The sequence below is a fragment of the Akebia trifoliata genome, chromosome 14, assembly GCF_017979445.1.
Source record: "Akebia trifoliata isolate Shusen 1 chromosome 14, ASM1797944v1, whole genome shotgun sequence".
In the NCBI taxonomy this organism is placed as follows: domain Eukaryota; kingdom Viridiplantae; phylum Streptophyta; class Magnoliopsida; order Ranunculales; family Lardizabalaceae; genus Akebia; species Akebia trifoliata.
In genome coordinates, this window is record NC_141388.1 from 30,590,064 (window position 1) to 30,662,152 (window position 72,089).

Below are 72,089 nucleotides of genomic sequence, written 5' to 3' on the forward strand. Positions count from 1 at the left end.
ATCAAACCCAAGAGAAAGAGGGGTTGTTACCAAGTTAAAGCAAAATGAAGTTAATCTAAGTTACTATTTTAAAATCTATTTTTGTGTTTTGTGTAACAAAAAGGAAAGTAAATATTGCTAGAAAATAAAGTAATAGAAATGAAAATTAAACTAAGAAGCAAGAAAAGAATACCATTAGTAATTAGAATTACCTAGGGCTAGCAATTAAAATCACATATAAGTTTTATCCTTCTTTTAACTCAACTCCAAGGGCTTAGTGTGAGCTCCTTTGATTGGAAGATATAACATGAAGCTTGAATAACAAAATAGTTAGGACGCAGTCATTTATTAATGTGTGAAATTCCCACTACCAATTATCTAGATTAAGTATGTTTTATCTTGATCTTATCTAAGCATAAAAGGTGTAGGGATTTATCTAAAGTTTTAATCTATTAGAATTGGATAAAACCTTAAAAAGAACTCAATAATCATAAAGAAACATGGAAGGATTAAGAACTAAAATACATAATTAAAAACTTACTCCTAGGCTTCCTCCTCTCACTAATGGATGGAGTCTAACCTATAGTCATTGCAAGGAGATAAGGAAAAGTCATGAAACAAATACTTGTATTCATTGAGTAATTAAGGTATACTATTTTCTTCTTAGAGAAATTACATATAATTTACAGAAATGTAAACAACCTAAAAATAGAAAATTACAAGATAAAATGCCAAGGGCATTAAACGGAAAGAAGAGAGAATGGATAAGAATCAAGGGTTCCTTCCTAACTGGGAAAAAGATTTATTTATAAACATTCAATGCTCTAGAAGGACCCAAAAATAGTTGCTATCTCTTTTGCGTATTAAATCACGTGAGGAGCACACTCAAAAAAATTTAGGCCACTCCAATTGAAATCTACTACGTCACATTGGATATTGACTGCGCCACATTGATGCTGAGGCTTCTAGATCTTCAATTTTGCCTGATTGCTTGATTGATCTTCTAAATTGTAATGCACAATTGCTTGATTGATCTGGTAATCCATCTTGATGATTTGATATTTGACTTGTACAATGAACACATGTAATCAACTTTTTTATAAATACATGCAATTAAGCTTATTTAGCATGATTATGGTATTGAGATAATTTGAGGCTTAACATGATTATTTACCTAATCTAATGAAATAAGACAGAAATCTAAATTAATGCTTGGGAAAAGTGCGAATAAATCAATGCTTTGAGACAGTAATTAATTTTTTCTCAAGAGTCAAGATCCAGAACAATGTATATGTGGCAAGATTTTGTTAGTGTTTAAAACACATTGGGCTCCTGAACAAGCCGCACACCCTTATGTGTTTTAAATCAAAACAAAATGTACTACGTAGACACCATTTGTTGCAATAGGAACATGACACTTTTTTTATCGTGACTTTTCTCCCAATTTGAGTTTTAGATTTAAGGGTTTCCTTATTATTTTCGCTACATTGCTCTTCCCAACATTGAAGTCGTTGTTAATGGTAGAATTACCACAAAACAACATCTTTGCAATTGAAAATCAAAACAATGTCACGAAGAAATTCAACAGCCCGATTTACGATTAATAATCTGTGGAGATTCCATCAAGTACACGCATCAAACACCCTCAAATGAAGCAGACAAATAAAGAAAGAGAGAGAGAAAGAGAGAAACTTCCATTGAAGAGATCCATTGTCTAATTTCCATTTAATGAAGGGTAAAGATTTAGATGCTAATTTGACTCTTGTAGTCATGGAAAAACTTGTAGGTATGCCTACAACGAAGCCTAGTTGCGCATTTGACCCGATAATTCACAAGATCATGCTTTTGAGAGAGCCAAAAAGCTTACAAAATTGATAATAAAGAAAAAATTGAAATTTTAAATGCGAGGTAAGATGGTTTTATGATAGATATTATGGTCAATTCATCGGATCTCTCCCTTAAAAAAAATGTTTACTGCATCTCCCACGAAATTGGACTTCAGCTTCATCCTTGTAGTTAATCGTTATTTGTTAGGGTTTTCGAATTTCGATTTGTTCTTCATCAAATAAGGATTTTGATCTCTATTAGGTCTTATTAGAATAAATGATATTTTGGTAATTTTATTTAAATGAGAGTATTACAATCATTCCACACTTTCTAGTAACATAAAAATATTTTCGTTAATGATTTGATCAAGTCAACGAAAGTCAAGAGGCAGGCTTCATGTTGCATTTTTTTTTTTTTTTTTGGGAGGGGTGTATCATTGATATCTCCTATTTTTCAGAGGGGCAACAAAAAAAATAAAAATAAAAATAAAAACCATGGGCAATTAATTATTGATGGCAATTTTTCGGTGTGTGTGTGTCATGAAAGTATAGTCCAATAATTGTCATGATTTAAACCCACATGACGTCATCTAATTGAGACACATCTGACGTCATTTCAAAAAAATTATAGTACATGTGGGCTTATAATAGCATTGGTCAGTCACTCTCACTCTATATTAATAGCCACACAATATCAACTTACAGTTGGTCGGTGGCTGTACCTTATCACAGCCTTAAATGCCTTTGATGTGCTAAGAAGTGTCGTTTAGTGGTTTCAAAGGTTAAAATAAACGGTCAGAATTATCTGGAGCTACTTATTATTGTGCACTTTTTAATGCGAAGTTAAAACTCTCTCCATCCATGAATTATTATTGAATACGATAGCATGTTTGTTTGCTGGAAACAGCCAAAACGGGACCATTGACGTATATGTGGGTCCCACAGACTGGAAAAAATGATCCAACGTATATCAAATGATGATTTCGAGTTATAATTGTGGTCCCCACTCTTAAGTTGCGTGTTATGCCGAATAACCGAGTCGAAGTACGTGTTTAAAACAATAAACGAAAACTTTGGAAAAAAAAAAAAAAACGAGTAAAATATAAATAAAAGAAAGTGTTAGAGGGTGTAATGATAGCCAAACATTGTGCCAATTTTTTTTTTTTTTTTTTTTTAAATTGGAGTTATGAGTTTTATAATAAACTGATTTTTTGTGAGGATGACCTAATTTACAAGTTGAAGAATTGTAGATCGTCTGATTTTTATGAATCACTTTTGATGAGGTTAGAAATTTTGGAATGGATTGATTTTTGGTGAGATTGATTTTCTCATCATAAAAATCAGCCCATTTTGAAATCTCTAAAACATACATTGAAAATATATTTGGCACAATATTCGGTTCTCTTTAAGTTTGTTCGAAAGATCTTAACAGAGCCAAATATTTTTTAAAACATAAAGCTTCAAAATAGACTGATTTTTTGTGAGGGTGATCTTTATGATGAAGAGATCATCCTCATAAAAAATTAGCTCATTCCGAAACTTATAACCCTATTTTACAAGTTGAAGAGTCGTGGATCGTTCGATTTTTGTAAACCACTTTTGATGGGGTTAGAAGTTTCAGCATGAGCTGATTTTTGGTAAGGATGATCTCCTTATAATATAAATCATCTTCACAAAAAATCAGCCCATTCCAAAATTTCTAACTCATACATTGAAAAAATGTTTGACACAATGTTTGGTTCTCTTTAAGGTCTTCGAACGCCACCAATATATATATATATGGGGTCATGGGACATATGTAAAACACAATGATTTTTCAAAATATAGGTAGAGGTTTTGGATGTTAAAATAAATGTTAATAAATGTTGATTAATATTTATTTAAAATTGATTCAAATAAAATTAATTTAATTTATTTTAAAATAATTTTTGAAAGTAACTTTATGGTTGGTGCACTTTTTGTTAAAGAAAAGTAAGTAATTTTTAAAAGAACATTTCTATTGATTGATAACTTTTCACATGGATTGAAATTTGTAAAAGTTATTTTGACTCATTTTTTCTAATTTTTATAAATCCCACATTGCTTTTTAAAATGTTTTGGAGGGATTTTTAAACCTATAAATAAGAATCTATTCTCAACTCTTTTTCATTCCTAAGACTCTCTCCTTGAGAGCTCCTAATGGTTCAAGCTATATGGAAATTTAATAATTCTTTTTTATTTTATTTATATATATAAGAAAGAAAGAAAGAAGAGAAAGAAGAGAGAGAGAGAGAGAGAGAGAGAGAGAGAGAGAGAGAGAAAAAATAAATATTTAATAGGGCCGCCCAATTTTGAATAGGCACTAAGACCGATCCGAAAGGTGTCGAAGGGGCCTAAGGGTGCTTAACGGATTCCTTGATCCGAATAGGTGCCTAGTGGTTCCAATGGGTTTCATACCTATTGAGATTCAAAAACGATTTACGAATGGGTGTGATTTTTATAATTGTTATATATTTATGGAGATTAATTCTGTTAAAATAACTAATTAAAAAATTTTCTACAAAAAGAGGCATTCGTGTATCTGAGATTCTGAGTGACAGATTTTCTCAAAATAGTGCAAATTTTGAGGAAATATACAGTTGTGTTAGAACTTGGCTCTGTTGTATCTGAAGACAAGTTCGCCAGTAACCCATCTGCATCTTCGTGTTCAATCGGAGTGGGGGCGACTGTTGTCATAAGACAACGTAGATTACTACGTGCCTCAGAGCAATTTAAGTCAAGTTCTATTTTCTAACATTGGATTGAGTTGAATTTTTGCGAAGATGGTTGCTATGATGAGAAGATCATCCTCACAAAAAATTAGCTCAATCTAAAACTTCTAAATCCATTAAAAGTGATTTAGAAATTATTAGCAAAAAATCAACAGTCCACACTCTAAACCACTTTTAATGGGGTTAGAAGTTTCAGATTAGACATTTTTTTTTCCTGGATGATCTTCCCATCATAGAGATCATCCTCACAAAAAATCAGCTCAATCCGAAACTTCTAACCCATATTTTGAAAATTTATTATGTTACATCGTTTTTTCATATGTCCCTTGATCCGTGTGTGTATATATATATATATGAAAATGTTAGACACGCTACTATTTGCCCTACGTTTTTCTCAATGTTTTTGTCCTACATGGATTAAAAGTTTTGGAATGGATTGATTCTTGGTGAGTATGATCTCTATGGTGAGAAGATCATCCTCACCAAAAATCAACCCATTCCGAAACTTCTTGCCCATGTTTACAAGTTAAAGAATCGTGGACCATCCATTTTTTGCAAACTATTTTTGATGAGGTTAGAAGTTTCAGAATGGACTGATTTTTTGTGTGAATAATCTTCTCATCACAGAGATCATCCTTATAAAAAATCAGCCTATTCTAAAACTTCTAACCTATATAGGATAAAACACGTAGGACAAAACGTAGGGTAAATGGTAGGGTGCCGAACATGCCCCAATACATATATTAGACATTTATTGTAAGTTTATAATATACATGTGAGCAAAAGAATATTATTGGATATATGATAATCGTGTCCCCACACATAACTATATATTTTATAATAATGAAAAACGTCTAACATGCAATATATCTTTTTAGCTAAATAACATATTATTGAAAAAGATAAATTATAACATCAAGCATTATCATCAAATCTTATATTGAGCAATGAACCAAAACACAAGTAATCATAAAGCTATGGACTTGCAAAAAATGATTGTTTTAAATAACGTGTTTAAAAGTAAAAAAATCCGTTTAAAACTTAAAAACCAAAGTTAAAATATTAAAATATTTTTTATATATTGTTTTAATCGTTAGAGGTACGAAACGTGTTTTAAACGATACTTAAAAAAAAAAAAAAATTTGAGTTTATTTTTGTTAGAATAATGCTGAAGTAACATTAAATTTTATGTCGTGAGGTACACTTTTGACAATGATGTGTGTCAGAACTATAGATGCTTTCATGGAGATTTCACTCATATCTCAAAGCATATATCTACTGGTCTAACACACGTGCACGTAAGTGTACATTTCAACATTACTCCAGCCCGACTCTTTTGTTACCATGGTGTTATGTGCTATAGGAAAGTATGTCACGTAGCTGAGGTTCATCATCGTCTATACAACTCTTTATTGTGGACCAGACAAGTGTCTCAGCAACTCCAATACTAAAAATCTTCAGTTGGATGGAAGAAGTTGGGGCTAATTAATGGAATCGATTCAGATCAAATTGGAAGAAGTTGGTTTACTTCTTTACTATTATAATAGAGAAGTGGAGTTGATGTGGTTCAACACCAAAACGCCATAAATGCCCCCACTATTATATTGACATTAAATGTAATCAAGGTCATTTTGATAAAAAAAAAACAAAAAAAAATAGTAATCCAACGTCCCTAAAATCACATTTATTAGTTGAGTCGTTATGGAGTAACATTAAAATTGACATTGATTCTCACATTGTTGACATGGAAGTGCACACATAACCATAGATGCTTTCACTCGTATCTCGATGAAAAATATTTTTATTTCGTACATACATCTACACTAGTAATGTGAGAATCGATGTCAATTTTAATGTTACTTGAACATTTTCCTAATTAATTTTTAAAAATACGAAAATATCTATTTTTTTAATTATGTAATATCTTCAAAATCATCCTTAAAATTTTAAATTACAAATAACCCCTTTCAGATACATGCATGCCACCTTCTATTATGATTAATAGTACTAATAGTCAAAGGTTAGTTATTAAGATGGGTCAGAGTAGATCCAATTATACTTAAAGGTAGGTTTGGATTTAGGTAAAATGTCTGTCGGTATGATCCAATCCATTTACATGAAAACTATGTTTGACAATGGGCCCTGCCCATCCTATTAATATGCCCTAATGATTGTCGACCTTGAAGGCAGCTAAACTGGAAATAAAAAATAGATTAAAAAGAAAATTAAAAATCCTTAATTTCAATTAAGGAGAATATAAATTTGGACTTCTATTTAAATTTTGTCAATATAATGGAATAATTCATCAAACCACTACTTCTCACTCTCATTAGTCTAACAGAGTAGTTGAGATTTCAAAGAAATAATCAATCTATAAAGAACATGCCACATAACCTGTGTTTTAGAAAACGATAAAGTGTCTATGGAATGTGATTTTTGATTCTTCTCGACATTTATTAGATATTTGTGGATTTTAGTTTGATTTTACAATCTAAAACAGTAAAATATGATTCGTTCATCCTACACCTCAAGACACAGAACAATGTCGACTCATTATGAATTTCAAGTTTTAAAGCACTATGCGGTATTTGTCAAAGGTACTCCAATGTTCATGATCGCACGACAGGCACTATATAAACTTTCCATTTTCATGATTGCATCTTTATCTCAGTCTTTACATAAATTTTCAAGATTATAATCATAGTTTTCGTGAATTTCATTTTTAATTAAACGTAAATGATTTATTGTATATTGAGATTTTTTTCAGAGGTCATCGTTTTTTTATCTCCCATATCTTTATGATTAAGACTTCGAATAATCTCGATATCTTTTTCTATACTCTCTTTGTACGTTCCCTTTACAAAAATCATAAATATATATATATATATATATTTATGTATCTCGAAATAAAAGATTTATGATTCTGCATTTGAAAATGAGAGTCAGATTGTAACGACTCTATGACTATGACCCCAAGTGAGTATTATTTGGCAGTTTTGACATGTTGGAAGATTGGGTGTCACCAAAGTTTAGTCTAAAAATTGTTGGATTTCTTTAACTAACTCCTCATTATTGAGACTCATATGACGTCACTCCAAAGTACAGTACATGAATCGTTTGATAGATTTGGCCAATCATTCTTATTTGTCACTCCACTTTTTTATTAGCCACAACTATATGAACACTTATGGTCCCCATAGTTAGGTATCTCTTTAAAGTCTTGATGTGGTATGAATTGTCTTTTATTGATTTCAACCTTTAATAATGAATGGTCAAAATTATCTGAAGCTATTTACTATGGTGCATCTGATGATGCAGAATCAAAATTCTCCACAACCACAAATTATTGAATACGTGAGCAAGTTTTTTTTTCTTTTTTTAATAGCTGGAACCAGCACAACGGTGGACCATTGACAAGATGTGGAGCCCACCAGCTGTCTATCAATTTATTGTCCTATGTTCATTGAGTCCAACTAGCCTTACTAAGTTAGTAAGGCTTTTAGCCTTACCAAGGGTCCTAAGGTGAAACTCCATAATGAGGTATTTTTAATATTTAATATATTATTAAATAATAAAAATTACCTATCTAAATAATTTGAAAAAAAAAGTTTAGAATCCGTTGATTCATGGAAGAAACACATGATCTCAATCGTTTAAGCACAGATCCAACTATTGAGATTTATCCTTGAAATAAGTATCATAAAAATTTATGCTATTTGAATACATATACATCTAGACCATTGGATTTCATGATTAGAAGGTAGAGATCATGTGTTTTCTCATGAGTCATTCTTCACAAGTCACCTGATCCCTATTTAATAAAAGTTATTTAAAATTTATTTTTCTCATGCAAAATTATTAATTTTTTTTTTTTTTAAAAAATTAGTAAACAAAGGTTCAAGGAATTTTTATTCTTAAAATTTGGAGATAGGGTTGTTTTATCATTTACTTGGGAAATCTCCTAGTGTACAATTCTCCTAATTAAGGACAAAATGGAAATCATAGATTTATTGATTAATTTTGGAATATAGTAAAAATATATCCTTCCCCTCACAATTTAATTTCTTCAACATTTAAATCTCAAAAAATAATATAGAATTTTTAGGGAGGTTGAAGATTATGGATTTTGATAAGAAACTTAAACACATCATAATATATTTTCCAATAATTTTTTTACTAAACACTCCCAATCAACATTTAAATCTCAAAAAATAATATGAATTTTAGGGAGGTTGAAGATTATGGATTTTGATAAGAAACTTAAAACACATCATAATATATTTTCCAATAATTTTTTTACTAAACACTCCCAAATATATTGAATAAATGCCTTATTATTACATGATGATTTTGGGTTTTTTCTTAATTTTTTTCTTCATTTAAATGAAAGAGGTTACATGTGTAGGAAAGAGAAGGATGTCTAAAGAGTTTGATATATATATATTTTTTAAAAGTTATTTTTCACTATTGAATTTTAATTTTTTAAATTGAGGAGTTATTTGGAAGTTCAACGGTTGTCTATTTCAAAACCTGGATCCAGTAAAAAAAAAATTGTTCTCTCGCATATATATATATATATTATATTATATGCGGTGTTGTTAGATTGCCAATGTGGTAAGCAAACCATTTGAGCAAAGTGACCTTAATAAGACTTAAAATCTTTTCTAAGTAAGGAAAATATTTCTCTTGATAAATGTTATCTAGAAATGTCATCCCTCACTTAACTTATTCTATTAATGGCAATTTTTTTCACGCAGGTCTACCTAATTCATCCTAAAAACCAAGGATTTGGGCCTTTATATTGTAAAGGTAAAGCTAGGCTTTAAAATTTTCAATCCTTCAAACTCAAGGTAAGCTAAAGCTTAATAGTAGCCGACCTGGCCCCTATTATGTCTTATGGGTGTATATCTAATGGGTATTATGGGTGTATATCTAATGGGTATGGATCCATTGACTCATGAAAAGTGAACTCATATGTTCACTCACAATCTCCATCATGCATATGTGAGATCTACTGGTTGGGATAAAAGATGGATCTTGAGAATATATTATGGATCTCTAAGATCACCCTTGGATCTCTCTCTCTCACACACACACACACACAAAACTCCAAGGAGTTGGCCTAGTAACAAGCCGAGCTTTCATAAGCTCCTAGGAAGGGTAGGTCAAGGGTTCGAAACCACAGGAAGCAATGGATTCCTTGGGGCCGCCCTCTAGCATTCGGTTGACCCTCGACTCAACCAATTGCATGCATAGTCACGAAGTCGGAGTACGGATTTAAAACTGAAAGGGAAAACTTCGGAAAAAAAAACGTTGAAAATGAGAAAAAAAAAATGATGAAACATAAAATATAAAAGATATTTTAGAAATTATGAAAAATGTATATATCTAATAATACACAAGATATTTATTTTAATTTAGTCTATATTTCCAATATAACATGTTCTCAAACATAATTATACATGTTATGATGCCACAAAAGAGTTTACTCATCAACATATCTTTTGTTCAAGCAAACTATTGAAAAAAAAAATGCAAAAATCATAACATCAAGATATTATCATTAAATCCCACATTTCTACATTTATGAATCACCAAATTCTATTATGTATCAAATCCCACATTAAAAAAAGAAAGTGATATTTTTTTTTTTTTTGAAAAAAATACTGGTTTACAACGTAATGAATGCGTTTAAAACGAAAAAAGTGAATTTTTCAAAAAGTCACATTTTATTTATTTTTTTTTTTTTTTTATCTTTTTAATAGTTAGAGGTACAAGACACGTTTTTTTTTTCCTTAAAAAAATATCTTTATTTTACTATGGTGGCACACCGGACTTTCTGAGGGGGTGGTGCGTGTGACTATGAGATTAGTCTCACCCATATATATATATATATATATATATATATATATATATTATATATATATAATATATATATATATATATGTTAAAGTTTCAAATTGAATTTGTAAATCACTTTTGATGGGGTTAGAAGTTGCAAAATGTTGCTGATTTTTTTGAGGATAATCTCCTCACAAAAAATCAGCCTAATAAAAAACTTTTAACTCATATTAGACAAATTTTGGCTTCCAACATGGTCTGCCTGATGTGAGCTGCCGAGCTGGACCCATATATATATATATATATATATATAGTTAGATGCATTATACTTTTATATTCAAACTTAAATAAAAGTAAAATAAATTGTACAATTATAATTTTACCCTCGTCTATTACCATTAGTAGTTAAACAAGACATATATTTCATATTTGATTAGATAAAATAAATTTCTTTTGGAAGTTCAATCCTTTCTTTTCTGATAAAAAGGTTGAATTAAACATTTAAAAAAAAAAAAAAAATTCTGCTCGAGCCCAAGTGAGGGCTTAGTCGACTTAGCTTGATAAGGGTATTTAGGACTAGTCTAATTTATAGTCCACGTTTTTAGAGCCGAGATAAGGCTCATGGTCAAGATTCAATTTTTTTTTTTTAATCTTTTTAATGTGTGTTTTTGGGATGATTAAAGGCTTTGAAAGTGGACAACCACTAACCTCCCAAATTTAAAGGAAGTGATTTTGTGTCTTGTACTCGTAGTGCTCTCTCGTCAAATAAGTGCTACAAAGAAAAGAAAAAACGCAACCGTAAATTCGCTCCTAGGGTTGTCAATGGGTTGGATTTTGTCCTTTTAAGAAAAGTCCCAGTTTGGATAAGTGTTATTAGACCCCATTAGTTACAAGGATGGGCCAAGATAGGTCCGATTATGTTTAGTGGGAGATTTGGGCTTAAGAGCTATAAGGGTATATCTGCATTTTTACATATCATGAGATCTTAAAGAGAAACAATAAACCTGCAGAGAGAGAGAGAGAGAGAGCCATTGCTATGCTAAAAAGAGCTGTCAAATACTATATATGAAGAGCTCACACTTTCTATCACAGTAATAAGAGATTATAGTAAAAGTGGAGACTCTAAATAGCCTCTCGAGTATTTTGGGGGGAAACACCCTACAAGGAATCTGAAAATTAGATTCATTAAATATCTCTTTAAATTAAAAAAATAAAAATAAAAATGATACATTGCCCATCAAAAGAAACCCAACACCTATTCTCATTGTCAAATGTTCTCCATGGCCAAATATTAGATCTTTTCCTGATGCACAAATCTAAGTCAAAGAAGCACTGCAAACAACAATGAAAAATCAGAATATACATATATATATATATATTGAGAAAACAAACATATCAGAGTTTTGATGAATGTTGGAGATGCCCACTTGAGTTTTCAAACGAATGACATACCCCTTGACGGTGATACTCTGTAAGAGAGAAATATAAAATAACCAACACACTCTCAAGTTCAATCTCTTGCCATAAAAACTTGTTTTTTTCCCCCAAAAAAACTAGTTGTCTTCAACCTTGGGTTTGGGTGACAAGTTCGTCACCTGTTCTCCGCACGATTTTTTCTAAATCAATGAGACTTTCCCAATTAAATCAAGGGATGAAGACATACATTTCTGGGGAGAAATCATGATTTTTCTAGGTGGAGTCAAGGGTTGCCAAACAAATGAAAGTATGTATCCTAAATATTGAAGAGGATGGATTTTCTATTTTTGGTTGGGGACGGATGGGCAATCAAGGGCTTTTGGCAAGAAGTTGGGGACAAAGGTATTTCAGTAGAGATGGTCAAGGGAGGCAAGTCATCAATTTGAAAATGTATTCTTTGGAGGTATTTTAGAAACACCCCCTGTTAAATTGGTGATATTAGGTTTACCCCCTTGTAAAATGCAAGATACCCTTGACATAAGTCAAGGATGCTTTTTCTTGATGATATAACAGTGAAATTTAGTCGTGCTGGAGTGACTGCGTTTCACACTGCGCTGACATGCACACAGAACCATATATGCTTTTTCACTCCTATCTCAAGCAAAAGAATCTATGGTTCTGTGCACATATCCACGTCAGTGCAGTGTATAATGCAGTCACTTCAGCATTTTCCTTCTGAAAAATAAAAATAAAAATAAAAATCACAGTTAAGTCATCAAGAAAGCACAACGTTGACTTTTGGTCAGGAGGTAAACCTAATATCACCAATTTAGTAGGGAAGTATTTCTAAAATATCCTTTTTTGGGGGGTACCTCAAATATTCATCAACACCCAGAGGGGGTAAATTACCCACCCAAAAAAAAAGAAGCACAAATAAGAGATTATCTTACCTAGGCTAGGATTCCAAGTACATTGAACTCTATCGAAAAGATTCAATTTAGTATTATTGTTTTGCAAAGTAATACGGGTACCCGCTGATTCCTGTGGGTGCAGGGAGTCCAATTGGGTCCTTTACAGTGACTTGTGGATAAGAAATCTGTGGCTGTGTCGAGTATGGAGCCGTGGCAGCGACAGCGGAGGGAATGTGATTTGGGAAAGCAGCAGTAGGGTATGTTGCCACGGATTGAGGGTGAGCAGAGTAGCTGATGGGAGCGCTCACAACATGTGAATTTCCAGGCTGTCCATATCCCGCCTGTACGGGTATTGCAATTGGAACCATTGCCGCCGGTAGATGTGTTTGTACCATTCTGCCCTTTTGGGTGTCTGCAAGCTTCACAGTTACGTTCCTCCCCTAAAATAAACATTACTAGCCATGAGGAATTGATAGAATTAACTCGGAATTTATGTAAAATCAAGGACACATATTCAGGTAATTCACTCAAAACTAACTGACAAAAGTAAGCTAAATGATTTTGGTTCTTGAAAAGTGTAGTGAGGTCTGTCGTCTAATAAAAAGCATAATTGTTAATTGTACAAACAGACCTATAATTGATCATTTTTAAATGGCAATGGCAAAGTGTGTAAAGAAAAAATAGAATCAATAAAGAATGAGAAGGAAAAAAAAAAAAAAAAACAGATGCAATCACACATAGAAACACAGATTTTATGTGATTCCCTCAAGATTGAGGTACATCCACGGTTCACATCGATTCCACTATGAAGAGAAAACTCGAAGGTCAAATTAGACCCTTTCACCGAAAAGAAAACTATACATACCCCAGGAAAAAGGAACTAGGATTTTACATAATACCGGTAAAATTATGAAAACACCCTTTGAGAAATGATGAACAGTACTCCTTGCTGACTGGTACCATCGGGCTCCACAAACAATAACAAAGTTCTCATCTTCCCAATTACTATTTCTTCTTAGAGTGTCCAGTCTTTATGTCATATGTTTGTTTAGTTATTGTTACTTTTTGTGGTAAATCATCATAGTAAATGAATAATGAAAGAAGCCCCCATTTTTTTTGCATTGCAAGGTGGATGACGATCATTTTGGAGATTATTTTGGTTTGATTTTACCTAGCTTTGGCATCATTCTGTGGAGACTATTAAACTTAATGATGTAAGGTAGAACACACAAATCTAAAGTTTATGTTAAAAATCAGGTTCCAGGGTGAAATCCCAAGAACTAGGAGTAACCAAGTAATGAAGAATCTTTATGATGAGCAAAATAGACTAGAAACTTCAATTTAGGTCTGAGATTGATGAAAATCAATTGCAAACACTAAAATTAAGAACCAATATTGGGTTCTTATGCAAAAAATAAAAGAAAAATTAAAAAAGGGAAGAAGTCTCTTTTTTTTCTTTTATTAATCAATCTAAAAAAAAAAAAAAAACTAACTCTCTGAATTTTTTTATTAGAACACCTTATATAGATAACTCCATTACAACTTAGAAACCTTTTAAAATGCTAAAAAGTAACTTCCTAATCTATCTATAACATATTACTAACCTTCTAATCTTATTAGAACTCAATTTAGACATCTAAAAGGACTTCCAATTATAACCTAATGAATAAAAACGAATTTTAAACATTAAACAAATTAAAAACTAACTAGGAAAAGAATCTTTCTAAAATTGAAATAAAAACTAGCCAAGACTACTTAAGCAACTTAAAAAATAGAAACTCAATAAAAGAAAGAGTCCCAAGAGAAGTTGGACTAGGTCTTGAGGACCGGTCCAAGAATGGATCGAGTTGACTCAGTTTTGACTAATTTGACTCAGTCAATGTTGTTGTTTTCTTTCTTCTACGCATCTTAACTCGATCATAGGTAGTGAGATGAGTGTCAACAAACCTATCTACATCACTTAATTTTTGGATTGGTATATTCGTGATGTCCTTATGTGCGTGAGTGTCTCTATGTATGATTTTTTATTTTTTGTGGGGGGGAGAGGGTTACAAATAAATTTTTTTTAAAAATAATATAAAATCCAGTCTCTAAGTGAATAAGGCAAGCACGTGATAGGGAACATTAGATTTGTGGTTACATGATCTAGAGGATGATGTGGATGAATGTCCATCAAGTGAGAACCCTTATGAGTTGTTCATAATCGCTAGTTGACCATGGGTCTCATGCAACAGTAGGGAAGGAAAGGTAGGAATTCCTACAAGGGAGATGTCGAGAACCAAACAATGTTTCAATCACGAGAAAAACCAATACTGTCTCGAGCAAAACATTTCCAAAACATTAAATGTTTCGAGGTCAATGTTTTGTATCGGTCTCGGCTGATACATACAGTTCCGATATTTCAGACTATGCATGCACACTAAATGTGACTTAGTGAGTTTTCACGTACAAAAGGGAATGGGCACATACATGCCATTAAGAATCTCAAGCATTAAGGCAAACCATATGAGAGAAAAGAGGATGTGAGAAATATCTTACCCCAAGAATCTTGTTTGGATCATCTATTGCCTTCCTTGTAGCCTCCACAGTCTTGTATGTAACAAAGCCAAAACCACTGGACATGACATAGGAAAAAGATTACAATATCTTATTTTATTTCATTTTGACTAAGGTCATAATGTTTTAGCACCACCTTGTAAAAAAAATGCCATTTTTTTTCTATGAAGAAGAGAAACGATAATTGTTTTGTACCGTGATTTGTTTGTATCTTTGTCGTAAGCAACCGAACCTTCTTCTATCTCCCCATGCCTAGCAAAACAGTTGAGCAGCATCTCAGTTGTGATATCTGGTGATAGGCTCCAATAATGTCTCAAGAAATAGATACTGCAACAAGTTCTACTAAAGAACATAATATTCAATAAATCCAAAAGCCCTCTTACGTGATAACACTACCATAAGTACAAACATATCTATATATATAGTAAAGCACAACTTTTCGTCCCACATTACCCCACTTTATTTTTTTGTGATAGAAAAACAATGTCTCAATGATTTCTGAATGTATTTTTTTGGTGATAGTATAAGGGTTTTAACAAACAGGCTAAAGATGATGGGTTGAAGGCAAACTTGAAAGGATTCAATATGTTTAAAAACTTGTCTTAGAGGTTTAAAAACATGTACTCTCTTAGAAAATATTAGTTTAAAGTTCTTTTATTGGTGAAACGGTTTGTTCATAGATTTGCAGAAATGAGTTAGTTTTAGAAGCATGAATAAGTATTTTTAATACTATTTATAAATATTATTTTATTCTCTCTCTTTTCCTTAGTTGTTTATTCTATTTGGGCATGTATGCAAGGCAAAAAGATAAAAAAAATTTTATCATTTGAAATTACTGAAGATTTAAGATCAAGTTACCCAAATTGGAACTTGAGGCATTCTTTCTTTTGAAACTTTATCAGAGTTGTTTTCTTTAAAAATAATAATTCATAAATGGTTAGTATCTTTAGAAATATACAAAATTAATTTTCTTTTTAAAATATTTATAATTATTGTCTTTATATATTTATCACTTGATTTGGACTCATGAGTCAAGGCAGGACTTCATTTATAACTAAATCTGTCATATTTCTAAAGAATTGATGAGAAGAAACTAATTATGGAATTCAAAGTTTCGATTGGGTGGTGACCATGCATAAGTGTATAATTTGGCATGTGTTATCATGGTTAGAATATTCATTTTCTCCTTGATTTGTCTTAAAAATCATTTTTGCAAATGAGTTTATTAGGCATTTTTCTTTTCCTTCTGAATATGATTTTATAGCCTCAAATATATATTCTTGATAAACATTGTCCAAAGACTTTATTTTACAAGTTAAAAGAATATTAAATTTGAGATTAAATGGTTAAAAAGTTTGACTATTATCAGGTTAAATGCATATTAAATTTGCGATTCAATGGCTAAAAAGTTGACTATTATCTTTTTTTAAAGATTCAGGGTTCTCATAGATTTGTGTTGACATTAGAAAAATCTGATTTTATTGTTTTTATAATATATTTTCATAATATTTGTTTGAAAATTAGATTAATCACGTCATTTTATTTTTTTTAAATTGCACATGATAAAAATATCATAATTTTAGGTCACTATCCCATAATTCATATTTTTAAATTTCACTAACGTACATTCTTAATGCGGAACTCAAATCAAGTCAACCGTCAAGAGTTCCGATGGAAAATTTATAATTATTTAGGTTTTCACTTATTTGGGTCTAGATTTATCGTATGGGATTAGTTTAGATTAGTTATTTATTTAATTTTATGTTTTGGGACTTATTTTCATGTTTTTTTGGCCCATGGTCTTAGTATAATATTTAGAGACAGTTTAGTAACTTTACTTTGTCTTTTCTTTAAGTTTAATAAGGTTTGAAAATTAGTGAGAGAGAAAATTACGAAAATTAGGTTTATTTATTTGGTATTTTAGTTTGACTAGGATTCTTGATTTATTTTCTTTATATAGATTGTATTATGATTTTTTTAATTAGTAAACAATGAAGATTTTGATGAATAACGAATGAGTTTCTTTCATGGAGTGAAGTGAGTTCTCCACCATTCTTGGTGTGATTCCAAGAAACCCTTGGTGTGATTCCAAGGTTCTATCTTTTTATCCCTTTCTCTTTCTTCTTCTAATCTCTATTTTTTCTTTTTCTTATTCTTTTATTTTTCTTGATTTTCTTTTACTTCCATGTTCTTGATTTTCTTGATTCGTGATTCTTGAAACCCCTTTCTTGATTCTTGATTCTTGAAACCTATAAACCTTAATCCATAATTTTTTAGCCTTTCTCTTAACCTTTAACATTCTTTAACCATTTTCATCTATCCTACGGAAATTGTTGTAATTGCGAGAAGAAAAAAAAAATTACTTTTGGGATTTCCCTATCCTAACCCAAATCGTAAACCCAATCTTACATCCTTAATCCTTACCCAAAATCCTAAACCAAATTCCCTAAAACCCCCATATTTTCTTATCTTCCCTCACTGTCCTATATCAATTCTACTAGTATAATAAAACACAATGGTGGACCCCACTCCTTTGTCTCAAGATTTATGACTCATACAACGTATCTCAAAGATGGTTGTCCCTTTTTTAATTTCTCTCTTCTTTTGCTTCCCAAGTACAGCCATCTTTATTGTCTTTTCTCTTCTACCCCTTTCCAAAAACACCCCTACAACTTTCTATATTGCTTTTCCTCTATCCCTCTGAGTCAAAAATGAAAAATATCTTAACAAGGTTATTACAATGAAACAAGTAGTCCAGGCCCATTAAATCCAAACTTCTCATAACTAAAGAGCACATCCATCTATTAAACCCAAAAGAGTGAATCAGAATTTGAGGATAATCTTACATCAATCAATTTGCTAGGTTCCCTTAATGCACTCTGAGTTGACTCCATATATTTGTAAGTAATGAACCCAAATCCACGTGATTTCCCCGTGGCTTTGTCAACAATGACCGCTCCTTCCTCGATTTCTCCATGCACTTGAAATGCCTAGACCACAAGATTTCCCCAATCAGTTTACAATAACAATGCTGATAATCCAATTCTCGTAAAATCCCAAAGAATTAATAATGAAAAAGGTATCGATATTGAATCTAAAGTAAATGTGAAGCAATTAATTTGCTTCTTCAAATGGGGAATAATTTGGCAAGGAATCTTATTTTATGAGACAACCACTCCAAAGACACACCCAATACACAATCAGCAATCAACAATGCACTCACAGCACACAACGTTTCTGAAGTCGTATCCCAAGCCAAGCCACGAACAAAAAGCTTTCTATGGACTGGATCTGCACTTGCAAGACTTTTAATTTCTTCGGCAACTGAAGGATATTGGGACCCTCTGCCCACCTCAACATGCAAACACACATACATGCACACAAGTCAATCCGCACAGCATCAATCAGGAGCAGCACTCACATGTCGAACAAAAAAGCTTTCTATGGACTGGATCTGCACTTGCAAGACTTTTTAATTTCTTCGGCAACTGAAGGATATTGGGACCCTCTTGCAAGACTTTTAATTTCTTCGGCAACTGAAGGATATTGGGACCCTCTGCCCACCTCAACATGCAAACACACATACATGCACACAAGTCAATCCGCACAGCATACAATCAGGAGCAGCACTCACATGTCTTCTTTATCTTGACATGAATATTCAGAGAGAACAAACAACAACAGTCTCACACCAATGCACACTAATGAAAAAAATAATACCTCTTGATGGGATGATAAACCTCTTGTATTGACCAGTATTTGTAGAAATAATTAACACAAAACGAAAAAACAACTGAGGATACAAGTTTGTGGGTTGCTGCTCTACCAGCTGAGCTATCCTGACCTTTCCTGATGCATCGTCTCTATACTACTAGAGGGTTGGCCCAGGAATTTCTTGCATCTTCATAAAGAAGACTTTGTAACTTTGTGCTTAGGAATAAAAATCTTGACAAGTAGGAGTTAAGGAAAAAGACAGACATACTTACCAGCAATCAAGAATTATTAGCAGCTCATGCATATCCCTGTTTTTTTCCCTCTTATTTATTTATTTATTTTTTAATTTCCTAAACTTCTTGTCTATCTTTTAAATTTTACCCCAGGTATCATGTCAACTTCAAGTGCATGCTATTACAGTCATAGTTTTAGTCAAAATTCTCACCCTAGCAAGCATGGAACGACCATTGCTCATTGAGTGACTAACTCCGAATGATGAATATTAAAGTAGCTCATAATAAAATTCACATTAACTAATAATCATACGCTATAAAACTTTTTTGTAAAACAATATGCACACGTAAACGCATTTGCTTAAACACAAACATTAGCCAAGCATTAAATCCATAGCCTCTATGAAAGAAACACTACCAACTCACCCAAGAACTTCATTGGACAACAAATATTTTCAAATTGCATATCAATGCTTTCAAAGGCATTGGAAACTTATGCCTTGCAATTCATGTTAGGATGAGGCTCTTACAAAATGCCTTGAGGCTTTAAGGGAATACCCAAAAGGGTCTGTATGATTGCAGAGAAAATGCTTTCAAGGGAAAATGAATTCATCAGGAAAATGGTCAATGGAAAATGAATATTGATGTTTGATTGCACCTAGGAAAATGTCAAAAAGAGAGTTGGTTTTTAGTTTCATGGGCGGGGCTAATCGTGAGAGAATAAAGTTAGGAGATGAGAAAATCATTTTCTTGGGGAGTTGGGTGGGAAATATTTTCCCACCAAGAGGGAAAAATTGTTTTCCAAATAAATAGTGTTAACCAACCAACTACTCCAAAAGACTGCTCTGCTAGAGAGGGGAATAACTATGAATATAAGAGGGTCACAGGACTTAATTGGGGTATGACACACCCGAGAATGGAGGAAAATATATACTCAACACTCCCCCTCACCTATAAGGGTGGAATAAATCGAAATTGTGACCTATCCAAACCTAGTGCTCTGATACCATGTTAACCAACCAACTACTCCAAAAGACTGATCTGTTAGAGAGGGGAATGACCATGAATATAACAGGGTCATGGGACGTAATTGGGGTATGACACACCCGAGAGTGGAGAAAAAAATATACTCAACAAATAAATTTTCCAGTGAAATGTGCAACCATGCATTTACAAGTTACATTATCCTAGGAAAATGTTTTTCCACCAATACCACCGCCAACAATCATATAGACCATAGAGGAATTGAAAAGCTTACACCTTAGGAAAGGTGCACGCCTTAACTATATATTGCATCTTTTCTTTTGATCATATAATCTACAAGTCCTAGTGGATTTGCAACTTTATTAATCTCTCGATTTTCTTCTTCTTCTGCCACTATTTTTCATGTCTACCATATTATTTCCGTCTTTGAGCCTATCCTACTCAAGTTTTTCTTCCAGTGTTAGAATGGTGCCATGCTTTTTCAGCTAGAGCAATTCTTACACTTGAAAAGTTGAAGATATGAAGATATGTACGTGGTTCAACTTGACTTTGGCAAGTTTGGAATTTGGATATTAAACTTTCAAATGTGAAATTGGGAATTGTCATTGTGGTTTTTTTCTTTTTTCCCCATTTTGAGGTTTTCACCCGATTTTCTCTTTATGAGATCGTTTTTACTTAATTGTATACTTCATTAATTATATATTTAAAAATGCATGATCATGAGACTCACCAATAAAGAATAGATAATACTATTCACTGTTTCAACTATTGTCACTCACCGATAATACAAAGTTCTAATCAACCAGTTCTTAAGTATTTTTTTATGGATTCTTTATCTTTATGAAATCACTTTAAAATCCTATTGTGTACCACCATAACATTTACCCCTTATCAACTATACATGTTAATCATAACAGAGAATTAAATGAGCATCCTTATGAATGATACCCCTTTATGTATGCATCATACGGATGATAAGTTAAGCAAGCAGCAAGCAGCAAGTATTGTGTGGTAAGGAGAAGGACTATTTAGCCAATGACCAGAATGTGATTAAGATTTTGACTAATAACAGGTGGATATTGTTGCCGCACAATGATAGAAATGATCTAGAGATCACCTCTCCCATTCTACATCCCATCTGGAGGATATCCTTTCAGCCATAAAGTGAAATTAAATCCGTGGCATTTTATTTTTGACAAAATAGTTATTACCTTGACCATAGACCGATCACCATCACATTGGCGGCATCCATTAACCATCATAACTAGGCACACATATCAGAGACATAATTTTACCTTGTGTTAATTTGAGATTCCTTTAGAGATTTCAACGAATACTTCGAATTAAATAAGATTCCAAAGCAATGAAAGAGATCCAACTATATCCTGAAGTTGGTGATGATTCTAAATTTCCTCCATTTTTTTTTTCAGTTTCTTGGATGTAGCTCTCTCCTTTTTGTGTCCTCTCTCTCTCCTCTCTTTCTTTTTCTTTTTTCCTTTTTTTTTTTTTTTCTCAAAGCTTTTCTCCTCCTTTTAGAGAGAAAGATTGGAGGATTGAGACAATGGGGTAGTTGGGAGTGTGTTGTTTTTAAGATTTGGTGAGAAGTTCTATGGTCACGAACCCCTTTTGCCGTTTGTTGGAAATTTGGCTCTAGTGGAATAGTAGGGTGCTTTAAGGAACAGAGCACTCAACTTATCTAGAAAAAAAGGAGAGGAGAACTCCATGCAAGAGGTCCTTATATCCGTCTTAGGGCACCAACAAGATTAAAATCTTCAAGGAATTCAAAGGGGTTTTCTTAGAGGATTTCTTATATAAGAAGATTGAAGGACCACCTATCTATATGGACTCCATGTGGCACCCAAAAACATGATCAGGCAGCACGTGGATGTAGGCACAAAATCTAAATCTAAATCTAAAACATTAAAAATAAAAATAAATAAATCCTCAAACCATTCATTGTTTATCAATACATTTTAAATTTGGGATTTCAAAGACCGTTCATTTCAAAGCCTTTGATCAAGTAATTTTTTTTTTTCAAACCTAATCTAAACCATAAACAATAGAGGGATGGGTGTCATTTGAGCTAGTGTGGCAATCCACGTGGCCAAATTGACGACCTCAGACTAGGTTCTACATGATCCATGTAACTATTTGTGAAACATCTCAATCTAATATTGTTGATGGAAAGAATTTAGAGCCAGCGATGTTCTAGAAGTTATTTATTTTTGAAAGTTGGATATCTACCAACTTTATCTTTTTATATTTTGCTAGGCAAGCAAGTGTTGCCCATGGTTTTTAAACTTGGTTTCGCATCACGTCTTGTCCCTACCAGATACTGAGTCATCTTGGACGAGTTTTCCGATACGTTTGACACGTCTCATTCAAAAATGAGAAAAATGAACGTGGAGTTTTAAATCTCGTTCAAAAAATTGACTTCTCAGTCCGTCTTGTCCATGCCTGATACCGAGAGGACTCGGGCGATACGTCCCAGTCTTGACCTCGGATGAGTTTTGAAACCATGGTGGTGCCTATCCCTATAATTTAATCTATTATATTAAGCATAACCCACTCATCCTAAAAAAATTGACATTTTTCAAGTATAGTGCAGGTTACAAGTGTGCCTAACCCTATAATTCATCCAAATCCAATTCAAATACCAGATATATTATTATTCCGGATTTAATCTATCCAAGACATGAACAATCCTACAGCTTAAACACCTACCCCTTCCCCATACCTAATTCTTTAATATCGATAACTCAACCATGAGTGGAAATTGAATCCTAAAATGGTCCTCAAAACAACAATTAAAAACAAAAATTGGACGAAAGTGAAAAGGGTATGATTGGAATTAGAATAATAAATGAAAAATCTTACAGTTTGAGGAGGAGATCGAGCAATTGGTCTTTTCTAAGGGGGTCAAGAAGCATCTTTAGCTGTTCTTCCAATGGGCCCAACGACGATAATTGCTGCTGTGAGTTTCCTCTTTCGTCCAGCTTCCTCTTCTTTGCATCCTCCATCTCTCTCTCTCTCTCTCAGGTTTGCTTGCTTGCTTGGTTCATGTAAATAGAGTTACCCTGTTTGCGAAAATCATGGTTTTAAAACTCGTCCGAGACCGAGATGAATCGAGCAAATCAACCCGGACAACATTGACTCGTTCGATTTACATAGTTTATTTAAAATTGCGAAAATTATGTTTTATTATATAAATATTTATTTTTTAAATGATATATATATGGGTCCGTTCAGCAACAAACATTTTGGCAAAACATTTTTCAAAACATGGGTTAGAGATTTTGGAATGGGCTGATTTTTGGTCAGGATGATCTCTACGGTGAGGAGATCATCCTCACCAAAAATCAGCCTATTCTAAAACTTCTAGTCCCAGTTTACAAGTTGAAAAATCGTGGACTGTCCATTTTTTGTAAACCATTTTTGATGGGGTTAGAAGTTTTGGAATGGGCTGATTTTTGGTGAGGATGATCTCCTCACCGTAGAGATCATCCTCACAAAAAATCAGCCCATTCCAAAACCTCTAACCCATGTTTTGAAAATGTTTTTGCCAAAATGTTTGTTGCTGAACATTTCCCTAGATATATATATAAAGAGATTCTATTGCCACACCAACTTTTGCTAATGCCACCTCAATTCATATGTCCTTCACCAAAGAATTAGCACGCGGTCTTGGGGTGATATTAGTAAAAGTTGGTGGGGCAATAGAAATTCTCTATTTTTATTGTCTATATTCGAAAAAGACATCAACAAGAGCATTCTAGTGCATGTAGATTCTTAAGATTTTTATCATTTGATGATGTCACACGAATCGCTAGTACCATGTGAATTGTATGGCAAACCCAATAATAATGAAAGTTCCACAAGAGGATTGGAGTAGGTTACCACGAGATAAAAAATCTTCTTTCTAAAGAGATTTGTTGGCAATTATAATATGTTCAGGCCTTCAAGGTCCAATATTAAAATCATTTAGAGGTTTCCCCCCGCTTTATTTGTGTCAATAAAAAATCAAAATATCTCGAAAATGATGTGCCAATCATTGGACTTGATTTGTAACGTATTTATTCCTTGGTAATTTAAACTCAAAGTTCTATGAATTAGCCCATGCTTAACTAGCCAAGTAGTCAAATGACCGTACATCTTTTTTTATCTCTCTCGGTATCGAATTTGAATTTGAATAAATATTACATTTACAATGAAATTTAAGAAAATTGATCAGGCATTTGTTATCCTGCATAAAAGAAAAATTAAGTTATTTTTCATCCGAGATGAGATGGTATTGGTAGGGGCGGAACTAGGATTTTGTCTTCATGGGGGCAAAAATTCTAACAGGGCATCGTTGATATAAAAAATTCATTACTATTAACTTCTTCAAAATAAAAACATTTTGTAAGGGGCCAAATTTCTTGACGATCTTAATTTCTTTAATTTATAAGTAACTCCTTCAAACTTTACAAAATTCTATGGGAGCAAAGTCCTTTATAGATCTTAATAAATTTTAATTTATGAATAACTTCTTTAAAGTTTAAAAAATTATGTGGGGGCAAAGTCTCTAAAGATCCTCAAAAATATTAATTTTGAAGCATCTCCTTCGAAGTTTCAGAAATTCTTGTGGAGGCATTTGTCTTCACTGAAAATCCACCTTTAAATGGAAGCACGTGCTAAAAATATTAATGGAGACCTCATTAATGACTTGCTAAGTTTGTTCTGTCTATTCATGAAGTCTTCATTAATTATGGTCAGAGCATTAACTACCACGTACCATATATGTTACGAGTGGGACCTTGACGACTTGACATCCTACTTTTACTATTGATGACAATTGATGTTGTGAGTAGCAGTTTCAATGGGTACCCATTTAATCAAAACCAGCACCGAAAACAAAAACACAATTTTGATTCTCTTTTTATTGGAACCGATTAGAGCGTGGTCGAAAATGGAACTGAATTGATAGGAACTAAAACCATTAGGTTTTATTCGATGGGCACCAAAAACCGATTTATTTTTTCTTTAATTTAATTTTGATACTATAGATGATTTAAGATTGTCCTATATTTTAGATTAAAAAACCCTCAATTTTTCAAATAAACTATACATTGGGGCTTAATATGGCTTACTTCTTCCAAAAGTTACTTCTTTTAAAGAAGATGAATTTTTATTTTGAAAATCAAAATCATTTACTCATGTCTTTAGATGATTTTTTTTAATTAAGTTGATATTTTGGTAAATAATATGTAATTTTTATTATATAAAAGATCTTGATTTACAATGATTTGAAATATGTTTTTTCTTATTCTATTCTTGAGAAACGGAACCAATGAGTAACCAAGTTCTTGGTGGTTCTAGTTCCCTTTATTTTAGAATTGGAACCACAACTAACAATAATCAGAATCGAAAAAATATATTGGTTTTGGTTCTAAGTAACTTAAGAATAGAACCGGAATCAATTCATTGACACCCCCAATTGGGGGATACTTTTTTATCTAGAGCACAACATAGTAAATTTAATAAACACCTGGGACTTGAAATAGGTCGGACCCAGGCTGGATATGAGTATATCCATATTCATATCCAATTTTTTTTAAACTGGATCTGAATCCGTATTTGAATCAGATTCTACTGGATAAAAACATATCCAAACCATTTTATTTTATTGAGATTCAGCCTAATTAAATTACTTGAATTAGGTCTAGTCAAGTTGGTTAATTTTGAGCCGTTCAATATCTTTAATTTATGTTAGACTTCTATGCTAATTGCTATATTGTCAATGGTTTGGTTCTTAAGGAATTTAAAACCATAATCATTATATACTCTTCAATTCTTGTCAATTTCGATTCCAACTCTAAAATAAGTCGAACCAGATCCGAAGTCACAAAAAACACATAGGTATGCATCGATTCCAATTCTCAAGAATCAAATGGAAACATAAATTTTAAATCATTATAAAAATATTTCTTTGAAAGATTCAACATATTATGTACAAAGTATCAATTTAAATATAATTTGTTCTACTAAAGATAATAATTAATATTTTTTTCAAAAATTAAAATTATTCCTCTCTAAGAGTAATAAACTTTTAGAAGAGATGATACATTTTAAGATTTGATGCATATTTGTATGAAAAATTGAAGAAATCTATATAATACATATTAATTTTAAAATATATGAAAATCTTAAATCATGTATAGTATAAAAAATGAAAAAAATAAATTGGTTCCGAACCCTATCGGTTCGATTCTATTTTAGACCCAACTTTATTCAGTTCAAATAAAAAGGGAAAGAGAATTAGGGTTTTCAATTCTGGTTTGGTTTCGGATAAAAGGGTACCCATTGAAACCCCTATTATATTCTTCCATTTTACCATTATAATCCCTTTATTTTTTAAGAATTCATGTCATATTAAAGTAGTAGAAAGGGATATTTTGAAAAGAGTAGTTCTAAATTGACTTCCTTTGACACTGCTCTGACGTGATAGTGTTCAAAACATCAAATATTTTTCCTCGAGATACAAGAAAAAAAATCTATGGTTCTCTACACACTACCACATTAACACAGTGTCAAAAGAAGTCTGTTAAGCATTTTCCTTTCAAAAATCCTAGAAATATAATTTTCAAAGCCATATATCATTCAGATCTAGATGAATATAGGATTGGATTTGTATCTTAAATGGACCCTACTCGGATCAAGGGACATCAAACTATATTCAACTCATTTTTTATTCGGACGTACTATAAGGGGTCCAAACCAGCTAAATTCAGATTTTGAATGAAAATCCGACCCATTTACAATCTTGTGAGATGTTTCAAAACATTCCGAGACAAAATGATTCGGATATGATTTTGTCTCATCCATTAAAAATACTCAATCACAAGTTTCCAAAATGAAACTCGTACAAATCTAAATCCAATTAGGAAAAAATCACCATTAGAAATTCAAATGCTATCATGAAGCGTGCGTTCCTATCATTGAGCAATATAATGTAGACACATCCCTTGTCTCATCCAAGTCTCATGAACCTCAATCACATAAGCAATCTATTGGAGCAGTTAGATATGATGTATTGCAATAAGTTGTAATGTGTCACACCATATCATTATTTACAAGGATTACTTAGGATAAGAATGGATTAAATTAGATTAGATTTCCTTAAGATTCCGTGTTTACTAGATAATGATTCAATGTATCACAGTATAGCTTAATATAGAACATCATATCTATAGGCTCTAATACGATCTTGACCTAGGTTACTCCAAGAGCCAAAGTTTATAAGATGTCGTGATAGTCATGTTGATTATCATATAGAATACCACCACAAAACTTTGGTAAACGTGAATCAAATTTAATGAACTAAATTGATTGGATATGCAAATTGCTTACTACACAACTTATTGTAATTTGATAATGTGTCTAGTACCAATCATTTTACAAACTGATTTGTTTCGGACCTATTCACAATTTGATTTAATAGAAACAAATCTTGTAATATAGATCTAGTCTCTAGATTAGTGTACAATGTGATACATTTTTCTCTCAGGGAGAGGATGTTACCACTCCTACAAAAGGCAAAAATAATTTCCCATGTTTTACAATCTTTCAATCTGATTGAAACTCAAGGATATGCTTATAGTTCCTCAAGGTCCTAAAACTAAGCGAGTGTAAGTTTAAAACACGTACGTGTACACCCTTGATAGAGACATCCCAAAAAAAAAAAAAAAATGTAAAACTCATTCTTACTAAATAAGAATAGTTCGTTGGCTCCATCACCTTGTGGCATCCAAAAACATGATCCAATGCCACAGGCACGTACAAGACAAACTTCTAAGAACTTTGAAAAAAAACTTATTTTTTATCATTTAATTATAATTTTAAATTTTGTAGTTCAGTGGCTGTCCCTTTTCAAAACCTTGGATTAAGCTAAAAAATACTTCTTTTTTAACCTTAGTTTTTTCCATGACATTAAGAGGCTGTGTTGTTGGATTTGCCAATATGGTAATCCATGTGAGCCAAATGACCCATAGTAAGATTTGAAATCTTACTAAGTTAGTTAGGTTAGTCTGACTCAATAAATAATCTTAAAACTTGTCCCCTTGCTATACAGATCGAATTTGACTAGTTCAAAACATCTCGTGCCGAATAAGATAGAATCCGTTAACTCTATTTAAAATTATATATATATGGGAGCGGTTCAGCAGCCCTAAAGTTTGCCAAACATTTTTCAAAACATGGGTTAGATGATTTGGAATGAGCTGATTTTTTGTGAGGATGATCTCTACGGTGAAGAGATCATCCTCTCCAAATGTCAGCTCATTTTGAAATTTCTAACCCTAGTTTACAAATTGAAGAATCGTGGACCATCCAATTTTTGTAAATCACTTTTGATGGGGTTAGAAGTTTTGGAATATTCTGATTTTTGGTGAGGATGATCTCCTCATCATAAAGATCATCCTCGCAAAAAATCAGCTCATTCCAAAACTTCTAACCCATGTTTTGAAAAATGTTTGGCAAACTTTAGGGTGCTGAACCGCTCCTATATATATAATTTTTTTTTTTTTTTTTATAAATAATGTGGAGTAGAAGATTTTTAGTCACCAATATTTTAATTTAGAGAATACATATTTAAAATATGAAAAAAAAAAAAGATAAAAGTTTAGTTGATTTGACCTACTTTAATTGACTTGACAAAATTCTTCAAAATATTGTCAAATGAGTCAAGTTGAGAGACAATTCACATAGAATATCTCACTTGTTCTTAAACGATAACGAGATGAGTTATCGAGTCATCTCAGGTTAAAAAGTATTGATCAAAATGCAAATATGGTCACTGATCTAATAATAATGGTTAAAAATTCATTCAAATCCTTACCCTTCCATCTCACTAATAAATAACATAGTTACCTCGAAGAAACTTCATTATCTCTCTCTCTCTCTCTCTCTCTCTCTCTCAGTCACTCACTCACTCACTCTTTCATTCATGGAGTTTAATGCAAAGCACACCAATAATTTGGCTTCGTGGCCGACATTTTTGTCGGAGTACTGCATGCAATCAGAGGATTGTATGAAATTGAATGATGGCGTGTTTCAAATGAAGTTCCTCAAAAGGATTTTCTCAAGATCTTCATCCTTTTGATCAGTTTTCTTTTGTTGATGAGATGTTACTAAATTCAAAACTAGGGAACTCGACTCTCATTTATGATACATTCGATCCTTTCACCCATGAATTTTTGACTAATATTGATAATATCAAATCCAAGCTTTTTATGGAAGAAGGTGAGAATAAAGCAATGGAAAAATGTCAGACATGGGCTTATTAAATACTTCTCAAATGATTGAGAGCAAGTTGATATGAGAGGATCAGAGTCCTTTAGTCCCCAATTTTCAAAATTCTGAATCGAGGAACTTTGGATTAACTGCAAGGATCCCTGATACGACTTCATCCATCGCGATGATGAATATGCAGCTGTAAAAGATTGAGAAGAATCATAAGAAATCTTCTACAGCCAGGAGACATTGGACCAATGGAGAAGATAGGTATTTTAATTTTCTTTTTTTTAGGGGGGGGGGGGTGATTAAGACGTATTGTTTAGGTATTAGGGTTTAAAAAATCGTTTGAGATTGACATGGCTCGGAATGAGATAGATGGACATACAGATGAAAAAGACTAGTACAGGTCATATCTACTATAGTTAAAGGGCAAGGGACTAATGAAGAAGACATATTGAGATTTTTCTTTCTATTTTTGTTAAAGAGTTATTTTTTCTATATTAGGATTTTAACAATCGTCCAAGACCAAGATGACTCTAAACAAGATAGAGTCTAGCGATTAAACCCATTGTCTCCTTTTGTTTTTATGCTTTGGTTCTTTCTTTTCCTTTTTTAAATTCACAGATCTATGAAAAAGATCATCTTGTTTGAAATAACGAGATGAGTCATCCAAGTCATCTTGGTATTGTTAGTAAATGACAAACGAAAAAATCCAAGATTGGAAACCATGTTTGCTATTATATCTAGTGAGTTTCAATGCTTGATTTTGTTATATTTTTAAATTAGAAATATTGATCAATTGATGGGTGTTTTAGAGAATTGGTTGGTCTGATAAAAAGGTTTGGAAAGAAAAAATGGACACATATAGCTCAATTGATGAAAGGGAGAACTGGCAAGCAATGTCGAGAGAAATGGCACAACCATCTAAGGCCTAATATTAAGGTTTTATTTTTTCTTTATCTTCTTTTTTCTTATTCACTCATTCAACAATCTATATATGCATGATGGATATATGTATATTCGCATGCTCCATATTAATCATACATGTATTTTTTAATAATTAGATATAGCATCAACCCATAATAGTCGTGTTTCTTCTAGTGTCGTGTGCCATTTAGTTTATGTTTAAACATTGTATTCCCTTACACATGTATTGCTCTATCGAAAATGTGTACTAACTTAAACGCACATGTCCATCGTTGGCCTCAAAGTTTTAAAATTTCGTAAACTAGACTCGAATGTCACCAAGTTGAATCAAGTGACCGACGATTCAGTCGACTCGTATGAGTTAAAAATATATATATTAAATTTCTACATATTTGGAAAAAAAATTTGGAATTCTAAAATAAATTATAATATTTTTCTCTAGAAGAATGTATAATAAAACATAGCCTTAGAGCCTCCTTTGCTACAGATTTGTAGGGTTCATCCTTCTCACTTTATTTCCTTTCCTTTTTTAACCTTTTCAACTTTATGGCCCCTCTTCTCCTCCTCCCTCCCTTCTTTTCAATAATATCCCTCTAATATTTCTATATTTTCCTTTTTACCATCTTTTCAATAATATCCCTTTGACTATACTGTCTTTCTCTTTAACCCACTTTATTATCTTTCTTCATCTCCCCCTTTGTTAATGATACATCTCCAACTTTATTTATTTTCTTCTTTTACCCCCTTAACCTCAAAGATTTTTAATAATAACCCTCTAACTTTATTATTTTTATTTTTATCCCTTTTACCTTAAAGAGGATGTTAGTGCCGTAGGCATAGGAGAACTCTAGTATGAAATATACTAGCATAACTTGGTTAAATTTTTAAGCGTTGCAAATTATTTTTGGGTTGATTTAATCAAGTTAAGGAGTTGAGTTTGACAATTTGTTGAGTGACTCAGAGAGTTAGTTCCAACATGTTTTTGGGATCGAATCACCGCAAAATTAAATTGTCAAGTCAACTTGGTTGAGTTTTGAGTTGACTCAAAGGGTTTTAAAACTATGATTGATATCTAATAGGTTGATTCCAATAAGTTAAAGTTCTCTTATCTAACTATCGAGTGAAAGATTTGTCATGCTTGGAGGGAAGCAAATTTAGTGGCGGATGACTTAGGAAAATATGGAGTTTTGATGGAAAAATCTTTTACTTTTACCTCTTTCAATGATCTACGATTTATTGTTAGTTTCTTTTACACATATTCTTTTTCTTTTTCTCGTGTTAGGCTTGTAAACTAAGGGTGTAATCCTCATTTTTTCATTAATATACTCATTGCTTACTTTGCGGGAAAAAAAAATTAGGGGTGCACATGGTTCGGATTGGTTCGAATTTTGGCAAAATTCGAACCGAACCGAACATGATCGGTTCTACAAATTTGAAACCGAACCAATCCAATGACCCTATAGAACCGAACCAATCCAATCCAATCTTGGTTCGGATCGGTTCTCGGTTCTCATACTTATTGAAGATAGATACCTTCTTCCTCAATCCAAGCATTCTATCTCCTTCAATCTTCAAACCTTATAAACAAGTAGGACTTTTTTCAAACGTGGAATTTGGGATAATAAAAAAATTAAAAGGAAGAAGAAGAAAGAAATAAAAAACCGAAAATTTTATTTATATATAATTGGTTCGGTTTTCGGATTGGTTCGGTTCTATTATATCCTAATCCGGAACCGAACCAAATTTATCGGATTTTTTTTTTCTTCGATCCGTACCCGAACCATGTGTGTGTTTAATCCGAACCAATCCAATCCAAAAGCTTCGGATTGGTTCGGATCTCGGATTTACCCAATCCAATGTGCACCCCTAAAAAAAATACATACTAGGAATATTTTTTTGGTTTCTTTATTTATTTCCTTCACAATAATTGATGATATGAAGAGAAACCTTTTAACCAATTGTTTCATTTTCTTATGGATTAATTTCTTTTTTAAGGTGCTTTCTTAGTAGTTTACTAGAGTTAGCCTATGCTTACGGCAAAGGCATCCTCTTTTGGAGTTAAAGGGGTAAAACAGAAAAAATAATAAAATAATAGGGGTTTTGTGAAAAATCTTTAGGGTTGAAAGGTAAGAGGAAACATAATAAAGTTCGAGATGTATTATAAAAAAATCTTCAGGGTTGAAGGGGTAAGAGAGGAAATATGGTAAAGTTAGATGGACATTATTGAAAAAGAGAAGGGGTAATGGTGGGGGAGGAGGAGAGGAAAGAGAATAAAGTTGGAAGGGGGATAAAATCAATTAAGTGGGATCGCTTACATTGTAACTTGATGGGATGTCTATCCCCCATAAGTGAGCCACATCATTTTTTTTGTTATATAGATAATATTTGAAGTAGTTGTTGGAAGAAAAATAGTTTCTATCAGATTGACCATGCCTTCTTCTCATTTCTTCTCCAAGTCTCTTTCCGAGAGCCCCTAATGGTCTTTTTGGCTATGAAGAATATGTATGTATGTATGTATGTATAGGAAAGAAATATAGAGAGAGAAAGAAAAGTAAGAAAGGGTATCAATCAAAGTAGATAACCATATTACTAAACCTAAAGAGAGCCTCGCGGATTTAGAGTTCAAAGGATAATAAGTTTCAACTCTAGGATGTACCGAATAACGGTTTCCCCAACAATCTTTACCTAAAGGATGCCCTCCAATGGTACACCTTATAAGGTTCTTTGAGTTGTTCATTTGAATGGACACATTTTCGAGAACATGTATTTGTATGAGGAACTAAATCCTAATTAGCAATGTAAAACAATTAAATCGAACATGTCTCACTCTCTCTCTCTCTCTCACACACACACACACATTCTAACATATTCTTAACTTCTTGATACATTGATTAAGAAATTGTATATAATAATACTTATGTGACAGATTGTGCTCAGTGATAACTTAAAAATTAGAAACAATGTATAGTTCTAAACAACTAAACTTTATTATGTCCTGAAGAAAATTTCGTTAAAACCCAATAACATGTTCATTTTCCGATTGAGTGGGCATGCCTGTCATCTATTGGGCGTCATAATAGTTGTCGCTTGAGACTAGTCGCTAAAACCATGCGTGAAATATTTTTGGGCTCTTAACCTATTGAAGGATCTTGTGGTTGACGATACATAAACATTTAACTTCATCAATGAGTCATAGTCATTATATTTGATACTTATTCGTGGTTGATTCCATATAGCAATGATCAATCTTAATGATGTGTGTGATAGGATATGGTTTGAACATCATTTGATTAGTGGACCCAATTAAGAGTGCAACAAAGCATTTTCAAAAGGAGAACATTAATTATAAGGTTAATCATGGTTCATTCCTAATAGATTCCATTATTTTTTGTAACTCAAATCTAATTTTTTTCATAATTTTTATTTTTATTTTTTTAGCTTATATGTCTAATAAAAGAGGGTTTGAACATCATCGAGTTAGTGGATCCAATTAATTGTGCAACAAAGCATTTGCAAAAAGAGGACGTAAAACCTTTTCGTTTATTAAAACAACAAATTTGTGATACAATATAATGAGTCGACTTTTGCACACTTTACATAATTTTTTCTATGGTGATTGCATCGAACTCATTTTCATGTAAGTCTAGCTTACTGAGGTATTAATTGATCTATTTCAGTTCAGTTTCACATATACTTAGAACTGGAACCTAAATAAGACATTGGTTCCTATTTTTATTAGTTATTGTGGAGGCCTTTTACAACTTCCACTCCTTGAGATTAGATTGGTTCATTGATGAAAATGATGTTGGTAATGATCTTAATCGACGAGTCTTCTCTTCAAGGCTTCAATGGTTCAAAACAATTGAAGGAGATAAAGGAGAAGGAAAAGGCCTCGGTGTGATGCTTGACAAAGATCCTCCAAAGATTTTGTTAGTAAAGGGGTGGTGATCAAGAAAATGAAGAAGATTTAGATGAAAGAGAAGATGAACAATGAAAATGCAAGATGGTATTCTTGGGAGAGTGAAGGACGATAATTTTTCGACCTCTTCTCAATCTTTAGAGATGGTGTTTTATAGTTTAAACCTAGGGACAAGTATCACAACATAATTGATCTCAGTGTAATACCATGTGGGGTATGAGCTGGATGAGGAGTGCTGATTCAACTATTGGGTTCTATGTTCATCTTTTATTAATGTTAATACTTGAATTTAATTGGCATTGTCTCATGATAATTAATGTTGAGTTAGTGTAATTCACTATTTGAGGGTGGATGAGTCAGAGAATGTCACTTCCATCATTGTCTTGACAAGTATTTATAGATATCACGTTTAACAAGAAGATCTTGACATATGAGAGAGTTCATATTGTATTAAATTATTTGTCTTATTCTAATATGCATATTAAATCCGATCTATCGTTTTATTGACCTAATAGGCCATTTTAGACTATTCATTCACTAATTCGAGATCTAGCCTACGTTTTTGTTCCAATCATCTTGATTTTATGTCTCCGTTTAATTAGCATCACTCATAGTTTACCCGAGCTCATGTCCGACTTAGTAGGTTAGGATTGAGATACTGCACTTAACATTTTTCGACGCTGTTGAGGTGCCAAGTCGTTCTCTAAGTAAAATCTTATCTCGGTGCAAACCAAACTCACGATGGACCCATCATACCTCAATATGTATTTCTAACTGCGGAGATAGTAAATCATGTCAGGTTACCTCTCACATCGATCTGTAACGATATTGTGATTCTAATAGTTTAATTCAACACTTAACTCTGGGCCTACCCAGTACTCAGGAGGGACACGTGTCCTTATCTCAGTAATGTGACAAAAATGGTCTCCACACTTGTGGTTCTAGGTATGGAATTCTTGGTACCAAAACCAACCCTAAAAATACACAATACCCATCAAGTACCCAATAAGATAGACATTTTTATTGGGTCTTTAAAAGGCTTCCATCAGTTTTAAGCTAAGAACTGGATTTTGTTTTAACCTAGAACATATTTGCTCTAATACCAAACACCATAACCAAGATCAAGCCAACTGAGTTTGAATTTTTATTCTTTTGTATTGAGTGAGTTGGTAAAACAAATCTCTGTGATTGATACTCTTAATGTACAACTTGAACTCTAAATTTTATGTCCTGAGAAGTGGGTAGTTTCTAATCCTTCTCCAAAACAAGAAACCTCAACATCTTCAAGACAGTTGTTTGGCTGTTCATCTGGAAATAAGAAATCCAAGTTTTGTATTGATGAAAAAGTTTTCCTGGAAAAATCATTTTTATACTGAATTCCTCACTCAATCATTGAATATAACAGGAACGAAAAAAGGTATGTAAGCATGGACATTCAAACCTCTAATTGCTCATGTAGACGCCTCTGGACATCTAATTGCAGTCGTAATGCCTCCATGATTTGCATGCCCCTGTTAAATATGGATCCAAAAAGTGAAAGGGTTCTCAATTCTTGATTCTATTTGTAAATCTATAGATAGAAAGAGGAGAATAATTAGGGTATATATGGTTGTATGGAATTCTTTTTCAAGGGAATATGAATTCCTCAAGAATTTGGTCAAGGAAAATGATTTCCGTTGGAAAATGAATTCCAATTCCTCTGTTTGGTTACACATAAGAATGTAAAAAAAAAAAAAATTGGTTTCAAGTTTGTGGGATGAGGCTAATAGTGGGAGTCTGAGAGAAATAACATTAGGAGTAGGAAAATAATTTTCCGGGGGTTTAGGTGGGAAATCATTTCCCTTCTAGGGTGAAAAATTGCCCTAGGGAAGGAAAATGAATTCTAGAGAAAATGCATAATCATACATCTAAAAATCACATTTTCAAAGAGAACTCATTTTCCATGTAGGATCCACATAGGACCCTTATGGTTACAATTGTGCTTAGATAAGAAAAGTAGTAAAATGTAGGAAGAAAAGACGGTATCATGAGAAGTATACGTTTTCGGGTCGAGTTTTGTTGCATCATTTGTTACACTTCTTCTGTCTGATTTTCCTGCCATAGAAACAAATGTATAGATTGAGAATTTAGTAAAAATTATATAATTTAAATTATCCATGATTACACCACAAACTATAAAGTAAAACTAGAGATCATTCAATTATAAAATCACATAATAAGTCAAAATACTTTTTTTTTTTTTGATAACCGGGTATCCTTGTAGACAGTGGATCGAGCCCGTGTTTGGGCTTTGCCCAGTCCATAGATCATGGTCTTCAGGGGCGGAGCCACGATTTTCTTGTAGTGGGGGCAAACTATGGTTAGTTGTATAGTTGAAGAACTTGAAGATGAATGATTTTTGGTAGAAGAGGTTTATGGTTAGAAGTTGAAAAAATGATATTTAGGTTATTTTCAATTAGTATATAAGAAGTTCAAGTCCAGAGGCAATGTCATCAACAAAAAAATTTAAGGGGGGAGGGGGGGGGAGGGGGGAAGGGAGGTTGGGGCAAATAGGGAGAGAGGTGAGAGAGTGGGGACAAATGGGGCATGTAATTAGTTGAAAATATAGGGGTGTCTTAAAGTTCTGTGGGGGCAATTGCCCCCACCAGCTCTTTACTAGCTCCACCCCTGACGGTCTTGTCCAAGGACTAGTCCCAGAGCACGTGCAACGCCCGTACATCACACATTGGGTAAGTGAGGGTGACCAATTATGAAAAATTCATCTAGATATTGATGAAATTAGATATATATAAAATAGTATTTTCCAAGAGTTGCAATCCAGCACAGTGTCCTGTTCATATATATAGGAATGGTATCTATGTGCACGCTTTGGTTGGAGAATAAACACATTCGGCTGCGAGCATGGCTTGGCTAAGAGTCCGATGTATTTTAAACTCTAACTAATGCGTGCCGTAGACACCATTCCTAAGAAATAGGAATGGAACACCATATTGAATCGTGAGTCTTTTCAAATTCTTGACATACTTGTTGATTTCAGTCTTTCATAAAGATTAACATAAAATGACTGAAATGCCCTCATTTCACCCTTTGCCAAAATCTGGTCGTTTTCAACTTCTAAGGTAAAATTTGTTATCCTTGCTTTCAAGCTAAAGATTCCATCATTTTCAACCATCAAACCTCAGGACTTTGGTGGAGATTGAAACAATAGATTTGGGGGAAGAAAATTCAAGGGTTTTTACCGAAAGGTTGAAGATGATGGGCTGGAGACAAGCCTGAAGAGGTTCAATAGTTTAAAAGAAAATAACTTAAAGGTTTGACAATGGGGTTTTTTTTTTTTTTTTTTGAAGTGTTGGGGGGAATCAATGATTTTTGTAATGAGGTTGAAGATGAGGGCGTTCTGGTCATTTTAAGTTAATCTCTCATGCAAGACAACAGTTAAGGTGAGGGAGTATTTCATCAGTTCAATGACATCGGGACTCGGGAGTTATCCCTAATTTTTACCAAAATCTGGAAGGGTAACTCCAAAAAGTTAAAATTACCCTTTAAGTTACAGTGCAAGAGGTCCTTCTAGTGATGTGTTTTTAGGCCCTTTTTCCCCCTTTTTTTTTTTTTTTTTTTTAAGGTGGTGTTTAGATACAGTATATTGGAGTGGTAATATAACAGGAGCCTAAACAAAACCTTAGAGCCAAGGTAAGATGTTTGGAAGTGAATCTAAGTTCATTCTTGATTAAAAAGAGCTTAAAACTTATGCAAGTCTGTTCTAAACTGGAATAATATGGGATATTTTCGAAAAAATGATCAACTTTTGACAAAGTTATGATTCCAGCTCACTGTTCATTTTAATTATCAAAACGTGAACGATAATGAATTCGGAGGTTTTTAAGCTGACAATTTCGTAGGTTTAAAGTGACTAATTGGAAATAGTCACTTTAAAATCACCGAATTCACCATACTAAAAGTTTTTTTAACGAAAACATGATCATTCACGTTTTGATAATAAAAATGAACAATTAGCCGGAATCGTAATAACTCATTTTCAGCTCACGAAATGGTAATTTACCCATAATATATTGCCTCATCATAGGAATAAATTAGAGCTCTATGATCCACAAAGTAGTTTTTTTTGTTCAAGTGGGACTTTTGCCTCTTTGGGAGTAGAGGTGAGGGCTATCCGAAGAATAACTTTAAGGTGAATATCGGTGGTGTTCGAGGAACAATTTATCTTGTCATAGCAGGAGCAAGTCTATTCAGAATATACTTGTTCCATTACCAAACACACCCCCCTCAAGCTTCAATTCCATTCAACTCCACATGGCATCTAGTGTGCTAAATGTCAGCTTGGACACTTGCAAGGATAATTCCAGAAAAGAGAGACTTAAGGGTATGTTTGATTGCACGTGAAAATTGATTTTTCACCCCAATCAAAAGGTCCATCAAAACATGAATTTCCCACCCATATGGGTGGGAAAGTAACCTTAACAAAAGTCAGAGGCATTTGGATCTCACAAAAACAAATGGGTATTTTACCAAAATGGGTATGAACTTTGTAAAACTTATGGAATCAATATAAGAAAATAATTACAAAAATGGGTACATATCCTTTTTCATAAATGAATTCATTACGAATATAAGTAAAATGGCGAATTCGTTACTTTTTGTTAGGACTTAAAATTAAATTTTACATCTTGATTTTTGAAAAGTTCATATCGATTTTTGTAATTTTCTTCCTCGTGTTGTTCAAATATGCTGGATCGGTCATTTTGCACGGTCCAAAATCAGAAACATTTTCTATCCATGGGTGGCCGTTGTACGTATTTGTGCTTGTTTTCGATTTATGTTTTCTAATTGTTATCGATTCTTTACATAAGCACAAATTTGTTATGTGTTTGGGAAGAGATGTTGTAAATCAAACACTTTTAATCAGGACATGAAACCTATGAAACAATACTAATTGCTACCAAAGATTACAAAATCATTAGATAATCGTAACAAAGATGTAAGGATTTACCTTCTGCAGAGTCTGGTATGTACTTGGCAATTCGATATTTCTGCAAATTACATATAAGATGGTATGATTAAGATCTCCAAAAACTAAAACAATAAAAATTCAAACAAAAATACCTGCAAATGGCTTTTTATATGGAAGATGGTCAATCCATCTGAGTCCATCAGCTTCAGAATTCCCTTTGGAGTTGCCCCTATGTTCATCCAAAAATAAATAAATAAATAGAGAATTACAAAAAAAAAAAAATATGAACTTTCTGAAAATTACAGAATTGGGTGTCAATTCTATCTTACTTCTTTACGAAAATGGGTATGTACCCATTTTCATATATAACTTTGTATTTTATTTTACGAAAACGTGTAAAACGGTGAAATCCAATCCTGATCTTAATCTGAGTGTAATTTTTTTATCTAAATGTCCATTTGATTATTATTATATATGTTTTTGAGTAGATTTGCATTTCGGAATTTTTTTAATAGATTTTGGACTTTAGAAATTAAATTGGACAATTGCAAAATCTTGCCCAAATTCTTCTCGTTTGGTATTTATAAAATCTTTATACTTATTAAAAAAAAGATTATAATGTTGTTACTCACTCTCAGCACCACCAAGACGATTCACACATTCAACGAACCGCTCGTGAAGATGTTGAGTCCATCGAATCCGCATTTTAGATGAAACACAGCCACCAGAAGTAATAGAAGCACTTCCTAATGAAGGATGTGGTGATTGCTTCTCTAGATGAAGATGGAAGCTTGGGTGTGAAACCGGCAATTTAAATTGATTACAATCAACCTGTAAGAACAAAGATCAGTCCATCCCATAATTTTCAATCTTGGTTTCACATCTTGTCTCGTTCAGGAACGATACTAAATTCTTCAACAAATTCATGGAGAAATTTTGAATCATTTAAAGAATAATAAATAAAAAAAACTCACTCTTGGATTCTGAATCCCCTCAAAAGGAACAAAGGGATGCCTTGTGTTTAACGTGGCGTTGTCTTCCACCAAAATATTTTTTCTTTGATTTCGATAGGAGTTTTCGGAGGGAAATCTCACAAAGGGTTGTAAAGTATTTGGTGATTGAAGATCAAGATCATCTCCCCTTGAAGAATTCAATGAGAAGTAGTCATCACAAGGTCGATATGAAGAGTCATTTGGGTTAGAATTCTTGGGTAACTGGGGGAACGAAGGGAGGGTCCCGAGTTGATGATCGACGTGTTGTGGAAGGCCCGAGTAATAACGTTCAGTTGCATAGAACAAAGAAGCTGGTGATCCCATGTTCATTAGCTGTGATCTTGCTTCTAAGGCTGGTGATGAAGATTGTAAACAAACAGTACCATTGTTCCAAGGCTGTAAACAATGAGAATTCTCGGAAGAATGATCGGGTAATTCGATTAAATAATCGTCTAATGATACATGGGTTTGTTGTTGGCAATCGATCTTCCGAGTGCTCATTTACAAATAATCAATAACTTCACCACCAACTGAAAAAAAAAGAAAAAATAAATCTATGTTCTATAGCTTAATGAATTTATTATTTTAGAAGATCATGAAACCGCGTAAATTACGCGTAAAATGAAAAAGTTTGAAGAAGATGAAAGAACAATTAGTAAAGCAATAGTACAATTGAATGAAATTAGTACTAGTGGCCGAATTTGAAGATTGATTCCCTGAAATTCTCTCTCTCTCTCTCTCTCTCAAATGTATATATATTCTGCAATTCTTCATACATAAGATATGCAAGTGTATAATCCAATGCAAGCTTTCTATTTATTCCTAAGATGGATAGTGATGAAAAATGATCTTTTGACACCACCAATGTTCAAGAAAAAAAAAATGATCTTGTGATACACCCAATGTTTTAAGAGAGAGGTGCAGATAGAGAATTACAAAGAAGGATATGAAATTCACCAAAATTACAAAATTGGGTATGAAAAAAGATATAATTATAAAAATGGGTATATAACCTTTTTGTAAGACTAATGATAAAATGACGCGCTGACCCATACACGGTCTGTACTTGGCAAGGGCACAAAATTGTAGATTTTTTCTTATGTATCCTGAAGAAAAAGATCTATATAAGAAAAAATCTATATCTGTGGTTCTGTGCCTTTACCACGTCAGCCATGTACAAATTGTGTACGTGTTAGTACATACGTTTATCACAACTCTTTTTTTGTAATTTTTAATTAATGAAAATGTGCAAAGTGGTAATTTCAATTTTTTTTTTTTTAATAAAAAAGGGGAGGGGGTGGGGGTTGAAAAATGTTGGAGTGACATTAAAATTTACTTCGTTTCACACATTGCTGATGTGGATATGTGTACAGAATCATAGATGTTTTTCATTGAGATATGAGTGAAAAGCATCTATGATTATATTTGCACTTCCACATCAGTAATGTGTGAAATAATGTCAATTTTAATGTCACTCCAACACTATCCTTATCCCTTTTCATAACAAATGGATATATATAACTGTTTTTGTAATTATGTTTTTCATATCTGATTCTATAATTTTAAAAGGTTTATATCCATTTTCCTGAAACACCCATTTTTAAAAGGTGAGTTATATATTATATAATATAAAAAAGGGAATTCTTAGTGGAGAAGTTAAAAATAAATTAATAGAACAAAAGAGGAGATGAGTCTACTAGTCAAAAAATTAATAAGATTCTTCAAGATCAGAAAATTGGAATTTTTCTGCTATAGGTATCTATAGATTAATAATGTAATATGAGATTCTGGCATAAATTCACAATCCCAACAAGCTTTTAATTATTCCTAATATGGATATGGATGAAAAGCAATTTTACCATAAAGATATAAGAATAATCCATCCTCTAAAAAGAAATAATAGCTTAAAATTTTGATTTTGGTAGTTTTACTCCCACAAACTTGCATTTTGTAAAAAGGAGAATATATATATATATATATATATATGGGTCCCGTTCAATGGCCAACAGTTTGGCAAACATTTTAGCAAACACTTTTTCAAAACATGGGTTACAGGTCTTGGAATGGGCTGATTTTTGGTGAGGATGATCTCTATGGTGAGGAGATCATCTTCACCAAAAATCAACTCATTCCAAAACTTATAGCCTCAGTTAACAAGTTGAAAAATCGTGAACCGTCCATTTTTTGTAAACCATTTTTGATGGGGTTAGAAGTTTTGGAATGGGCTGATTTTTGGTGATGATGATCTCCTCACCGTAGAGATCATCCTCACCAAAAATCAGCCCATTCCAAGATCTCTAACCCATGTTTTGAAAAATGTGTCTGCCAAAATGTTTGCCAAACTGTTGGCCATTGAACGCTACCCCTCTATATATATATATATATATATATATATATATATGGGAAATGTTCAGCACCCTAAGTTTTACCACACATTTTAACAAACGTTTTTTGTCCTACATGGGTTAGAAGTTTTGGAATGGGCTGATTTTTGGTGAGGATGATCTCTATGATTAGAAGATCATCCTCCCCAAAAATCAGCCCATTCCGAAATGTTTAACCCCATGTTTACAAGTTGAAAAATCGTGGACCGTCCATTTTTTATAAATCATTTTGATGGGGTTAGAAGTTTTGGAATGAGCTGATTTTTGGTGAGGATGATCTCCTCACCATAGAGATCATCCTCACCAAAAATCAGCCCATTCCGAAACTTCTAACCCATGTAGGACAAAACGCGTTTGTTAAAGTGTGTGGTAAAACTTAGGGTGCCGAACGGGACCTATATATATATATATATATATATATATATAGGGTCAGGTTCAAGGGACATATGAGAAAATATATGTAAAAACAATGTAACATTAATAAATTTTCAAAATATGGGTTAGAAATTTCGGATTGAGCTGATTTTTTGTGAGGATGATCTCTATGATGGGAAGATCATCCAAAAAAAAAAAAAAATTAGTCCAATCTGAAACTTCTAACCCTATTAAAAGTGATTTAGAATGTGGACCGTCAATTTTTTGTTAATTTTTATCAATAATTTGTAAATGACTTTTGATGGATTTAGAAGTTTCTGATTGAGCTGATTTTTTGTGAGGATGATCTTCTCATCATAGTGACCATCATTGCAAAAAATCAGCTCAATCCAAAACCTCTAACCAGATATTATTTTTTTGTATAAAGTGTAAAAAGAGATTCATTCCCAATTCTTAGGCCTAATAGAAGTTATGGTCAATGGTTGTCCCATGATGGAGCCGATATCGAGCTTGTTTATCGATCCAGTTTAAACCAATCGATCTTCTGATAATTGATCTACAATGTTATCCGTTAGAATTCGATCAAACCTAAATTGATTGTGGCTCATTAAGCCCCATTTGAGTAGAATTATTTGCTCGTCATTTTTTGCACAATAAATCATTTTTCTTAGGAACAACATGCATTTAGCATTGGCCACTCTTCTTCAACGATCTTGTTTTTGGAGGCCATCGATTTAATAAAAACTCACGTTGATTGTTGATCATCACAAGTAGACCATAGAATGGATTGGACCTTGTCGAGTCGAATCTAGACCTAAAACAATATCCAAATTATGTTATGTTCATTGAAATCCAATCAACCCAATCTGAATTGTTTGATTTAGGTTGGGTCAGCTTTTAATGAATTGTTAAATTATTTTGGGTTTTTTTTTTTTTTTTTTGTGCACTTTCTCCACCTATTTTTTCTATTAGAATCATTTCATATTATAGAAAAATAGCATAAAATGATATTTTGAGAAATCTAAATATAATTTTCAAATCGTATTTGGTTGGATTTATGGATGAATTCTTATTCGCCCCATGTCCGACTTAGGTCTAAGGTCATTAAATCATATCTAACCCTATTTTTTATTTTGATCTACTTCAAGGGTCCGAACCTATTAAATTCAGATTTTGAATAAAATCCAACCCATTTTATGAGTTAACCATGAGCTTGAGTATTAGGATGATGCATTGTAATAACGTGTACTACGATACATCAAATCATTCTTTATGAGGATTAGGATGAAAATAAATCTAATTAGATTAGTGTTAGATTAGATAAGCTATGATCTTCTCCTAGTAATTTCTATATAAACCCAATCTGTATTCATATCTAGATAATAAAATACGAAACAATTAGATCGAATTTTTTTTGGTTACTTTGTTGTAATTCTTATCTGAAAAACACAAATCGAGATTAAAATCTAAAAAGCTAAAAACAAGTAAAGATGAAACTCAAAACTTAAAAATAAAGAAATAGTTCATCACATTTCAATTTTTTTTTTTTTTAAAGCTCAAACAAAACTTAAAATCAAGAAATTAAAGCTAAGGAGATGTAAAGAATGAACCCAACATTAAAGAAAAAAAAAATAATTCATCTATTTAATGGAGCCTTAAAATTAGAAGAATTATTAAAAAAAAAAATACAAATAGAATTTTAAATCTAGAAAGCTAAAAACATGAAAGGGCAATTTAAATTTAAAAGAATAATAAAAAATAAAAACATAACTTAAAATCTAGAAAGCTAAAAACATGTAATATTATAGAAGAAAAAAAATCATTTATTTAAAGGGGTACTTAGATTAAGATAAGAAGACATCTAGAAGTGGTTATTCATTATTAAAGTCAATAAATCAACAGAAGAAAGTCAATAATTAAAATAAATTACACAAAGAAATTAGTTCCAACTTTGGTCTGTACGAAATCAAACAATTTACTTTGGGGCGTCCCTAAGGCCCTAATCCCTTGTACAATCCAACCATGTGAAGACAAGTACGCCCTCATGAGACTAAATATTGAATTATTGTTCATTGTTCAATAAGGGTAACTTAGTCTTTTCCTTCATATTCTGAAGTATTTGACTTGCCAGGTGGCTGAGGACAGTAATTGTCAAGGTGGGCCCGAATCCTTGAGTTGGAAGAAAAAAGAAAACAGGATTCGTTCGTGGGCTTCAAGCTTTCATATAAGAACAAAAGAATAAGGGAGCGACTAGTTGCACCCCACTTGGAACTAATTGCATTCCATCCTTAAACCTCTCCTTGTCTCTTAAAGGAAAAAAATTGCAATCCATTCCATCGTTTTCTTTCCTTTAGTAGACAGGAAGAGAGGGAGAGAGAGTGAGATTCTTGTTCGTCCTTCAAAATAAACTTAAAGAAACAAAAAAAAAAAAAAAAACTTCTTTATCATTCAACAAAAATCAGAGAAATAAAAAGAGATGAGTGCAATTAGTAAAATTTAAAATTTTTTAAAATCTAAATAGTATTTAAAAAAAAAAAATTGAAAATCAATTAACAACTTTTGATCTACAAATAATCGTGAAAGAAAAGCTTTCAAACAAATAATATTTTCCTACTCTAAATGAGATTTAATCAAATCTCCAGATTCATGTTTAGAGAAAATATTTTTTTATAGTGTTGCTCTAGTTCATGTTACGAATTGTTGATCCTGATGGTGTTGATCAACAAGGATATACTATTGATCATCCTTAGATTTCATCAACGAAATCCCTAATTCGAAGAGAAAAATCATATTTTTGTGTTGGTCCTAACCGTGGATGAATAGATACTAACTCCCATCTGGATCATTCATTCACACCACTTAACACATCTCAAGGTAGACATGTGATAAAGTTTGGGTGGAATTCTATCTAATTTGGATAGAATCCTTAAGTTGGGAAGGCTTTTCCCTTTTAGATAATTATTAAATTTGTATGAGGGTACATGTGACAATTATTATTGAATTAGGGTTAAGATTTCTTTTTAGGGGTTGTAGATACCCCAATTTGAACGAATCCCACTTGAAAAGGACTAAAAAATGACGTATTTTATATGACTCAAATTTTCAAAATTCAATCATTTTTGTTTAAATCAAAAGCCTTAGAATTTTTAATAGTCCAATGGCCCACCAAAGGACTAATTCATCATCTAAACCTTACCACTTTCTCCCCCATCATCTTTTCAAACTCTCACTCCTTTAAGCTCGAATCATCTATAAAGTCTTGATCTCATTTCTAAGCCCACGTAGAACTCATCGATCCCTAATCACCCTAAGTCCCATGTTAAAACAAACATAAATCCAACCCAATCACTAAGTCCAATGACCCTAAATCAATTCCATGACAACCGAACCTAACCATTACCCAATTCTAAGCTCAACATATATAAAAGCTCATTCTAAACCCCTACTCAAGCCCAAGATTATAATCATGATCACCACAAAAATTCATGATCATCATAAAGGACACATGCCACCCCCACAACCAACTTCCCAAAAGAAATCTGTGGCACCCCTCGAAATACTAACACAAATCTCAATGTCAAATCTCGAGATACTAGGTGGTTCCTCGAAATTTCGGCATAATTTCCTCTATTTATGTTAGCATTCCAAGGCATTCAAATACCTGATAAATCATACACATGATATTCTGCATATAGATACAAAAATAAAATAATAGCGGAAGTCTATATACATCTAACAATGTAAGGTAAATCAGAATGCGGAAGAAATAAATAATATACATGATTTTATTGAAAACTCCTCACTCCAGCAAAAGTCCTAAACTTCAACCCAAAATTTATAATGCCACCTGGATGAATTAACGCTGCTAGGGGATATAGCCCCAATACTCACCAGGTAACGAGTTCTCGTGATTTATTTGACCAACCAGGTGATCCTCACTTGATAACGCTACTCTACACTTACCTCATCAAGTGTAGAACTAAAAAAATAAAAAGGAAAATATGAGTAACAGTAGTTACCCAGTAGGGAAGCAAACAATTCTTGCCATTAATCTCATCCTATCATGAATAAGTAAGCATTATAAATCATTTCAATACATGTAAAATTTTACAGAATGAACTACGATTAACTAGTACATATAGTTAAGGATGAGCAACTAAACAGTTAAAAATTCACATCACATCAATCAACAATACTTACTATAACATTTTCTTTTTACATGAATCTAATTGATAAAATTGAAACAATAAACATGTTTTTCATTTTATAATCCAAAATAAGACAACCTATACATAATACACAATGATGGAGTAGTGAAATTAGAGAGTTGAGATTTTACGACTAAATCGTTTTCAGTCGGGACATGATGTTCTCTAATAAAATATTAATTCCTGATTTTGAGGCTAGTCATTGTTTACCACACTTGCAAGACCATTTATCCGACTCAGGCTTATCGTTTGACGTGACCGTAAGTAATAAATCTATTTTCAATATGTTATAACGTTTGACTACTCTAGATTGTTAGTGATCATTGACTAATCATCTTTGTCTATGCCTATTAGATGTGCATGTGATTCCTATTATACATCCCTATTTGTGTACAACCGACCATCTTTACATTATAAGTTCACTAAAAAAGATAGAAATGAATAAATTCAGATTTCAATTGTGATTCCATTCTCATATATGTCCCAACCATATATGAGTTTCATTGTCTCTATAATACATCCCAAGATAGTATATCATTTCATATGATATGATAGATTATCCCTTCAAGCATTCACAAGCTCTTTAACAGTTCACAAAATAATTATTTATACATATATCATTTTTCTTTGAAAACAAATAAGAATTAATATTATAAAATTGAGAATGGATATCTAATTTCCTACCATGCAATAGTTGCCCACTGACCTAAAATAAATAACAGAACATAGCTGAAAACACCCTCGATCTCTGAGGTGCGCGGATCCGCTTTTGACCTTTAAGTTTTGGGAGTCGCCACCTAGTTATTACAGTCTAGGAACCAAACATTGACTCTAAAAGGTAAATAACACTAATTTAGGAAAGAAAATACGGGTCCGGGGATCACGTTACAGGGTTGGAAGGTGTTAGGCACCAATCCCGTCCGACAAATGCCGGTCTTTACTTTTTCCAAATAAAACTACATTGCTAAAAATACTTAAATAATAAAAATAAATTTTTTTTACCTTTACGAACGCAACGGTTTTGTTCCCTCATATTTTATAGAACAGCTCATCGTACAACACTCCCCACTTCGTTCTATCATCGGATCTGATTTCTGATCTCCAAATTGAGGTATCTTCTTCTTAGCTCTGTGAGTTTTCTAATTTTTTATGGATTTCAAGGTGTTTTAAAAGGATTTTTGGATGTTTTTTGAGTTAAAGTTGGGGTATGGATGTTAGATAAGGAGTTAGGACTTCAAAATTAAGATTTATGGAAGGCTAGGAAAACTTTTTGACCTACTTTTTCTAGGGTTTATTTTTTAATGCGAAAATAGGTTGTAGGGACCCCTATTTATAGATTTTTTAAGTACTTGTTTTGATAGAGTTAGACCCTGTTCGTTTGGGCTTCGGAGTTGGACTTTTTTAGCTTTTATTGCTTTTAAGCCTAAAAAGTCCGTTGGAGTATGTTCATTTGGGCTTCTGGAACTGATGGGGCTTCAGATTGAAGCCCGAAATTGAAGCCGCCTTTGAGGTGCTCCGCGAATGAGCTTTTGCGCGAAGTAAAGACCGAAAACGGTTTTACTTAAAATGACTTAAATGCCCTTCTTCTTTAAATAATATTCCACCAAATGATTTGTACCCTTCTTTAAATAAAATAAAAAAAGAATTGTGCTAGATGGGTCCACCACATATAATGGAAAGAGAGAGGGTGATAAAAATTTGAGAATAAATAAAGGGATGTGTTATTACCACACCATTAATTATGACTTCACCCCAAGCAATTTGATTTTTTTTTTGTTAGTTATGGAGAAATTCTATTGGCACTCCAACTTTTACTTATTACAATCAGTTACTTCAAATTATTTATCACCACTTCCCAACAAAAAAATTAACACAATGCATTTAAAATAGGAATTAACATTTTCACATTGCCACCATCAACTATAAAATTTAGATGGGGTGTAGTAAGTAAAAGTTGGGGTGCCAATAAAAGTTCTCATTATAGATAATCCCGTGTGTTTTGAAATTCAAAGTTCAAACTGATGACATAATCTTTCTTTGGTCTTCCATGAAATATTGACGTAAAATGATGGAAATACCTTTCTTAAAAACAAAATTAGATTTTTTCCTTCAGATTTGAAATCCTTAGATCTGAAATTCAAAAGTCTTGATTTTTTTCTTAAAAACATGTCATCTCAAGTTCTAATATAAAAAATAAAATTAGACTTATTTTTTTTAAGTCTAAGGATTCAAAGACAAGCATAAAAGGTTTACTGTTCATCAAATGACGATTGAGATAAAAGGAAAATAACTAAAATTTACCATAGATGACTATATATTTGTAGACATCCCATTTTTTGCACTCGCTTGATTAATCAATTGTCAACCCGATCGCAACGATTCCCAATGATGGATGTTTATTCCAATGCTTTATTTTGTTACAAGATATGTTTCAGAAATCCAGATGAGGTATCTCGAACTGACAAAACTGTAAAAACCACGCTACGCTAGGAAAATATGACCTCAGAAATATAGAAATTATCATTTTTCAAACAAAAAAAAGCTTCACGATAAAAATCACAAAAAATTGATCAAATTACCAAATACCCCTAACATCAAAATAACCCTAGAGCCTACGTTATGATTAGGAAAACTCATTTGAACACATAAAATAACAAATCGAAATCAAATAAATTATTTCGCCAATTTTAACAGAATTTGACAAAATTACGAAAATGCCCCTCATAAAGTTCATGACCATCTTACACGAAAAATTTTATAAATGACACAAACTAATATTTCCATTGAATTCCTTACAAAAAATCGATTCTAAAACATCTTAGAACATTAAAAACCGACTTAAAACGCGAAAAGTCCTCTCCGGGGGTAAAACGATAATTTCACAATTTTCATAATTAAAATTTTTGAAATTAATAAATAAAATATTAAATAATTAAAGTGAAACATTAATGAAATTAATTTAAAATTTTGAACTAAAAAAATCAATCAATCGGACTTTCAAGTAAAATTGTTGAGGGTTCGCAAGATATTTCTTTAAGGACCCCTCCATTTGGGGGTCCAAAGAATTAAAGATATAATAGAGAGGGATTTTCCAAAAAATTAAAGTCAATCAAGCAAGACTAAAGTCAAGGTATTAAAGTCAATCAAGTAAGATTAAAGTCAAAATTAAAGTCAATTAAGCAAGACTAAAGTCAAGATATTAAAAGTCAATCAATTAAGACTAAAGTCAAAATATTAAAAGTCAATCAAATAAGACCAAAAGTCAAAATCCTAATAGAGTTCCAATTAAATAATAACTATATTTAATAGAGTTCTAACTAAAATATAACTCTACCTAAAACAATTCTAATTAAAATACAATTCTACCTAAATAATTCTAATTAAAATACAACTCTAACTAAAAGAATTCTAATAAAACACTAATTTAATCTAAATCAACCTTTAAAAAAATCTATAAATAGGGGTCCTCACACCCTATTTTCGTATCAAATCATAAACCCTAAGAGAAGTAGGTCAAAAAGCCTCCCTAGCCTCCCATAAACCCTAATTTTGAAGCCCCAACTCCTTACCTAACATCCATTCTTCGATTTTAGCCTAAAAAACACTTAAAAGCCCTTCAAAAATACTCCAAAATCCATAAAAAACTCGAAGAATCCAGATCCAATAAAAAAGTGATACCTTATCTCGGAGATCAAAAATCAAATTCGGAGACAGAACAAAGTAAGGAATACGGTAAAAGGAGCATTTTTTGTCAGATCTGAAGGAACAAGGTCTTTGTTATCGGAAATGTATAATTTTTTACATTTTTTTTATTATCTAGGTTTTTTTAGCAATGTAACTTATTTGAGAAATTAGTAGAGACCGGCTTTGGCCGGGCGGGGTTGGTGCCTAACACCTTCCAACCCCGTAACGTGATCCCCGGACCCTTTTTCTTTCGTAGATTAGTAATGTTTGCCTTTTTTAGATTCAGTTTGGTTCCTAGACCGTAATAACTAGGTGGCGACTCCCAAACCTCTAGGGTCAAAAGTGGATCCGTGCACCTCGCGGATCGAGGGCGCTTTTAATATTATCTGTTTAGGGACTAGTATAATTTATTTTCAGTGATTAATGAAAAATCACTAAATGAAATCCTAGATTTTTTTTATAAAAAATTTGAATTTTCTTTCAAAAATTAGTCATCTATAACCTTTTATATAAAATAATACAGATGATGATGATGAGACAATAATAATGATCAGTGCATTAATGTCATCTTTCATATGTCCATTTTTAAAAGGAGATGCTACCGAAATTTTGATAAAATTATAAAATTCATAAAATTTATAAATTTATTTAAATTAAAAATAATATATATATATATATATATATATATAAAGGTATTCTAGTCATTTTTTATGCATTTTAGATGCATTATCAACATTAAAGGTATTCTGGTCATTTTACCAGAATCCAGCAATAAAAAGCTGTCAAACGAACATCAATTTCTAATTTATATGCTTCTGTAACGAACAGGCTTCTGCTGAATGAAACTTTTCAGGCTCTAGGCTTCTGCTTCTTCCCAGAAGTTGGCTTCTGGAGCTGACTTTCTGTAAAGAACAGACCCTTAGTGTTTAATTAGAATTGTTTTAAATAGAGTTATAATTTAATTAGAATTGTTTTAAATAGAGTTATTGTTTAATTACAATTCTATTAGGGTTTTGACTTTTAGTCTTACTTGATTAACTTTAAGATTTGGCTTTAGTCTTACTTGATTAACTTTAATTTTGACTTTAGTCTTAGTTGATTGACTTTAATTTTTTGATTTTAGTCTTACTTGATTGATTTTAATTTTGACTTAGTTTTACTTGATTGACTTTAAAATTTTGACTTTAGTCTTACTTGATTGATTTTAATTTTAATTAGGATTTCACTGTATATTAATTAATGTTTTAATTATTAATTTCAGAATTTTTAATTATTAAAATTATAAAATTATCGTTTTGCCATCGGAGATGACTTTTTGCGTTTTAAGTTGTTTTTAAATGTTCTAGGATGTTTTGGAATCGATTTTTCATAATAAATTCGATGGGAATATTGATTTTTGTCATTTATGAATTTTTTTTGTACGAAATGGTCGTGAACTTTATGAGGGGCATTTTCGTAATTTTTTTAAATTTTGTGAAAATTGGCGAAATGGTTTATTTGATTTTGATTTGTTGTTTTATGTGTTTGAAAGGATTTTCCTAAGCGTAATGTAGGCTTTAGGGTTGTTTTGAGGTTAGGGGTATTTTAGTAATTTGATTATTTTTTAGTGATTTTTATCGTGAAGTTTCTTTTTTGTCTGCAAAATGATGATTTTTGAAGTTATATTTTCCTAGCGTAATGTGGTTTCTAAGGTTTTGTTAGTTCGAGATACCTCATCCGAATTTCTGAAACATATCTAGTAACAAATAAAGCATTGGAATAAACATCCATCATTGGGAGCCGTTGCGATCAGGTTGATGAGTTGATTAATCAGGCAAGTGCAAAAATGGGGTCTCTACATTAGCGCATAATCAGAAATAAACATGTAAGTCACCTCGTGAAAACAAAAAGTATATTAATTCTGGATATCCGTTCATCAACCCACACATAACATTACAATGTAAAATATAAATATCACCCTTCGAATGTGATTTTGATATTACTGTTTCATCAATTTTTCTATTTTTTCTGATATTTCACTTTTCATCTTTTCGAGCCCAAAATTCATTTTTCGATATTTATCAGCCCAACATGAGTTTGTTGAATATTAAATCACTTTTTCAAACTTTAAAATTCATTTATATCATTTAAATTGAAAAATTTATAAAAATTAGATCAAAATGAGATTTGAGTAGTACACATGACCAAAATGACAGAAATAATCTGGTGAAATATCTCATCCACATATAATTTGTCATAAAACACAATTATACACATCAAATATTAAGGTCTTGACATGAATTTGAAATAACAAAAAAAAATTCTATGTTTTTGAAACACATCATAAATTTTCATTAAAATCTTAAATGTAATTTTTCACAATCTACAGTTACCAGTAAGAATCATAAGATCCTACCAATCTCTGTGCGATAAAATTGAAGAACTTGCATGGAAATCGAGGCAAATTTGACATGGAGACGACTGATTTTTGAATCGGACTGTGATTTTGAAAATCTCGATGACGCCGTCATTTTTCCCTTATGTGGGAGAGAATGATTACGGCTTGAAGTAGATGAAATCTAAGGTTGAAGATTTGAAACTCCTGTATCTCATATGATTAATTTTCGATGAAATACGAAAAAAGAGAAGAGAAAAATAAAAAGAAATGAGCAGGGTTTGTAGAGTTTGACGCTGTGAATGTTTTTTTTTAAACACTCCCGACTAGTTTTGAATGGTTGAGGAGACAATGAATAATGAATTTCATTTAAAATTTTTTTATACAAACTGGCGGGACGAAATTAGTATTTTCGATGTTATTTCGTTGGATGATAACTCGACTTTCTAGACTCTGAAACTGACTAATAAATACTCTATTTTCTATATTTTTTTCATTACAGATCTAATGGCGCGATCAGATTTTAAAAATTCTTACTCTAGTAAAAATTCATTTTTTTAGTCTGGTTCAACTCGAAAATCGAGAATTTTGTAACTTTTTCGTTCAGATTCGTATTTGAATATGTTTATAGGCTAAAGTATGTTTTCTCACTATTTTGAATCCAATGGTGAGGTTAAATTTCAATAAAAAAAACCAGAAAAAAAGTTCTAAAATTTTACCCTAAGTCCCACTTTTAGAATTTTTTCAAAATTCCATTATTTATTTTTCTCAAGATATGAATAAAAAAAACTCGGGGCATTACAAAATCATTCTCATCACCCCATTATTATTCCCATTTCAAACTCGAGGCATTACATACCACCACCTAACCACATCACATTCTCCTTTAAACATTCCACCAGCTATCTCCATGCCTCCCACACTTCTTACATAATCAATACGAACACCCACACCCCTTAACCTCACCTAACACTCAACCATATGGGGTCAAGTAATCCATTTCAACCATTTGTTTTATCAAGTTTAACCTCTCCTAACCACAAATTCCTTACACCTTATTCACAAACCCCAAGTTATTTATCACATTTTCTATTTTCACCCCATTCTACCCTTAAAAAAAATCCCTAAAATTGTATAAAAGCCCACCCTTCTCACAAACCCCCAAGGCTTGAACCCCTTATCAAGCTTCAATTCTCTCTCTCTCTCTCTCTCTCAACCTCCTTAAAACCCTTTTAAATTCCAACTCAACTTTTCAAAAGTCTAATAAAATACATTACCAAGAATTCAAGAAGAAGAATAAAAATGAATAATACAAACTTCAAGGTAGCAGTAAGACCATGTAATTCCCTCATCTCTCCCATCTTCATCTCTTTTTCTTATTTCTCTTTCTCACTTTTTTTTTTTTTGAATTTTAAAGTTCATTTCCATTAAAAAGGTAAGTTTTGTAGGCTTAGACACAATGGGGTCCCTCTCATAATGAGGTGACCCTTGTGACTTAGGCCCAAAATAAAACTCTTCTAAGTTTGAGGGTACAAAATTTTCTTTCTCTATCAATTTTCTCTCTTAAAATTTATAAAAATGAAAAATGATCATTTTTTAAAATTACACCTATGATGGAAGGAACATGGTGCCTAAACCTTTCCTATCCCTTAACATGGACCCCCTTACTTAGATCTTGCATGGACCAACACCCTTATCTGTACGAGAGTCACTATAAACAAAAACGAATTTTCGAAACTATTTTTCAAATGTCCATTTACACTCTTTCTAAAAAAAATGGTGGCGACTTGAAATCCAAGTAGTAAAGATCTTTGGAAACGAAAAATCCCATGTCTACAAAGGTTAAAGTAATTCTATTTAAAATGGGCTAAGGCTATTATACAAAGGAGGAAAAAAGAGGAAGATGAAAGATGATGGTTTGGGGTTATCTTGTGGAGGGGATATTTATGTAATAAGGAGATTTAAAACATAATGAAATGACTCTCCGAACCTGTGTACGTAGGCATGTTTGTCGAATCACATAAAAATCTTTTGGTGTTTTTTTTTTCTTCGTATTTTGTATTATTATAATAATTTATTGGTGTGATATGGATAAAATATTGTAAATCTCACCCAAAAACCACCTCTATAATTGATGCTGATTCATAAAGAGCGAAAGAGGAACCACAACAAACCACTCAAGAATTGGAGGTGGTTACCCCAAGATGAACTCTTGTGGGTTTAGGGTATGCAAGTATAGGGTTTCTTATATGAATTTGCCCAAGGTCAAATCATGATGGATTATTGGATCACAAAGGTAAAGCCATGATCGAGGCTTTCTAATCGAAAATCTGAATAAAAAGAGAATGATTGTGAGATGAGCAGTGTAACAGTAAATCACCATCATTAAATCCTTCATCATACTTATTGAATCACATGAACTTCAACAATAAAACCTTTTTCTTTTAGGTTCATAGAATTTTGTTCTCAATATCTCTATAACCTTGGATCATGTTTTTGGATGCCACAACGTGAGCTCAACATCTTTTAGTAAGATTTGAAATCTTAGTAAGATTAGTCTTACTCATAAAAAGAACTTCAACCAATGAAAATCAAACATGAATTGGATAAGTACATTTTGATTCCATCGTGGCAATCTTCATTGGGTCAACACTTGATTGACATGTTATGGGCACAGAATCATAAATCTTTTTCCTTGAGATAAACCATTCTACATTTTCATAAAAATGTGCAATTATGTATCCTGAGGAAAGATCTATGGTTAAGTGTCCGTACTGACCATGAAGATTTTCTAGTTAGGAAATCATCGTTCATCATTTTATCCATTCGGCTGTTTCAGTGGGCCCACAATAACAAAAGCCCGACACCTCCTCTGTGGCCTGGTTTACATCTTACAAAAGATCTCTGTCGTCTCCCTCGCTTGGCGCCACTTGTTCAAATCTTCTCTCCATTTAATTTCGAAAAAAATAAAAAAAATTCAGAAACCTTTCAGTCTCAGAATGCTCTCGAACAAAACCCTAAAGCAGCGAAGGAAATTTCACAGAACTTCAAATATTCTAAAAAACCAGAATCAAAATGGAGGGGGAATCGAAGAAGAAATTATATCTGGAGCCCTGGAGACGATTAGATGGGCAGATAGTAATGGTAACTGGTGCTTCTTCAGGTCTTGGCCGTGAATTCTGTTTAGATCTCGCCATGACTGGTTGTAAGATCATCGCCGCTGCTCGAAGGGTTGATCTCTTGAAGTCTCTCTGCAAAGAAATCAATACTGGATTCATCATCTCAAGTTCAAGTTCAAGCTCAAATTCAAATTCTTCTTTGATGATGGAGGATTCGAAGCCTGTTATTAGTGAAATTAAAGCTGTTTCTGTGGAATTAGATGTGAGCGCTGAAGGGAGTGTGGTTGAAGCGGCTGTACAGAAAGCATGGGATGCGTTTGGTCGGATCGATGTGTTAATCAACAATGCTGGAGTCAGAGGTAATTTTTATTTGATGCAAACTTGCTAATTTTTTTTAAAGTTAGATTTAGGTCTAATTAGTTTTTTTATTTGATTTAGGTCTTTAAAGATTTTGACTAGATTTACAGAATTTTTTTTAGTTGTTTGTGTGGTGTTGTACCATTTTACCGTTACAATTATTTGTTTGATAAAAAAAAAAATCTGAATTTCGAAATGTTTGTTTCTAGCTGATATTCTAAAGGCCAAAAGTTAATCGGTATTAGTGATGACCAAATCTACCCATAGTTTTAAATCTCGCCGAAGTCATCTTGGTATCGTCCATGAATGAGATGGATAGACAAGACCTCTCAGCTGTGCCAAATCTATCGAGATAAACGAGATGACTCGACCCAATCAAGTGGGATGTTGTATATTTTAATTAAAATAATTATATTTTTTTTATAATTTAAATACATATCATCTAAATAAAATATGATTTATGATTAAACATTTTCTAAGCAACATTATTTTATAAAAAATTATAATTATTTTGATATAAATATCATGAGTACATAATTGTAAACGAGTTAAAGGGTTTATCTCATCCGAAACAACTTGGTCTCATCCATGGATGAGATGATATGTCAAACCGAGTTTTGAAACCATCACTCTACATTGGTTTTAACTTGTTCCCCACCCTTACCAAGTTGACTCACCCTAGTAATCTAGTCTCGGACGAGATAAATTAGTTAACTTGATTTATAATCATTTACTAACCTATATTTATATTCAAATAATTATAATTTTTTTATATATATAAAATAAGGTGGATTAGAAGATGCTTAGTCATAATATCATATTTTAGTGACATAATAAATATTTTAAATTACTAAAAACTAATTATTTTTATCAAAATGATAGAAAAATCTGGTTGAATCGGCTGATATTTTCAAAATATCAATTGAGTCATATTGGATCTCGTACAATATGACTTGTCCGAAATACTTCCATATTCAACTTCTTGCCAAAAACCCTTGAATCTTTTTTATTTTCTTTTAACCATGATAGACAAGCTATGATGTTTGATGTCTAGCCTACACCAATGTTTGGTTAGTATAGTCATCTCTTAGACTTCTCTCATTTCCCTAGGTCTTTGAAGGTTGATCCCTTTGCTTGAATTCTGGGTTCCCCTTTATGTTCCTACTTTATTTTAATTGTTTCTTTGTTTAGTAAATCATGTAGTTTTTCTATGCTTCATCAAATTTTTTGTCAAAGCTGTTTGCTAACTACATATTTAGCTGGCCTTCAAGTTGCATTTCTATCATTTGCGAATTCCCACAAAATTGTAATTGAAAAAGCTTGTAAGTGCCCTTATGTGTTAGACATCGACATATGCATGCGTTAGTAAAATACATTGATGTCTAATCTATTGGATAGTGTTGTTATGTTTATGCCTTGTATTCTATTGGCATAAGGGACCGTATACCAATGAACGGATTCAGTAGGTCTAGCCTTGCATTGAGTTGGCTAGGGATGGGGCAGTGTATGTCTTGCTCGAAGGTTTGGGGTTTAGGAGTAGAGTCTTCAACCCAAAATTTATAAGGTAACTTTTTCACCAAAATTTTTAATTGCTGCTCTGGGGGGAAAATTATATTTTTGGGAAGGAAAAAGAGTTGGTTACTATTTGAGTAACCAAAAGGGAGAGTTGCTTTCAGAGTGGAAAGGCCTACAATTTTATAAGTTAGGCCTGCAATTATTCTCAAACATATTGGAAAACTATCTCATTTCTTCTCCGTGGAAGTAGGCATAGCCGAACAATGTAAATCTTGTGTTTGTTGATTGTTCTTGTTTATTTTCATCGTATACGTTGTTATATCTAGAGATCCGTGCTTACATGTTGAAAATTTTAAAGTCCATACAATCTATCATTCTATCCCCCCACCCACCCACCCACCCACCCACAAAAGCTCCACACTTAAATCTGCTAGATCATAAAATTTATGAATTGATCAACTTCTAACTTACTAATGCCTTATTTTTGGGTTTGTAAGACAAAATTGATGTACACTGAATCTTATGTACTTAAGCTTTTATAAATTGTTTAACAAAATTAACAATTGTTTCCTCGCAAATGTTGACATTTAAGCTTTAATATATAGCATGCACACTCTTGACTTGCAACGTTTTTTGTATATTAGGTGGTGTGAGCTCCCCACTAGACTTGTCTGAGGAGGAGTGGATTAATACTCTCAAAACTAACTTAACAGGACCTTGGCTTGTATCCAAGTATGTCTGCAAACGCATGCATGATGCAGATAAAAAAGGATCGATTATCAACATATCTTCTATTTCTGGTCTTCATCGTGGGCATTTACCTGGGGGTGTTGCATATGCTGTATCAAAGGCAGGCATGGATACCCTAACCAAGGTAATATTATTTGACCGATGAGGTGGTCTTTTTTCATTTCTCATTGCTTTGATATGACATAATTTAGGATAATTTAGAACACCCCTCCAGTTCTTGGTGAATATTGGAGATAACCCTGTGTTTACTAATTGATGACATACTTCCCTTTACCATTGTCTTCTATGAGAGACTAATTGAAAATGAGCCAAGTACAATTGACTTGTATCTCTTGTCAAAAACCTTATAATTTTTTCCCAAAATCCACCCTTCTTCAATCTTTTGGGACAAAATCTTTGATTTATTGGGCAATTCTTCATGTTGCCCCCGATCTCTTGATTTATTTGGCAAAGTCATTTAGGCTGAAAGCTTTATTTATTTTCTTTTCACTAATTTAGAAAATGAAATAATAGAGAAAATTCAGTAGTTAATCAAATTGTGGGGAAGAAGTGTCAATCTGGTCATCATAACCCCATGTTGAAGACAAAGACAATGGGGGGGGGGGGGGGGGTCTTGGCAAAGGTTAAAGACTAGGGTTTCAGTCATTTTTGTTATTTGCTCTCAGAAAACCATGATCAATGGGGTATGTCATCAATTCGAAAATGTCGGGGGATATTTCAAATATTCAAGAAATCCTAAGGGCTATGTTTAAACCCTATTATTTATTAGAAAAGAGGTTTATAACTTTTAGAAATAGATTTTGCTTTTTGACAACAATGCGTTCTTATGTCCATGCGATGCCGATTGTTGACGAAGGGAGTTAGAAGTCTCTTTTGGTCTTATAGCATGGACTTGTCCATAATTTTTGAAATTTTATTCTCTTGTTTAAAATAAACTATATAAATAAAATTATGAAAAAGTGGATCTTGTTTGAGGATTGTGTGTGTGTGTGTATAAAGTGGTTTACAAATTGATGGTCCACGATTCTTCAACTTGTAAACTGAGATTAGAAGTTTTAGAATGGGCTGATTTTTTGTTAGGATGATCTCCTCACCAAAGAGATCATCCTCACAAAAAATCAGTTTTAGCCCATATAGGACAAAACACTTTGGCTATGTTATTGGTTACGTTATTATCTCTTGAACCCGACCCAGCTATATATTTATGGGAGTGGTTCCACACCTAGATATGAAAACATATGTGAAAATGATGAGGTCGAGCCGTTGGATATTCGACCAATTCAATGGTCAGACCAAGTTTTAACTTCAAAACATGACTTACATCTGTAATCACGTTTCTCATCAAAACAAATCAGCTAATTACAAAGAACTCCCTCAAAATTTTTTTATTAAAGAAAAACTCTTCAAACATAAACAAAATCACCTTCTCTCATTTACTCTCTCTCTTGTCTTCAACTCTAAAGAGAAAAAACTAAAGGAACGAAGGAGCTCTTTCACTCTATGCAATCTCTCGGCTTCAAACCTAATAACACCCTAAACACAGATCTGTCTTCTCTCTCTCACGATCAACTTCAACCCTAAATGTTGTCTTATCTCTTTCACGATTGACTTTAACCCTAAATGCAGATCTGTCTTCTCTCTCTCACGATTTTCTACAACCCTAAGGTAATGGTAAAACTTTCTTCTTTCTCTCTATGTGTGTGTGTGCTACGAAAAACCCTAACAAAACTCTCATCTCAGATTTCTTTTCAAGAAAATCAGTGCGAATAAACAAAGAAATTGGTGTTAATTCAATTATCTCTTAGGAAATTGGTGTTAATTGGTGTTAAGTGGTAAGACTTTGTGGAGGATATTAATCGAATTAACACAAATGCCTTAAGAAAGAGTAAGGAGAAGGGTTACCTTATTGCTAATAGATAATCGAATTAACACCAATTTCCCAAGAGATAATCGAATTAAATTCTTTTCTGCCATTTCTTATTGCCAATCACATTGATTTTCTTGAAAAGAAATCTGAGATGAGAGTTTTGTTAGGGTTTTTCGTAGCACACACACACACACATAAGAAAGCTATACCATACCCTAGGGTTGAAGAAAATCTTGAGAAAGAGAAGACAGATCTGTGTTTAGGTTGTTCTTAGGTTTGAAGCCGAGAGACTGCATTGAGTGAAAGTGTTCCTTCGTCCCTATGGTTTGTTCTCTTTAGAGTTGAAGATGAGAGAGAGAGAGAGAGGTGATTTTGTTTAATGTTTGAATAGTTTTTTTTAATAAAAAAAATTTGAGGGAGGTTGTTGTAATTAGCTGATTTATTTTGATGAGGAATGTGATTACAACTATAAGTCACGTTTTGAAGCTAAACCTCAAGCTGACCAGTGAATTGGTCGATATCCAATGGCTCGACCTCATCGTTTTCATATATGTTTTCATATCTGGGCGTGGAATTGTATATACATGTAATTTTTAAGCCTTCACCATAAGTGGGGGAATTTTCTTTGGGGAATGTGTTGGGCTAGCTTGACTATATTAGTTAAGCTCCCATTCTGACTACAGATCCAACAAGGTATATTTCCAATAGGGCTGTAGATACATGAGGTTCTAAATGAGATTTGACCTCATCTACGTGAATTTAGTAGTCTCCACCATTCAATGTTTAAGTTATGAATGGGCACCATGAAAAATGAGTTTTCGAAATCTGTTCTTGGGTTGTAGTGACTCGCAATCAATGGATAAGGGGTTAAGTCTACCTAGGAACTAGCTAAGGAGGTTCGTTTGAGGGACAAGGAAGGTGTTAGGCACTTTGTCCCACCCATCAAAGTGGTGGTTACCAAAGAATTGTCAAGAGTGAAGTAGAGAACAACTTTTTTAGAGTTTTTTGAAATTAGAGGATATATAAGAAATTAAGAAACAAATTGACTATAGGTTGGGCTCTAAACTGGAGAAAATGATCTTCATATACAAAAGTCTATGCTTGCTGGATTTTTTTTTTTTGTAAGCCTGAGGATTTGGTGTGAATCACTATGGATTTCACCCCATTTGCTTCTAAACTATTCCTACAAGTCTATGTAGTCTTAAAAGAGTGTATTTTTGTTGGTTTAGCCTTAGAGATATATCCATGTGTTGGACACATCCTTGGAGAGACCAAACCTTATGCATGAAATTTTGTTTACTTTAGGACTGTTATTGTTGGCTTAGAGAGTAAAGTGTAGATCTAGGAAGATCCCCACCTTTGACTCTTAGCTTTTTGAAATTAAGAGAAGAGTGGTGTGTGCCTGTTGTGTATGCATGGATGTTCACAAAGGAACTTATTAAGATGGACTTATAAATGAGAAGATTACCTCATAAGAGAGATTACTCTTTTACTCTTAAGCGATGAAAATAAAAGAACATAAATGGGAATCGTAAAGTGCTTGAAGCTAAAATAAAATTGAAATGACATTCTTGAAATCAAAATGCTCACTAAGAGCTTATTATGGGCTTATAGGGGGAGATTACCTCACATGGAGGGATTACTCTCTACCACCCAAGCCATTTGAACAAGGAAAAGTAAAAGTTACATTGCTAAAATTAAAATGAACCAAAAACAAAGAAATGGGGAGATTAGAAGGGGGATTTGGGGTCTAAAAGTGTAATAAAATAGAAAATTAAACTCTTCCCACCTTGGTCTTCCTCTCTTCTTTCTTTTTCTTGCTCAAATGCTTTTAAGAAGGGTGAGTGGTCGCTTGGACAGAATTTTGAGGTTTAAAAGGGCTTTTAGAAGCAAAATTGACAGAGTTTGGGTATGTTAGATCTCCCCCCTCAAATGCCTTGGATAGGGGTCCTATTTATAGGCTCTTGAGAGACCCTGGAGGATAAATTTTCCAATTTCCTTAAGTTCCCATTATTCTCAAATAGACCTCAAAGAATGATTTCAATTGCTCTCTAATATCTTTTCCTTGATGGTCTTTTACTTCTTTACGAGTCTTAGGAATCATGATGTTCAAGGGATAGGATTGAAAAAGCCTACAAGGTTCTAGAGAATTTTAGGGGAGGCATAAAGTTGTCCAAGACCCTTGGCTTTGGGTCAATCTCTAGAGAATTAGGCCAAATGACATGAAATTATGGATTAGGATTTTGGACTTATAAGTCATTCCTCCGAGCTAGGCTTCCAACAATCTAAGGATAGAGGAGTCTTTGCACACAAGTTCTAGAGAATTCTCTTGGTTGATCAAAAGAGTTGAGGCTTCTTGAATATAGTCAGTTTACAAGGAATTATAGGAAATCTTTTTGAATTGTAAACAAGGTTAGAGGGCACAAAAGTAAACTACCTTAATGAGTCTTAACAAGATGAGGTTAGGGAGGTAATTCAACTCATGTGGGGACCAATAATTGACTAGGAGTCAAGATTAGGAATAAGTCATTAAGAGAGGGATTAAAGGGTCTTTTCCCTAAGCAAATCTTGGGTGTGTATTCTAACAAACTCAACTAAATGGGCCTTGGGTGAGGATGCTGGAGTGCAATTTTGGCTATGGTGATGACCTGCCCAAGGTCTTGATGAAAAACACATAGGGCCATGGGTGACCCACGGCCCTAAGGAAATTTCCTTTAGGCCATGGGTTACCCATGGCTTAGTTTGATTTAGCTTTAAAAGGTGATTTGAGAGAGTTAGGCTCCATTGAAGTGGTCCCCACTTGAGTGAATTGAAGACTTCTGGATTGGGCTTCCCTTGCTGGACTTTGAGAGCTTTCGGGCTCGGTCCAGACAAATTGGGGTGTTTACAGGGTATATATCCTGTTGGGTCTAAGATATACCCGATTGGATCTTAGAATTTTTGTTTGGTAAATTTGTTATAGATATGCCTGCAATGTGGTTGCATTGATGCAAGCCTGGCACTTACATCAAATGTATTTCCATATAAAGATGTGCTGAATGCTGATTTATTTGAAATCATGCTAAACCTTTGATTCGTTTTAGAGGAGCCTATGTCCCATTATGAGTATGTGAAATCCACAAAACCCCCAACACATCTCTAAAGACTTGAATTTGCTGTTCCCATTAATATGAAAAGCTTGATGTCTATAAAATGCCTGTGGCACACTCTTTTAGATCCACCAACCTCATGAATATTCAAATTCTAACTACAAACAAAAAAATTAGCTGGATTAACGATAAATCGATGTTAGATTTGAGTACCAAAATAATGATTAAACCAATGGCCGCTAAAAACACTCCTGTATAATTTCTCATTGGAGTGTCCGAGTTGGGATAGTCTTCAATTTTTCTCCTCACCAAGACATTGCCTTACGAAGAGATTTAATACTTGTTGAATATCATGTTACGAAAGTAGGGCAATCGAACCAATAAATGAATGAAAAAACCAAACGCAAATCACACAAAGAATATAGAGATTTTAAGTGGTTCCCTCAAGATTGAGGTATGTCCACGGATCACATCGATTCCACTATGAAGAGAAAACTCGCAGTTACAGAGATACCCTTTCACCAAAAAGATAAATATATACCACAAGAAGCATAACTAGGGTTTTATATGATACTAGTGAAATTACAAAAATACCCTTGGAAAATTTCTTTCGGGCAGGTTGGGGAGGGCACCCTCCAACCCCCCCAGCGAGCTCAGCGCAGAGCTTGACCGGTGGGACACGTGGCTTGATTAACATTACCTCCGTATTGACCAGTACCATCAGGCTCCACAACATATCACTCATTCAACTATTTTGATATTTCCATTCTATGACATTTTTACCAGTTTATCTTTCGAATGGTCATTTAAGCTATTTGAATATCTTCTGTTTTATGTTCTATTTCAAAATTGAGATCGAAGAATAATGGGATTGCAATGGAATTACAGGTGATGGCCTTAGAGTTGGGGATGAATAAAATCAGAGTGAACTCAATAGCACCTGGACTGTTCAAATCTGAGATCACAGCAAGTCTCATGAAGAAACGGTGGCTCAACAATGTGGCAATGAAAACTGTTCCTCTGAGAAGACATGGCACGTCAGACCCGGCATTGACATCTCTTGTCCGCTATTTGATTCATGAATCTTCAGAATACGTCTCAGGCAACATTTTCATTGCAGATGCAGGGGCCACACTACCAGGTGTTCCTATTTTCTCTTCCCTTTGATCTTTGGTGTCTATAATTTCTTGCTTTATTAGGCGTAAGTAGGTTATAAATTAGGCTTGGGATTTTCATGTTCTCCAGTTTTAATGGTCAAACTTACTTCGTGAATTATGATTTTCAAAACTTTGATTTAGAGAGGTGTGTTACATATACATTGTTTTATTTGTTGATTTAACTCTAGAACATTCAGTTATAAAATATAGTTGAGTAAATAGAATCAAGTTTTCAAGTGTATTAAAAATCTCTCCACACCCGATTTTATCAAATTCCTTAAAGATTCTCTCTACTGAGGACCCCAAAACTATATTCATCTTCAAAAGATGCAAAGACCTCTCATGTTCAAATGCATTTAACCCCTTTCGAAATATTATGGCTAAATCCCCAATCACAAACCTCTTGAATGAAAACATCAAATGTTTTCACAGCATACAAAATTGTGTCTGACCCATATATTCCTTATAATAAATTTCAGGCTCCACTAGTCATTGAGTACTTCAACCTATCTCTTGGTGGACCCTCAACCAAACATCAGATTTGTTGGATAGCCTTTACATTAATTAACTCCAAAATAATTATATCTGATAACTAGAAATCACCTGTAAAATTTCTCAAATATAAACTGAAGTCACCAATCAAGATGATTTTTTTGTGTGCATGTCCATCAAGAGATTCACTGGACCCCAAAAAGTTATGTCTCAAGGCATTTGTAGGGGTCAGACATCAAGCTTAATCTTATGCGGACATTGGACTTTTTTGTATGTGTGTGTGTGTGTGTGTGTGTGCGCACTTTCGTTCCTAGAGTGGTGGCTGATTGATAGATATTTGGAACACCCAAGAATATGAAACACAATTTATAAAATTGGGTACCAGGAGAGTTTTCTCAGCTGAACTGTAGAATCTCTAAATAATAACTATGTTTGGAAACCACCCTGTTAAAAGACTAGTTAATTGTAATATGTTGTAATTTACTTCCCTTTAGCTATTAAACCAATCACATAGAGACATGTGGCATTATCTTTTCTATTTTCTCACGTGTCAGCTGTGATAGACGATTTTTAATCTCTATAAAGTTTAGGGTAATTTTATGATTTTATTAGATTTTGGCATCTACATGAAAAAAAAACACTTTGTCATCTCCTCTCTCCATTAAATTTGGCCCTCCCATTGATATTACGCTGCCAAAAATTATAATCCATGATTGCTAACTATAGTATTTGAGCATTTCTTATATACAGCTAGGGTGGCAAAGTATGACATATCAAGTAAACACCTAAAATTACATCGGAATTTAACGATTGGGAACTTTTTTTTTTTTTGCTTTGGCGGGCCGCACGTACCATCCCACCCGGCTCGTAGAGGGGCATATAGAGATTCGAAGTCATGACTTGGGAGCAAATCCAATCAGTCTTGCCATCTCAGTTAATTTGGGTTAACTATTGAGAACTTATAATTATATAAATCACAAATTATTTAAGTATTTAAAAGATAAACATGATAAATGAATCTTTTACTGTGTAGACCCCAAAAATGTGTACGACTTGCACATTCTCCATTGAACTTCAGAAAACCACTTCTATGCCCAACTTTAGCAATATCTTCACATAATCTTCTCTTGAAATTGCACCCATAAATATATTTATCTTCAAAATGCATATCGTCCTCATCACCAAAGTCTTACCTTAAAAATTCAGGATAGGTTGAATGAAATATGTTCCTATAATTAATTCTATCTATTAAAACTATCTCAATTGACTTTCTTTGTCATCTATTGGGACCACTGTTACATTTTTCATGAAGGCTTATATTTTCTCCACGTGAAAACCTTCTCTTTCTCTCTTAAAAAAAAAAAAAAAAAAAGTAAAATGCCCTGTAAAAAGGAAAATATTATATATATATATATAGTCCAATATCTTAATTTTTATAATGAGAGAAGGCGGAATACAAGTGGCTGGACAAGGAGATTTAGATCTCACAAATGCCCCCACCTTTTCATTTAAATTTAATATAATCTGATCATTTTGGTCAAAAACCAAGAAAATTGCAACCCATGCGACCTTATAATCAATGGTCGTTAGTTTCAAAATTGCAAAAATATCTTTTTTACTATATAATCATCAAAAACTTTTTGATCAATATTTAAATTACAAATATGTCCTTTTGATACAAGTGCGTTTGAACATGCTGCTTTTGTCAAGATTACCAAACCAAAATATAGGTGTACTTCCAACAGGAAAATCCAAAAAAGAACAAACAAAAGGGAAATGCAAAATTAGAATTTCGGTCTAAAATAGAGTAAAGGGTGAGGGGCATGGAGGAATAGAAACTTCAACAACTCCTTCAAGCATTTGTGTAACCTTCTTCATGGTGGGTCTCAGAGATGGATCAGTTTGAATGCACCAGAGTCCCACCATCGCTAACCTCTCCAATCTCTTCATATCAATCCTAGCCTCATCATTTTCTTCAACCAACATATCTAATCGCCTTTCTATGAAAAGATTATAAACCCAATCCATCAAAGCCACCTCTTCATCTCCCATTCCAAATTCAACACAAGACCTACAACAAATAATCTCTAACAACATTACCCCAAAGCTATAAACATCAATTTTCGCTGTGATTGAGACCTTACTAAACCACTCTGGTGCAAAGTACCCTATAGTACCTCTCACCCCTGTACGTGCAACTCGAGTTTGCTCGGCTAACAAAAGCTTAGCTAATCCAAAGTCAGAGATCCTCGGCGTAAAACAATCATCGAGAAGTATATTTTGAGGCTTTATATCACAATGGATGATCTGTGTGCTGCACTCTTCATGTAAATACATGAGACCTCTTGCAATTCCAAAAGCAATCTGAACTCTTTGGTTCCAATCAGGCCTAGAGATTCCAAACAGGAAGCTTGCTAAAGACCCGTTACTCATGAACTCGTAGACCAAGAGCCGATGCTCTCCTTCATCGCAGTATCCGAGCAACCTGACTAGATTCTTATGGTGTGTCTGGCCTATGATGTTAACTTCTGTTTTGAATTCTTTCTCACCTTCTTGAACCACTTTGTCTAATTTCTTTACTGCAACAAACCTTGAAGGATTTGATACAAGAACACCTTTGTAAACAGTTCCAAAAGCTCCTCTCCCTAGCTTTTGCTTGAACCCATTTGTTGCTGTTTCAAGTTCTTTGTAAGTGTAGACTTGTAGATTCATCCCTAATTTGCTTGAACCATTGTGGAAGTTCAACAGTTTCTTTTGTTTAATGCAACACAAGGCTAGGATAATAGCCAAGAGAAAGATGAAATTGAGAAACACAGAATTGCCCAGAAGAACAGAGAGGATGATAATCAATGTAGTTTGATCTTTCTTCCGTAAACATGGGTTCTTCAATAACAATTCTGCATTCTTATCTTTGGGTACTTTGACAAAAGCAGTACCATTGACACTTTCGTGTTTCCTCCCATTCGAGAGTGGGAACTTCTTTTTCCAACAATTCTCATTTCTAAAGATTGCAACTGCACAGAAACAATCGCCCAAGCAAGCTTGCTTGCATGACGACTCGTTTACTCCTTGTTGAAGATCATAATCCGATGTTGGCCAATCTATGTTAATTAGTTCCTCGTATTTTACCAAATCTCCGGCTTCCACTCCATCTAATTCGCAACTCGGTAGCTGAAAATCCGCTTTGCAACCTTTTCGTTTGTCTTTTGGATCTAAGAAGGAATACCAAGGCGGGCAATTACAGCTTGGTTCATTGTTGGACTCAAGAACACAATAACTATTAAATCCACACGCGCCACTGCCGAGATCCCCTGTGACCGCAATACATAGATTTTTAGGAATCTCTTCCACTTCCAACCAAGACTCGGCACAGATCCCATCATTTGTCAGGTGATTTTTTGGGGAGCGGTATTTCCTGAAGACTCCATCAGAATCGAGCCTTGCCATGTAGTGGTAATTAGTTGATAAACTTGGTTCTGTAAGATTTCTGATTCTCTTACTTCCTTCTTCAATGTAAATGTCACCATTCTTATCGAAAACCAATCGAGAATCAGTGTCCCAGGTTCCGCTAGCCCAATAGGCTGTGTAAATCACTTGTGTAGGAAGGGAGACACTGTAAAGCACGAGATTGCCGTCTTCTTGCATTCGGAGCTGGAACCTACCATCCATGTAGTCGGTCTTGGTTTGCCGAGATGAAAGCTTGGTGCCCTTATTCAATACTTGCTCAGGCAATATTGTATCAGTGGGACTATTGAAGCTCTCCCATATATGAATGCTAGGATCACTACTTGAAAGAACAAAGTTCCCGTTATCGAGCATGGCAGCATAACTGGTGGTGCCTCCATTAGTATTTATGGGTTTGGCCTTCCATATCTCTACATCTTTAGGATCATTAAGCACGAGGTTTCCATCGTTGGTAAGCTTAACTTTCGATCCTTTTGGTGCTGGATCATGGATTGCATACCAAACTATAGTTTTTTCAGGGATTTTGTTGAACCAAATGGCAAGCAAGTAATGATTCTCGTCGAGCGGGCTGAATCCAAAGGAGAATTTACCGGATGGTGAAGACCATGAAATGTTGTCGAAAGTAGAAAAAAATGTTCCCAAGCTTATGTTCTTGTAAGTTTGAGCAGTGGCAACGATTGGTAGAAGAAATAGAAACAAGAGAAGATGAGTGAAAGGAGATAGCATTGCTCCAAATTTAGGAAGATATTGGAAGAAGAGATGAGACCCAAACTTTGCAGATGCCCACCCCAAAAAATTAGAGGTATAAGATGAGGAGAAGCCTATTGAAGTTGCAAAGCTGTTTATAGTCGTGATTGTTGTCGTAGTCAACAAGTTTGAAATTTCGAGCAAAAAAACTTCCCTTTTATGACTGATTCCAAATAAAGATTGAAAGGAGTGATTCACTGAGTGGACTTAGAAACTAGTTGAGTTAGATGCATGGTTTTAAATCTCGTCCGAGACCGAGACAACTTATCCTATTCATCTTGGTATCGTCCACCAAGGAGACGGATCGGCAAGTCATCTCAAATCTGATGTGTTTCTCAAATAAAGCGGATGGTGTTCATCGTGAGACAACTCGGTCTCGTTCACGGACAAGATGCCAAAACAAGTTTTAAAATCATGGTTATATGTGCTATATTTATTTCTTTTTCGTAAATGATAATATACATAATTTTAAGGTAGAAAAATTGTAACACTCGACAAGACTCGAATGTCCATCCAGTCAAGTCAACTCAGATGATTAAAAAATTATTAAAAATAAATTTTAATAATCTCAAATAAATAAAAAAAATATTTATTCGGTGCATCCTCGAGTTGGCTTGGCCGAGTTGACTTGATGATTTGCTGTGAGTTGGTTCCATTGAGTTTGGGGAACGTCAAGTTCACTAGGTAACCTGAAGGAACCTTCTCGATCTTTTAGACTGACGAGAACTTGACTTTTTGGGATTTTAATTATTATTCAAACCAAGGTTTAGTAATCTTCTTTGCTTTTCTTAATGGTTCTGAAATTGTTCATTTCTGTTTGGCACGTGTGAGACATATTCGGGTCTTGATGTGATGCAATAATTTATCGGTCCGAGTCATTGTCTTTGAAAAAATCTACGCCAATTTCTTTACGTAACTTCTTTCATAGGGTGATCAATCAGCTTCAAGGTGCATCTTTTTTTTCTTTCGAGTCAGTGATTTCCTGACTCATTTTTGTCCGCTCAGTCTGTACTGAGATGATGTGGCAAGGCACGTAATCATAGATTGTTTTCTTCGGGATACACAAAGAAAAAGATGTATGATTCTATGCTCTTTCCACGTCAGATGCGTACAGAGCAAGTGAAAGAAATTGAGAAAAAAAAAAAAAAATCATCAATCCTTATAAGTGGATATTCATGAGTTTCTAAGAATATTTTCCTACTTCATGAGATGGTAAGAAATTTTCATTTGACCTCCAAAAGGAATATGATTGGAGGCCTTCGGATTTCTTTTTTACAAACCTAAGAGCCATGTTCTCTTTAGAGAAGCTTGCAATAATCTTGTGGATATTCGAGTAAAAGACTCAACTTTCTTTTTTATTTTAATTTTGATAAGTGAATAAAATTATTTTAATGCGAGGATGGGGACCTCTAAAATAAAGCTAAGAACTAGCTTTACAAACCAAAATCCCATCTAAAGAGAGGTCTCTCAAAGAAAATGTCTCCAAATTTAGTTATATCAAAAGAAATGGAAATCCAAACTAGTAATGATGATTTCATGCATTGAATGCTCATATCTTCAAAGATTCTTCTATTCCTTTTCTTTCATAAATCCCGACATACTGCAAAAGGTTATAAGCTTCCAATTTCTTGAGGTTTGTGGATCCTGATGGTACTGGTCAAAATCAAATCATATATTTTCAAAGATATTTTCGTAATTTCATTAATATTATGTAAAACCTTGATTAGGTTGCCTGGGATATTTATATTTATCATTTTTGGTGAAAGGGTGTAATCTATAACTGTAAGTTTTTTTATTTATAGTGGAATTGATGTGATCTATGGACGTACCTCAATTTAGAAGGAACCATGTAAAATCTCCGTGTTTTTTTGCGTGCTTGTATCTTATTTTTGATTTTTCGATTCATTTTCTTGTTTCAATTGCACCTATTTTCTCAATATAACTAATCCTTTCTTTACCAGTCATAACAACGGATTTGCAACATTGGAATAAAAGAAGAACTGAGAATGGTTATAGAGTAATTTGGAAAAGAGAAAGAAAATGAGACCAAAACTTGTGGTCGAAATCACAATGAATAGAGAGATAGTTCACACATTATCCATTGATTTACGCATAAAAACAAAATCAACAAAAATAATACCCTTACCTCTGAGGTGGTCTCAAGTAAAGAGTTTATCCAATGTCGCAACCGACACAAAGACATTCACTTTGGAATA

At 33.1% G+C, this 72,089-nt stretch overlaps 4 protein-coding genes across 6 annotated transcripts; 1 reads left to right on the top strand and 3 right to left on the bottom strand.

Annotated features, from left to right (window-relative positions):
* Positions 1 to 11,427: 11,427 nt before the first annotated feature.
* LOC147386741 (UBP1-associated protein 2C-like) lies at positions 11,428 to 23,271 on the bottom strand. Its single transcript, XM_086422930.1, has 8 exons — positions 23,088 to 23,271; positions 18,503 to 18,623; positions 18,090 to 18,269; positions 17,950 to 17,963; positions 15,475 to 15,591; positions 15,262 to 15,337; positions 12,763 to 13,163; positions 11,428 to 11,728 (listed from the first exon to the last, which is right to left on the bottom strand). The coding sequence occupies exons 1-7, from the start codon at positions 23,228 to 23,230 to the stop codon at positions 12,816 to 12,818; spliced, it is 999 nt and encodes a 332-aa protein (XP_086279056.1). The 5' UTR covers positions 23,231 to 23,271; the 3' UTR covers positions 11,428 to 11,728; positions 12,763 to 12,815.
* A 12,437-nt stretch (positions 23,272 to 35,708) lies between these two features.
* LOC147386742 (myb-like HTH transcriptional regulator family protein) lies at positions 35,709 to 41,155 on the bottom strand. Of its 2 annotated transcripts, XM_086424515.1 has the most exons (7): positions 40,961 to 41,155; positions 40,273 to 40,820; positions 39,931 to 40,129; positions 39,451 to 39,527; positions 39,338 to 39,377; positions 36,369 to 36,423; positions 35,709 to 35,840 (listed from the first exon to the last, which is right to left on the bottom strand). In XM_086424515.1, exons 2-7 carry the CDS (start codon positions 40,789 to 40,791, stop codon positions 35,765 to 35,767), a joined length of 966 nt encoding a protein of 321 aa, XP_086280641.1. In that variant the 5' UTR covers positions 40,792 to 40,820; positions 40,961 to 41,155; the 3' UTR covers positions 35,709 to 35,764. The 2 variants fall into 2 exon arrangements, with proteins under 2 accessions (XP_086280641.1, XP_086280640.1); XM_086424514.1 differs by having other exon boundaries at positions 40,273 to 41,155.
* A 15,105-nt stretch (positions 41,156 to 56,260) lies between these two features.
* LOC147386743 (uncharacterized) lies at positions 56,261 to 65,309 on the top strand. Of its 2 annotated transcripts, none has more exons than XM_086422534.1 (3): positions 56,261 to 56,793; positions 58,951 to 59,156; positions 64,901 to 65,309. In XM_086422534.1, exons 1-3 carry the CDS (start codon positions 56,391 to 56,393, stop codon positions 65,177 to 65,179), a joined length of 888 nt encoding a protein of 295 aa, XP_086278660.1. In that variant the 5' UTR covers positions 56,261 to 56,390; the 3' UTR covers positions 65,180 to 65,309. The 2 variants fall into 2 exon arrangements, with proteins under 2 accessions (XP_086278660.1, XP_086278659.1); XM_086422533.1 differs by having other exon boundaries at positions 56,262 to 56,793; positions 58,951 to 59,180.
* Positions 65,310 to 67,309: 2,000 nt separating this feature from the next.
* LOC147386744 (G-type lectin S-receptor-like serine/threonine-protein kinase LECRK3) lies at positions 67,310 to 70,011 on the bottom strand. The gene has a single exon (XM_086422531.1). The coding sequence runs from the start codon at positions 69,850 to 69,852 to the stop codon at positions 67,459 to 67,461; it is 2,394 nt and encodes a 797-aa protein (XP_086278657.1). The 5' UTR covers positions 69,853 to 70,011; the 3' UTR covers positions 67,310 to 67,458.
* Positions 70,012 to 72,089: the final 2,078 nt, after the last annotated feature.

What these genes read in the sequence shown, in the direction of transcription:
- LOC147386741 (XM_086422930.1), bottom strand. Translation starts at nt 23,230, where the DNA reads ATGGAGGATGCAAAGAAGAGGAAGCTGGACGAAAGAGGAAACTCACAG. An exon ending in CTTCAGAAACGTTGTGTGCT is followed by an intron (nt 18,270 to 18,502) that starts GTGAGTGCATTG and finishes CTTGTGGTCTAG; the next exon opens with GCATTTCAAGTGCATGGAGA. An exon ending in AAAGATACAAACAAATCACG is followed by an intron (nt 15,338 to 15,474) that starts GTACAAAACAAT and finishes TGTCATGTCCAG; the next exon opens with TGGTTTTGGCTTTGTTACAT.
- LOC147386742 (XM_086424515.1), bottom strand. Translation starts at nt 40,791, where the DNA reads ATGAGCACTCGGAAGATCGATTGCCAACAACAAACCCATGTATCATTA. An exon ending in ATATAAAAAGCCATTTGCAG is followed by an intron (nt 39,378 to 39,450) that starts GTATTTTTGTTT and finishes TGTAATTTGCAG; the next exon opens with AAATATCGAATTGCCAAGTA. An exon ending in ACAAAACTCGACCCGAAAAC is followed by an intron (nt 35,841 to 36,368) that starts GTATACTTCTCA and finishes CATATTTAACAG; the next exon opens with GGGCATGCAAATCATGGAGG.
- LOC147386743 (XM_086422533.1), top strand. Translation starts at nt 56,391, where the DNA reads ATGGAGGGGGAATCGAAGAAGAAATTATATCTGGAGCCCTGGAGACGA. An exon ending in CAACAATGCTGGAGTCAGAG is followed by an intron (nt 56,794 to 58,950) that starts GTAATTTTTATT and finishes TTTGTATATTAG; the next exon opens with GTGGTGTGAGCTCCCCACTA. An exon ending in GCATGGATACCCTAACCAAG is followed by an intron (nt 59,181 to 64,900) that starts GTAATATTATTT and finishes ATGGAATTACAG; the next exon opens with GTGATGGCCTTAGAGTTGGG.
- LOC147386744 (XM_086422531.1), bottom strand. Translation starts at nt 69,852, where the DNA reads ATGCTATCTCCTTTCACTCATCTTCTCTTGTTTCTATTTCTTCTACCA.